Genomic DNA, 72089 nt, shown 5'->3' with positions numbered 1-72089 from the left:
ATTTCAGCAGAATGGAATAGAAGGACACATATGTCTATGTTCACATAGATAAGCAAGAGTAGAATACAATCTGGCTCCAAGGGATTCAAGTAAGACTAGAAGAAGAACATTGTTGTGATGACTAAAGATGATTGCACATGGATGAAAATCTTTAGATCTGCTAGGGGCAGTAAATGTTTTTATTTTAGTAAGATGAACTTTCTGAAGAGTCCTAGCTCTGCAGATGTCCCTTATATATCACCAAAAAGCAGTGTCTGGTTTTGGAGCACTGCTCATTTCTCTGACCTACAGCTTTTCCAGTCCTAACTCTCGGATGAGCATCCTTCCTTTGATATTTTCTTCATCTTCTAATTTTATTTTGACCTGTTCCTTGGTCTTTATCCCTTTTTAAACAGGTAGAACAATTAAAATTCAATAGCTGAAAGGTTTTCATGTGCAAATATCACCAGAATTACTATCACTGAGAATGTTGGTGTCTGTAATAAAGAGTTGCATCTTCCCAACAGAAGAAGTGCAGAGCAGAGAGAATACTAGAGCATTTATAACCCCCTCGGTTCTTTACTTCCAGCAATTTCAGTCTATTATGTAATAGTGTGAATCCTTAAGGGTCTCCACTGTGCATCACAGGGCACTGACATACTCACTTTTCTGCTTCAGTGGCTGAAGCTTTTTGCCAAGGACGATATAAATGGAAACAGAATGATAAACAGCAGAATTCATTGAGATCTGTTGCATGCTACCACTACAGAAAAATACTCTGCAAATATCTGGGACTTTGATATTACATTCATTCACAGACTTTGGACCAGATCCAAAAACATTAAGCACTTACAGATCCAAAGTGGCACTTGGATAGTTTTAAACATCCCTAAACCGAAATGATGGTCCAGAAAATTCCCAGTTAGCTACTTAATTGTGGGGGGGAAATGAATTCAATAGGCGCCTTTCTTTTTGATTTGATGTTTTCCTCTGATTTAAGGTGCTTCTGTACATGCCTCAGTCCTCACAAAGTTGTCCAGCTCAGCATCTGGCTGACAGCTCGCACTGGGATCCAGAAACTAAGCAGTCTTGCAGGGCCTGATCTTGTAGTATGCTTTGTGCATATCTCGCATGCACTGACAAGACCACACTTGTGCTGTTGCACCTGCCACTGTTTCCGCATTGTATCCAATGACTGTTTTACACAAAATACAGAAAGAAATAAACCTGACAGAAGCACTCCTTCCCCAGCTGAATGGTTTAACCATTAATCCCCCTCAGAGGGGAGCCATCAATCAACCAGAAAAGAGCCACGCACATAATCAGATGTCAGGAAAGCAGACCTTATGATGAGAGGCTGAGAGCCGTGGGACTCTTCAGCCTGGAAAAGCGCAGGCTCAGGGGCGGTCTGGTGGCCACCTATAAGTTTATCAGGGGTGCTCACCAGGAACTGGGGGAACGTTTGTTCACCAGAGCACCCCAAGGGATGACAAGGTCAAATGGTCACAGACTCCTCCAGGACCATTTCAGACTGGACATAAGGAAGAACTTCTTTACTGTCCAAGCCCGCAAGGTTTGGAGTAGACTGCTGCTGGAGGTAGTTCAAGCACCTACCTTGAACACCTTCAAGAGACATTTGGATGTCTATCTTGCTGGGATCCTATGACCCCAGCTAACTTCCTTCCCTTTGGGCGGGGGGCTGAACTCGATGATCTTCCGAGGCCCCTTCCAGCCCTAATGTTTATGGAATCTATGAAACCACTGGGAAACGGAGCGATCCTCTCTCTTCTGCTTTTGGTGTGGCCCAATGAATTGTGACTTCTTTTTCTGCACAGGCTTCAACAGGATTGGTTGGGAGGGGGTGTCCCCAGCTAAAATAGAATATAATGTAGTAGTTAAGGTATTCTTCTGGAAGGTGGGTGAGGTGGATTTGGATTTCCTCAAGCAAAGGAGGAATTTATCTTGCATCTCCCACTTTCTGGATAAGTGCTCTAACCACAAAATTGTTATATGAAAAAGGAGCTCCCCATCATCCCTGGCAACTATATTTTAAAAGAAAAATTTGTTTTTAAAAAGAGAAAAGTTGTCTCCCTGCTCAAAGTGCTGGCTGTTTTGGCTCTGATTTTGAGGCAGCTTCCTGTTCCCATTCTTAAGATAGGCTTTTAGTTTTCCTTCCTGGGGCCAGAAGCTGAACTTTGGGGGCCTAAGTTTTATATTGAATATATCCCCTTGCCTGTTTTAGAGCATTCAGTCATTTGTGTTGCACCAGAGAAGTACAAGTAGCGGAGTGCATCCATACTATTCAGCCTGGACTGGTTTAAACATTGATCCTACTTCCTTACAAACTGGTGATGAAAGTGACAGCTATTAATATTCAAGAATGTGTGTGTGCTGCCTTACAGTTTTAAAGAAGTTTTGTGAGGAATCCCATCCTTGTCCATGGAACTGCTCCTAGGAATAAAGCTAGTAAAGATAAAGCATAAAGGCCTTTATACTATAACTGCTTTTCTTCTTTTTATATGAAGTGAGGGTTTTTTTGTATTTTTTTTTTATTCAACTGTATACTTGGACCAATAAAAGCTATGACAATAAAACTCAACCAAAACAAAAACACACACCATGCTTATGGCATATTTCCTAGACTATTACAGCTACAGCAACACTTCATCTCTACTTTTTCATTTTTATTTCTATATTCAGTTTATACAACAGTCCTTATTGAGGACTGGACCCATATAAAGTTTCAACTTGAAAAGTTGTGAGGCTTTTGAGTTTGTATGTAGGGCTTAATCCTGTTAGGTGTTTGGCCTCACATAACATGTGCTGAGTGTTTTAACTGAGATCAGTAAAGCTCAAGTTGAGCAATGACTGTATTCAAACTCTTACAGAAAATACTTCTCAGGGCCAAAGTTATCTGTACAGAATACATTTATTTTCATCCTGACAGATTAAAAAGTTAGCATGTTGAAATTACTCAGACTTTCAGAAAAACCCCTCCATGATCTGGTGTGAATTTCACTTGTGCAGAAAGTCAACATATGGTTTTCAGTTCCACAGAAGTTCAGATTTTAGGGATAAGGTCTGTGCTGAAGTCCTGACCATAGGCATATTTATCCCTGGAGAAGATAAGTTTGGGTAATTACTTGAAATAATTTGAAAACTTATTATAGGCCTAGGTTAGAAATGCCAATGGTTTAGATTCAAATCATTTTGATGTATGTAGAAACATAAGATAACTTTTACCATTTGCCAGTTCTATTACTTTCTGTTTAGGTGGATCTGTTTGTTTGGATTGTAAAACAGAACAAATATATCCAGTAACACTGAAAGTTGCTGAATATATGGACAACAGATTCAAAACCCTGCAAATTCTTTACAAAATGTGAGTAAAAACCTTTGTTCTCTTTAGGCTGGGCTTGTGTTTTAAAAGGAATTTAAAAGTAGTTCTGAGATACACAAACTATTCTTTTTTCAGGCTCATTTCTTCTGAAGGGGATTGAAGAACACATTTAGTGTAAAAGCTAATAAAGTCTCAACAAAATGATGGGAGATTTTAAGGTATTCCATTCCTATGTCATATAAATAATTATCTGTCCTCTTTAAAAGGAGGGTGTTTCCTCAACCTAATTATTTCTTTCAAGCTTTTCCTGTTGAATACTTACATATTTTTTAGATTGCCTAAGGAGTCATCTTATTGTATTTTGGCCAGCACAGATCAGAAATCAGTAACATTTGATTACAGTGTGAAGAAGGATCAGGGCAGATTGGCATCTCTACTTTTTTTTTTTTATCGTCAACAGATCAATTTAAAACACTTAAAATGTAGCTGATATCATGAAAATCCTCAGCAACTCTGATTGGAGATGCAGCAAATTATACAGTCTGCTTAGGAGTCATATAGGAACAACACAAAATTTAACAACCTACAATTAACTAAAAGAGATTTTTTGGCATAAATCTGAAAACCAAAGGAGAAAACATATTAGAGTTGCAAATATTAAGATGTTTTTGCTAACTCTTTATGTGAGCAGAATGTACTTTTTCTTAACAATTTTTAAAATATAAATTGTAGCTAATAGACCTTTAGCATTATTATTATTCTGAAAAAGCAACTCTGCCTTAATGAGAGCTTTCTGTATAGGCAAAATGTTCTGTTTAATTAGAAGGTAATGGCTAGAGAGAGAGAGAGAGACTGAGAGTGTAAGCACACATGCACACAACTGGACAGCTACTGAGATTTTTTTATTGCAAATTAACACTTCTACTTGCAAACACAAAAGCAACTGTACACAAGTGAGTACTCCCAGTCAGATCAGTAAGGCTATTCACTTGTGAAATTGTCTGAAGGACAGACTAATGCCCTGGATCAGGAAAGCCCTTTAGTGCATGTCCAAACTTAATGGGGCTGATGTACAATTTTAAAAATAAATAAATATTTAATTGCTTTTTTGAACAGAGCCTACATGATGTATACTCCTTTGAATCCCACATTGGAAAAAATCATATCTAGGCTGGAAAGGAACAGAAAGTGTTTTAATGGGAAACAAAGAAACTGAGAACATTTTCATCTTAATCTACATGCTCCACCTAAGAAAAGAAATTTATTTAAAAAAATAATTAATATGTTCTATATATTAATTGTTCCAGATTTAGGAAAAATGGCATTTTTTGTAACTCTACATAATATATACACAGTTATTCAATATTCAAAATTCAATCAGTCACTATCAACTCCAACTTGTTTTGAATTAAGCTAACTTCTAAATTACAAGAAAAGAATGGGATGCTAGTGCTTCCTACTGTACCTGAAAAATTCTCTTTCCAGTAATTTTAATAGACCCTACCATTTTTTTAATTATAAAAATATTCCTCAAAATTATTTGCAGCCAAAAAAGAGAGATTGATTTTATATATATATATATATATATATAAATCGATCTGTGTGTGTGTGTATGCATATATATATATATGTGTGTGTGTGTGTGTGTGTATAAGCACGCACGCACGCACGCAGAGGCACTGCAGGACCTTAGAGCCTGCTTCTGGTGTGCAGACTGCTCTGTGCCATTTATTTGGTATGTAGGGCCAAAACCTTGAGCACCATTGATCTAGGTCAGTGGCCCAGCCCTCTGGCTCTATGGGCCTAGGTCAGTCCACAGGCCAGGTCCCATGTAAAGTTGGCATATGGGGTTGGTCCATGGTTGTGATCCCATGTGCTGGACTGGCTGTGTGTGGTGGGCTGACCCTGCACACCTGAATCTGGCTGCACATCAGCCCAACCCCAGATCTGGCATGATTTAGGCCATGCTATTCAGAACACAGAGCCCTCCATTTGTCCAGAAATTTGGCAACAGAGCAACAGCAATTAAGGCTGTCACCACTCCTCCTCTGCCAAAGTTCCAGACTCCTGGGGAGCCCTGCAGATCCATGGGCCAAATGTGGCCTGTGGGCCAGAGGTTAAGCACCATTGGTCTAGGTCTGTTACCAAGTTGAGTGGACCAACTTCCAGTCAAGATGCAGAAAAGGCAGAAGTTAAATATATTTGGAAAGAAGCTGGATGGCACGTTCACATCTAGCAACACTAATGAATGATTTTCAGTTCTACCAGGACTAGGGAAAATGATAAATAGGAATACCTAAAGATTATAAACGGGTCCACGTCAGCATGGAAGGCTTTGAATGGAGACCCACAGGGGTCTGTATTGGACCCAGTGCTGTTCAGTGCATTTCTTAATGACTTAGACACTGGCATAGAAAGCTTTTTGAGCAAGTTTGGAGGTGACACTGAACTGGGAAGGACTGCGAACACTTTGGAGGATGGGAACGCAATTTAGAAGGATCTCAACAGATTGAAAAGCTGGACTGGAACTAACTGGATGCTGACAAGTGCAGGGTGCTATACCTGGGGAAGAATAATCAAAAGCACAAATGCAAAATAGGTAATGCCTGGTTGGATGACAACACTATGGAGTAGGATCTGGGAGTCATGGCAGATTACAGACTCAATAATGAGTCTGCAGTGTGATGTAGATGCACAAAAGGTAAAGGTACTTTTGGGATGCATCAATGAAAACATTGGATGCAAGATGGGGGAAGTGGTAGTATCTCTACTCAGCACTGGTTAGGCCTCATCTAGAGTACTGTATGCCGTTTTGGGCTCCACACTTTCAAAAGGATGTGGAGAAGTTCAAAAGGGCCAACAGGTGGGTGAGAAAGATGATGGCTTAGAAGAAAGTCATAGGAGGATAGTCTGAAGGAACTAGGCATGGCCAGTGTGTGGAAAAGGAACTTAAGAAAAAACATGATAGCTGTCTTCAAATATTTGAAGGGTTGTCATAAAGGAGAATACTATTTCTCTCTTGCGGCAGAGAATAGGACATGGACCAATGGCTTGAAGTTGTAGGATATTGGGGAAAAAACCTTCTTCATTGTTAGAAGAGTGAGGCAGTGGAATAGACTGCTTGGGGAAGTTGCAGGATCTCCATTACTTGAGGGTTCAAGAAGAAGTTGGACAGCCACAGGTCAGTGATAACCTAGGCATAGCTATGCCTATGTTCTACTATAGGTATTTCCCATACTTCTGGGCTTTGCTGTTTCCCACTTGGGGCTGGAAGGTTCCCCGCTAGAGGATCTTGCCCCTTCAATCCAGATAAGACCAATTGTCATATTTGGGGTTGGGAAGGAATTTTACCCCATAGTCAGATTAGTATATACTGTGGGAGTTTTTGCCTTCCTCTGTAGCAGAGTCTGGGACAGAAGGGAGAGGCATGGGGATCTTTTGAGTGTATATTAACAACCTTTACAGCAGCAGGATGTTGACTGATGTGGTCCCTCTGCTTTACCTCTGGCAGTTTAAGATGTTATGTCTTGTGTTGTGTCAGGGATGACTGTGTAATTTTGCTAAGACGTAAGACAATGGATTTGTATAGGATGGTTTGGGTGGGAATGATTCTGCCTCAAGCAGGGGTTGGATTAGATGACCTATGGAGGTCCCTTCCTGCCCTACTTCTCTGTGAGTTTGTGTTGTTTTATCTTTTGTTATTAGTTGCTAGAATTACTGACACTGTATATTGAGAGAAGGGGAAAAACAATGCTTGGCAAGTATTCTTCAGAAACTGGTGCCCTTATTAAGATACCAGGAATTTAATTTATTATTTGGTATAATGACCCTTTTTTTTGTTACCAGGATAGTTCACCTTGAACTCATGTACTGTTAATTTGATATTTTATTTATGGCAATAATAAAAAAGGAACAACTGATTACCTGCAATACACAAGCAACATTTTTGCCATTTGCTTCTAGCTCTCATGTTACCAAATATGCCCTTGGCAATAATTTTTCTTTCAGACCTAGTGTATTAAAGAACAAAATGTTAACACTTTAAATTATGTTGGATATCTTTCATGCTGCAATCATTTTCTGTTGCCCATTTTAAGGGCTTGATCTGGCTTTGACTGAAGTTAATCCTCAAACTCCCATTAAATTTAATAGGCTAAGATGGAGCTCTTGGGGATGTTTAGTGGCTGAACTAAATGTGGTATGAAACAGATACTAATCCATAACACTAATATCCTAACACTTGAATGATTATATTCAAAGTGCCACATTAATTACTTACATTTTAGCAATGCTTTAGCAGTATGTCATCTTTTTCATTAGCAATAAATCATGCAACATAATAAGTGTTTATTGCAATTTCTCGCTGAACTGGAACTTTCTTTCAAAATATAAATACAAAAGGTTTATTGGCACAAAAGCATACTCATTAGTGATAAGCCTTGGAAAATTTGGATATCATAGTGGTTTGGCAATAAGTTGTTAGTATCCCTATTCCTAATAAGTTTAGGTTTCTGATGCAATAAATGGTCATGTGAAATAAATGTCAGTCCCAATTAACCACAGCCTTACTTTTTGTCATTATTGATAAAACTAGTATTGCCCAAATAAATTCTATATAGTAGGGTTTTCTAACAGTAAGTTTTATAGACAAGATTGAAAGAAGTCACATTTTATGATGGTTGAACGGTCCAAAAATTGAAAGCTTTTGATTTCTAATTGAAAGACACATTAGATCCTACAGGAACTATTTTATATCCCACAGAGCTTTATTCTGTTGTGATAATCAGGATTCTTATATGCAATAAGCTATTGTTTTTATTACTAGTGGCTTGGGTCACCATTGCTGCTGTTCACAGGAAGAATAGTGTTTACACACTGGACAGATGGCTCATAAAATCAGGAAAGAATTAGTCTGTATCCAAACAAGGTACTTTTTGATACCTCCCTCACTGGAATCCTGTATCCTGATATGTGGAGTTAGATGCTTCAGAATGGGAGTCAAAGTAGCCAATGTGTAGAGCAGGAAAGCACTTAAAACCAGAAATTTCAGTGTGAAGTTGCATAGAGCTAGTTTTTAGGAGATGCTGTAGACAGGGGGAGTCTATATTCCTGCTTCTCTCTGGACTGCGGGGGAACACTGCTGTCTACTTAGCATCCATAGCCCCCACAACTTTCTTGAAAATAGACATCTGTATCCTCTCCTTCAAATGATTTAGTAATACTCAGTGGATTGCCCCCCCAGTCCCCCACAAACATGATCAGAGGAGCTGTTGATGATGGTAGTTCAATGTGCTTCTCAACCTGACATGATACAACCCTCATATCTTCAGTTTTCCAAAGGAGTGATTACAGACAGCCTGGACTATAAAGTATAACAGTGTTAGTTGTAGTCATGAGGGGCAAAAAATGGAAGTATGGTAGTTGGGTAGTAGTCATTAAGACAGAGTTAAGACAGTCATTGGTGGATGAAAGATAAAATAAGATTAGGAGCACAGAAGTGAGAGCAGATGGTGCATATGCTCAACAAGCTTGAGGAATGCAAAACATGTTAATGAAGTTAACTTGCAAAATCATTAGAGCTAGTTCTTCACCTGCCTGTGCCGATCAAATGATTAAGGCACTACTGTAGCTTCCCACCTCCCTTGAACTGAACACAGTTGTGAAGGAGAGACTAGACACTGGACATCCTTAGATCTGGATGTGTAAGTTTAAGCTATTAATAAAGCCTGCCTAAAGAAAGGCTTTTTTGCACGTCCAGATATTGGGTGTCCAGTCTCTCCTTGGTAACTGTGTTCAGTTGAAGGGAGGTGTGGAAGCCACTGTAGTGCCTTAAATCACCAGACTATCTGCAAGACTGAGGTAGGGACTCCCTCTACAACTACTACTGAAGCTTTGCCACTGTGCCAAAAAAAATGTAAGCTATATTCAGGCAAAGGGAAGAGGCGGGAGGAAAAAAGTAGGAGAAAGAACACAAGAGTGGGGTGTGACCCTTTAGCATAGTCATTAGGACCCTCGCACAGGAATTTTGCTTCAAGGTTTATTTCTGTATTTTATTCACTGGCAATTTAATGTAAAATAAAGAAACAGTCTGTGGAGAAGGGTTATGGGGCTAATGCACTTCTAGAATTTGGTTATATCTGAACAGCATTGCTTGGGACTGCAATATCAGATTTAGGTGCCTAAAGTCTGGCTAGCTGCCACTTGAGATGCCTAAGTCATTTACTGAATCTGGCTTGTCATGAAAGGAAAAGGATTAGCATCAAGAATAACTGCAAGGGCTAAGATGTATATTCTTGGCTCTGTTTTACTACTTGTGGTGCAAACAGAAGTTGGATTACAAAACCAACATCTTCAATTTACTTTTTCCCTTTGCATGTCTCCATAGATTTCCAACTGTTCTTTTTTTCTTACATTTTTAAACTATGCATCTATATTTTGCATTTGTATTTGCATATTCTGAGAGCAACATAGATTCATAGATTGTAGAGTTGGAAGGGACCACAATGGATCATCGTGTCCAACCCCCTGCCCCTGGCAGGAAAGAGGACCGAGGTCAGATGACCCCAGGCAGGTGACTATCTAGCCTCCTCTTGAAGACCTCCAAGCTAGGTGATAGCACCACCTCTCTTGGAAGCCCATTCCAGATCCTGGCCACCCGTACTGTGAAAAATTTCTTCCTAGTATCTAACCTAAATCCACTCTCAACTAGTTTACACCCGTTATGCCTAGTCACTCCCTGGGGCGCCTTAGTAAACAGCGCTTCCCCTATTCCCCGTTGACCTCCCCTAATAAATTTATAGGCAGCCACAAGATCTCCCCTCAGCCATCTCTTGTGAAGGCTGAAGAGATTCAGCTCTCTCAACCTCCCCCCGTAGGTTCTATCACGAAGGCCACTAATCATGTGAGTGGCCCTCCTCTGGACCCTCTCAAGATTCTCCATGTCCCTCTTGAAGTGAGGTGCCCCAAACTGAGCACAGTACTCCAACAGCGCCTCGACCAGTGCTGCATAGAGGGGGAGCATCACCTCCTTTGTTCTATTAGTCATGCACCTGCTAATGCACAACAAGGTGCGATTAGCCTTGTTGATGGCCTCGTTACATTGCCGGCTCATGTTCATCTTGGAGTCAATTATGACTCCACGATCCCTCTCTGCCTCTGAGCTGCTGAGAAGGACACTCCCTAACCTATAGGTGTGCTGGGGGTTCCTCCTTCCCAGGTGGAGTACCTTACATTTATCTTTATTAAATTGAATCCTATTTCTCTCTGCCCACTGATCCAACCTGTCCAGATCAGCCTGAATCTGCTCCCTGCCTTCCAGTGTACTAACTTTGCCCCATAACTTGGTATCATCAGTAAACTTGGAGAGGGTGCTCTCCATGCCCTTGTCCAAATTGCTGATGAAGATATTGAATAATATCGGTCCAAGGACCGAACCCTGCGGGACCCCACTGCCCACCTCCCTCCAGGTCAAGAAGGAACCATCCACCACCACTCTCTGGGTGTAGTCCCTAAGCCAGTTGGCCACCCACCTGATGGTGTAGGCGTCCACTCCACAGTCTGCTAGTTTTTCAATGAGGATAGGGTGCGAAACTATGTCGAAGGCCTCCCTAAAGTCCAGGAAGATGACATCAGCCTCGGCTCCCATGTCCAGGCAGTGTGTGACCTGGTCATAGAAGGCTACAAGGTTTGTCAGGCAGGATCTACCTGTGACATACCCGTGCTGGTTTCCCCTCAGCATCGTTTCCCCTGCTGGGCCTGCACAAATGTGTTCTTTGATTATTTTCTCTAGCATTTTCCCAGGAACAGAGGTAAGACTGACTGGTCTAAAGTTACCCGGCTCATCCCTTCTCCCTTTCTTGAATATGGGCACCACATTGGTCCTTCTCCAGTCCTCAGGGACCTGGTTGGAGCACCATGAGTGCTCGAACAGCTGTGCCAGTGGCTCAGCTATGACACTGGCCAATTCTTTCAGCAGCCGTGGATGGAGGTCATCCAGGCCTGCTGACTTGTACCCATCCAGCTCCTCCAGGAGCTCCTTAACTATTTCAGAACTGACCGTAGGCGGACTGGTGCCATGTGGACATCCGTCAATGATCGAGGTGGGGGAATTGGAGGGAAAACACTTTTTCTAGGTAACCTTCAGACTTCAAGACACATTCTAATACTGTTACTTATTTTGAATAGCAAAATCATAGTCAATAGGACTAATGGGGCTAACTGTAGATGTTTTTGGATTTCATTTGAATGACTCAAAGTATGATTTTCACAATCTGTAATACTTCAGCACCTTTTGGTAAAACTGTCAAAGTAGGTGTGTTTAAAGAATGTCTTTAATGTAACCTTAGTTTCTGCTGCCATTATCATCACTTCTCTGTGTTTGTACATATACACAGAACTATGAATATATAAATAAATAAGCATATGTGTATAGATATCTCCAATAAAGCTCAGCAGACAAACCCAAAATTGCAACTTTCACCTCTCTTAGGATTTTAATAACACTTATCTTCATCCAGAGCTTTGATCTTTGCAACAAGATAAATATGGCATTAGAACTCCCTATTTTAAAAGTTCCTATAGCTGCATCCTGGTCTGTGCTGTACAGGAGTTTAATGAGTATGTTAATCATTATAACACCTACACAAATATTCCACTTAGAGTGACTCACTTTTTTGGTTTTCATTTGAATAGTTTAAAAGTGTGTGGGATTTTGCTACCAAAAAACAAAGACAAAGCTCATCCTCCTTCAAGGCAGTACTAGAATGATTGCTCATTGTGTCTATGAGTAGTTAATTAGTAGCTTGCTTGCTTTATTATGAAAAATATATGTCAACATCAAAGAATCTGTCTGAGAAATGCTCAGATATTCTGTAGAATAATCCCAATTTCTTCTTCAGTAGCACAACAATGGTAAGATTGCTGGTGGGCAAAAACATATTCAAACATTTTTTTTTCAATGATAAAATGTGTAGTCACTTTCATAGCATTTTGTGAATAATATAAGTAATAGTTCATTCACAAGAATGTTTGTGGAACTGAAAATATTTGTGATTATTCACAAAAGTAGGGGGTTGTTTCAGAAACATTTGCATGATCATTTCAGAATATATTTTCCCTGTTTCATTTTTAAAGAGTTTTACCTCAAGGGGGAGAAGATTATTAAGATTAAGGTGGCTTAGCATGCACCATAAATAATGAATGAATAGTCATAGCAATTCATTAAAAATGGCACCTGAAATAAATCATATTGATGGCAAATCTCTATGCAATTCAGAATAAAGTTTATGCTTTGTTCGAGTTAGTTGTTCACTGGGTAATGAGTTTATGGGAACAAGCACCTTAAGAGGTGAAAGGCATGTTCTGTATTTAGAAGCATTTTACCTAGGACTATTTTCTTAAACCAAATTATATACCCATTAACTTTCCGGCTGGGCATTCTCCAGTGTATCAGGCTTTGTACCTAACAGCTCGCTACTGGAGGAGGGGTGAATAAGCCATAAACTTATCATACAGCACTGAGAAATAGTGCATCTACCAGACCCTGTATCTAGAGTCAGCTGGGAAATCCTGTGCTCTTCTTCCACCTGCCATTTTGCCTTCATTTAAGTCCATTCTACATTGGGGATGTTATGCTATGTAGTTATTCATATTCCACTCAGGATTGGGACATGTTCCAAGTTTTTCTCTGGATTATGCCTTCCTGAACAATACTTCATGCTCATTTGCCTTCATTTGACATACTTTTTGTCCAGCCTCCACAGGAGCCAACACATGGGCAATTATCTGTCTGCTTTACTACTATGGAATGCTGAAAACACACACATGCTCCTGCTGGAACTACTGCCTGTGGCATGCAATGAACCCACACTCCATTAAAGAGCATCAATTGGTCAAGCTCAGTGTGTGCACTCTCGGAATACTGCATGAGCCTACTGATCTGCTGACCGCTAGGAATTTTTTGAACTACTTTTTCTTCAGCTGCACATTGGTTAACTGAATGGAGCTAAAGTAAGTGCAAAATGTCTGCTCTAAAACTTTTAAGACTCCGATTGTTGCAAACATAAAATCATGTGGTTAATAAGCTACAAGTTTTAAACACTTTGTTACAAAATTATGTCAAGGAGGCATCTTGTGACATACTTAGGTGCCTGGGCCAATAGAACTCAATGTGCAAAACCCAAAAATCCTTTGCTCCCTTCAGCATGAGAACTGTCTTAGACATGATTGATATTGTAAAGTTAAAATCACTCTCTCAGACATGTTTATGAGCATCATGGCCACATAGGTGAAGCCTCCCTTAAAGGTTTCCATTTGATGGACACAGCATGCTCTAAGGTTCTAGTTGTTTGGAGTTTATTTACTATTAAGAGGATACGGAAGTGGCTAAATCAGCAGATGTTCGCCAAGTCTCATTTGACATCATCCACCTCACTAGTAGGGCAACCAAAACCTGAATTTTTGAGCAGCTATGTGCTATAAATGGAAGATGAATCTTTGGGGACTTTGCTAATGTGACAGTGACTTTGAAACAGAAGGTGGAGCAAGCATGGTAGGTAGAAGCTGAAAAGCAAGTTAACCAGAGCCTTTCACCTTTTAAGATGGGAAAAATACTTGCTTGTATTTCTTTTTAACATCTGTTTTGTCATAAGATGAATACAGGGCCTAATTTTCATTTATATTACATCTGAGACCCTAAATCATAAGTGGAATTTACAGTGCTATAAAAGGGCATTTAGTATAAATGAAAATCCCATGTGAGATTTTCTTTATGTTTGAAGTGACCTTTTCTCTTAGAAATCAGTAGCAAAGGCTGGCATGAGAAGAGGCAGAAAAACAATGATTAATCCCAATGCGCTTGGGAAAGCATGAACAAGGGTTGGCATAAGAGTCATTAAATGTAAAATAAGACGGGAGAAGAGCTAGTTAAGCTAGTTAGAGCCAAAGTGCTTAACAGAGCATAGAGAGAGAGTGATATGAGTGCAATGAAATTTAAAGCACCAGGGGAGAATGAAGACAAGATGACATGACAGCAGTTAATGGGTGGGAAGGGGAAGAAAACGATAAAATAAATGATGTGTTTAAAGCATAAAATGAAGACACTGAATGTTCCATGTTACTAGCTAGTGGGCAACAGGCATTTTCTTACAATTCTCAATATTTATTGCTGGAGGAGTGACTGGGGGCTTGTTCGGCAGAATGAGGGGATTAGTCAATGAAGAGGCTACTAACAAGGAACACTACGGGATCTGAGGGCCCAGCAGAGATTTCTGCAATTGACTTATGTCACACAGTGCTGAAAAATGAAGTTTACATACTAGATTGTGTATGACTTACAGTGATTTGTACATATCTAATTTATGGCACTGCCAGTCAGTTTTATTAAAATGTGTATAACCATAAGTTAAATGTGTGTAAGAAACAGTGAGCAGAAGTTTCACATAGTGCACATTGGGCATTTTTGCATGTGCATTTATGTCAGCTTAAATTTACCGTGCAGTAAATTACTGCTCAGTAAGCAAGAATAGGGCAGCATCTACATGTGCAGGTGTAGGTGCATTAATTGCATTAATAAGGTGTTTGGACTGACTTGGAACTAAAGATAGTGCAGGTATCAAATTTATGCTCAAATTGGCATAAGTCACCGTATTTACTGATCAGTACAGGTGTGCATGTGTAGATGTGCAACTATACTGTGCAGTAAGTTCAGTTACTGTACTGTGCATTATTGTTGTATACTGGAGTGGAATCCTACACCTAGGATGTTTTAATTCTGAAGCAATTTGTTATTTTGATTTATTCATCTTTCTCAGTCAGTCTAAATGGGGTGGATTCCTTGAGGCAGGACTGGTTTGACAGTGATGAAAGGAGGATTAGGAGGGTTAGCAAGGAGTGGGAATTAGCTGGCCATATAGCTGTTAATTTTCAGACCTTTTAACATTTATGTGGGATTTTTTTAAAGGTAATAATGAGAAAGTACCATATTATTTTGGGCACCAACTAGACTTGACCCAATTTCCCTTTCAATCCACTGTTAAGTACATGTAGTATAGATCTACTCTATTCCTATTATTCAATTTCTGAAGTAAAACATAATTATGTAAGGTAAGCTCCACTTTCAATTTAGTGATACCTTCTGACCATCTTCAAATACAGAAAATCTAAGGAAGTGCCAAGGGAGGTACTTAAGTCTCATTTTTCACAAGACATCTTTATTGTAGCAGAATTATGTAGAATAATGAGGCTTTAACTGCAAGCCATGAAAACAGGTGGACGGGGAAAGGGAAATGGTTATTTCCAGGAAGAAAAGAGCAGAAATCCTTGAGAACTAATTAAACTCAGTTCAATATCTAGTTAGCAGGCTGATCCCTTATGCCATTGAGCATCCACAATACTTGAATTTTTCACTCTCAGCCTGAAAAAAAAAGGAGAAAAGTCAATAACTTTGTCTAGTTCCCCCGCCATTACTGTATGTGTTCTGGTGTTCATTTCCTTCTCCAATCATGGAGCTTTGACAGCAGATATTACATGATGTGTTCTCAATTACATGTATTTAGAGATTTTTTTACCTTCTCTTTATGTTTATTACTTTCTTTTCCTGCAGCAAGTGAATTGAGAGAGTCTGACAAAAACTAAAGTCTAGTAAAGTCATTAAGCTTTTTTCCATTATCCTTATTGGACTTTGGATCAGGTTCATGAAGGAGAAGTCTAGCTACATGCCTGTCCCTCAGGCAGAATGATTTTCATAAGCAAGTTACTTGTGGAAAAGTGGTAAGAATCTGCCATAACCTGGGCGCACAACTGATTGGTAAAACCTTTTATTATTATTATTATTATTAGGGAATGGAGTGGGTCTATGAACAACTTACTATGAGGCAAACTAGGATGTTAAACTTACAGTGCCTCAGCTACTGTGTGGTAAGTGCCATGTGCACACTCTCAAGACACTCAGTTTGAGACAGGTCTCCATACTTTCCCTGAGAGAGAAGTTTCCTTGTATTCACTGCAGGGTAAGTCTGTGCACACGGGCAGTTGCTGCTGGGTAGCTGATGTGCTGTAATTTCACATTGTAGCTTACCTTGCAATAATCTGTTCATATGTCCGTATCTTTAGCTGTTACACACATTTTCCTTGTCTTTTGCAAGCCTTCATGAAAACAGCTAATTTCTTGCCCTCTGATCACCCCTTGTCTAAATATGTTGTCTACTCGAATCCCACAAACTAGTTTCTCCTCCAGACTCCTTTCATACAGCTTGATACTCTTTTCTGCCCCACAATTATCCTTTCCCATAGTCACTGCTATGTTCTGTTTAAGGATATTTACCCTCCAAATGTCATTCAGCCAAAGTACTTGCCTGTTGAATACAGTTTGTTTGTTTTTCAGTTGTAGTCTGCATTTTATTTTGCTGAAAGGTTCACAGAGCTTGCAAGTCCAGTGGGATGATATGCATTTTATCCCCAGTGGATGCATACATCAGAGCTGCTGGACCACTTGTTACCAACCCCACGAGTAAAGATCTAAGAGCCTCAGTCTGTTTCCATCAGTCATTTCCAGTATTGGTCATCGCATGCTCAATATGCACATCACATCTTGTGATCTGTCATAGAGCCGAATCATTAGAGACTCCTTTGTCTTATTTAATCCTTATGAGACATCCTGGTAAGAAATGCAAAGGAAACTGTGGTAAGAGAAGCTGCAGAGCTTTATTGTGAATTTTCAATGGGTATAGAAGTATGTTTAATCTAGCCTCCCCCCCAAAACAAACAAACAAAAACCCCAAAACAAAACAAGAAACCATATACAGGAGACAGAGGTGTTTGGGATATTGTAAGGGTTGTGGTTAGGATGCTGGCTTGGGACTCAGCAGATCAGTTTAATACCTTATTTTCTTACTGACTATCTCCATAGCTATGGGAAAATCATTTAGGTGGGCTATTCTTAACACCATGACTGGTGCTTTCAGATAGCACTGCTCTCAATTATTCCCTGCTCCCATTCCCCACACCAAAGCTGGAAATGAAGTGGTGAAGCTACACTGGTGAGTGGTGCCCCTATGCCACTGCTTTGTGCTAAATACATAAATATTATTTATATTTTTCTAGTATTGTGTGTATGTGTGTGTGTGTGTACTGTAGCGGTCTACACACACACACACACACACACACACACACACACACACAAATGGGGAAGGGAGGGAGATGAATTCAGTCCTATATATTTTTTTTTAGAAATCCTATATCCTATCCTAGAAAATATATAGATAGGACTGAATTCATTTCCCTCCCTTCCCCAGTCATATAGGTATCCCCCCATCACAGTACATATATATAAATAATAAAATGATTTATATATATATATTACATTCTACTTGATGGCATGAGACATTTTAATAACTGGAAGGTCTAAGTGAAAAACTAAATAAAATTTTATGGGAATTTTTTTCAGCAGGAAATGAGAGATCATCTTCAAATATGTTAAGAGGTTATTGTATTGAAGATGTTAATTAATAGTTCTTCATGTCCACTGAGAAAAGGACCAAATGTAATCAGCTTTATTTGAAGCAAAGGAAGCTTAGGTTAGATACGAGGATCCTTAAATTCTGGAACAGGTTACCTAGAAGGGATATGGAAAGTTGACATGGGAAGTTTTAAAGAAGCAGGTTAGATAAATAGCTCTTAAGTGTGGTAGAGGCATGTTGAATTGTATTTCAAACTAAGGGATAGACAAGATGACCTCTTGAGGTTCCATTTACCTTATTCTCAGCTGAAAAACATGGATATGTCTTTAGCAGTGTAAACTGGTATTTGGAATAGAGTAATTAATCTGTCCTGGATCAAAACTTCTTTCTCATCATCATTCTACAAAAACTGCCTTTTTGTGAGCTCATTTCACTTTAGCTATAATGTTATGATCATAATAGACAGATGTCAGTTATATTACAAGAAGAGGAAAAACAAAACAGAGACCCACCTCATAATTCTCCTAATCAAATCTTTACAGTACCTTCCTCCAGCATCTTGGAAATATTAACTATTTGTGCTATCATTTCATACCTCACTGAATTACTATCACCCATCATTAGTAAACTTCATATTCTTCTTCACTTATAATTATTTACACCACTGTTCATAATCCAAATGCTCTAAAAGCTTTGACTGCAGTTGAACCCAACCACTGAGAATTCTTTGAACTGTATCCAGTCTTCCTTGACTACAGGAAATATCATTGTTGGAATTAATCTTATATTATCTTAGAGACTTATATTAATAACCAGTAAAGATAACCAGTAGGGCAGAAGTGCTAGATTTTAGAAAGGCTAACTTCAGTGAGCTCAAGAGATTAGTAAGAGAGGCACTGAAGGACAGGAGTATTGGTGAGATTGGAGTCCAGGAAGGGTGGTTGTTCCTCAAGGGAACAATCCTTCAGGCACAGAAAGGAACAATCCCATTGCACATAAAGGGGGGCAAAGAGGCCAAAAAACCCTTTTGGCTGAACACGGAAATCCAGGAAAGCCTAGGGGCAAAAAAAGGGGCATACAGACTGGAAGAAGGGGGGTAGCCACCAAGGAGGGAGTGGCTTGCACTTGTGGGGACTCAGTTAGAGAGGCCAAAGCAGCAATGGAACTCGGGCTGGCATAAAAAAATTAAATACAACAAAAAAGTCCTTCTTCAGGTATATAGGAAGCAAAAAGAAAGCACACAGCAACGTAGGACCCCTACAGGACAGACTAGAGAAATTGGTGGCAGATAGGAGTGACAAAGCTGAGCTTTTCAATGAGTTTTTCACATCCATATTCCTGAACACAGATAAAGACACATCTCCCAGTTGGATTACAAACAGGCACAAAAGGGACACCAGCCCACCAACAGTTAGCGCCAGCCTAGTGAAGGGACACTTGGAGGGGCTGGACATATTTAAGTCAGCAGGCTCAGATAATCTTCATCCAAGGGTACTGAAGGAATTAGCCAGTGTCATAGCAGCACTACTGGCAAGACTGAGTATTCATGGCAATTAGGACAGGTCCCAGATGACTGGAAAAGGGCCAACAGGTTCCCTATTTTCAAGAATGGGAGGAAGTAGGATCCGGGTAACTATAGGTTGGTTAGTCTCACCCCTATCTTTGGGAAAACCTTAAAAAAATTATTAAGGAACACATTTGTGGGAGCCCAGCTGGAAAAAGGGCAAACAGTATGGATTTATCGCAGGTAGATCCTGCCTGACTAACCTTATTTCTTTTTACGACCAGGTCACAAAATGCTTAGATGCAGGAGAGGAGGTAGATATCATTTACTTGGTTTTTAAAAGGCCTTTGATATGGGGTCTCTTCCCATTCTTATAAATAAGCTAAGTGGCTGTGACATAGATGATTACACAGTCAGGTGGGTGGCAAATTGGCTTATGGGACACACCCAGAGAGTGGTGGTGAATGGGTCAGTATCATCCTGGAAAGTTGTAGGCAGTGGGGTCCCCCAAGCTTTAGTCCTTGGACCAGTGCTGTTCAATATCTTCATCAGTGATTTGGATGAAGGCATGGAGATCACTCTGTCCAAATTTATGGACAACATCAAATTATGGGGCAAAGTAAACACATGGGTGGGCAGGGAAAGGATTCAGGCAGATTTGGACAGGTTGGAAAAGTGGGCAGAACAGAACAGATGCAGTTTAACAAAGATAAGTGCAAAGTTCTGCATCTAGGGAGAAAGAATCACCAACACACATAAAGATTGGGGAATGACCTTCTAAGTAGCTTAGCAGCAGAAAGGGATCTTGCAGTCATAGTAGACTCCAAGATGAACATTAGTTGTCGATGTGACGAAGTGATAAGTAAAGCTAACTGCACTCTATCACACATTAGCAGGTGCATCACAAACAGGTCTAAGGAGGTGATACTTCCTCTCTATGTGGCATTGGTAAGGCCACAGCTGGAGTACTGTGTCCAGTTTTGGGTGCCACACTTCAAGTAGGATGTGGATAACCTTTAGAGGGTCCAGAGGAGGGCCACTCATATGGTTAGGGGCTTGCAGGTATCGCCCTGTGAGGAGAGATTGAGGGACCTGGATCTCTTCAGCCTCTGCAAGAGAAGGTTGAGAGGTGATCTTGTGGCCATCTACAAATTAATTGGGGGGGGAGGGGGGGAAAGCAAGGAATAGGAGGTACTTTGTTCATTAGGGCGCCTCTTGGGATAACTAGAAACAACGGCCACAAAATGAGAGAGGGCAGATTTAGTTGGACATCAGGAAGAACTTCTTCACATAAGGGTTACCTGAATATGGAATGGGCTTCCAAGGGAGGTGGTTCTCTTCCCTACCCTGGAGATCTTTAAGAGGAGATTGGACAAGCATCTGGCTGGGGTCATCTGACCCCAGTGCTCTTTCCTGCTCAGGGTAGGGGGTTGGACTCGATGATATGCTGAGGTTCCTTCCGACCCTAAAAATCTATGAACTCTAATCCTGATGTTTGGAAGAAGATGTCCAATACAGGTATGTGCAAACTGTGTGTTCAGTAATATGTTGTTTCAGCCCCAAGCTTGTATCCTTGAGAATGTATAGTCACTTTGTTTTCTAATGTGATGGAATGAGATCATTGTCCCTGTATATGTTAAGGTTCGTTTGGTATAGTCCTATAGCAGGGATGTTTAACTGGTGGCCCATAGTCCTCATGTGGCTCATGAGGGGTTAATGTGCAGCCCCCCCCCAGGCTGCTACTCCCTTCATTGCTCCAGCTGCAATAGCCCAGACTCTCCAGGATCCCCATTCCCTTCTCTCTCCTCTGGCTGCCGCTCTGCTCTCTGACTCTTCCCCAGGGCTAGGGCTATGCGGGGTGCTGAGGGTATGTCCAGGACCATACAGAGTGTGGGCTGGAATCACACCTATGCATTGCAGTGCAGAGGGACCACATTAACACACCTGAGTGAGGCATGAGTGTGGCTATGGGGACAGTTGGAGGTCACAATTAATGCCCCCAGGGCAATTTAGCGTCCTAATGCAGTAGGGCTGTGAGTGTTGCCTGAAGGGCAGAACAAGTGCTAGCAGGCTACAGAATGATTGTGGTATCAGACTGCTGGTCCAGAAAGAGATGAATTAGGACCAGGCATCCAGCTTGGTCAGCTAGTTGCAACCAGGATCACTCCAGAACTCAGAGGCACCCTTCTACTTCATATACATCAAGGCATGGCAGGTAAAGTAGTGAAGGAATACACCGAGAAACTGGAGGGGGAGCAGGATTAGGGTGGTTGCTAGAGGACATCACAGGTGCCCTCAGGGGTTAGTCCTGCTACAGGGGAGCATACAGTACAGCAGTGGGGGAGGGGGATGCCTACATGAGTGTATAGCATTAATGGTGGGGGTGGAGGAAAAACTTGTGTGGTCTCTGATAGTATAGCTCCTGGGCATGTGGCCCCTGGGGACTTAGAAGTTGGATAGCCCTGTCTATAGGAAAGAGAAATATAAAAGATGGAATGATTCTCATGTATTTTCTTGATCATAGGCAGGCCACATTGCTTGGCTTCTCTGGGGCAATAATAAGAAGCCAAACTTTACTGCAACTACTAGCTTTTTGGTCAATACATCAGCAACACTGTCAGAAAGCAGTCAAACATGATGGAGGTTTGGGTCAAAGATTGTAAATGGGAAAAGTAAAAAATTGATGATATAAAGAGAAAAAATGGCTTCATTAATATTCTGTCTCCAGCCAGAGCATTTTAATATGTATTTAAGAAACAACTCTCCTTTTATTATTTAACGAGTTATTTTCAAGTGAAGAGGGTAGATTATAAAGCATATAGAGAAGTTACATCCTTATTCACTGTTGTTCTTAAATGCAGTATAAACAAAGGCTTACTTTCTCTTCAAAGGCTCAATTTAATGCAAAGGGAACACTGAGTTTTAAGATGGTTGCTATATAATTGAGATATTTAGTTGAAATCCAATTTTATGTGCATAGTAGATGATGTACAACTGGCACCCATGGGATCAGATAGAAAGCCAACATGCATGTCAAACTGGATCCAAAGGAAGGAGTAACTTCTTCATATTACAAAAACTGTTTTGCATTGGAAAAAGTATAACATTTCAAACTAACTCAGTTTCATGAAGGATCCCAACAATGGACCAAAATGGAGTACCACATTACTTTGGTATTCAGTTAATTATAGAAACTACAAACTTCCTTCAGTACCTGGAGATACTGTGTAGTGAGATTCTGATGAGACTGTCTCATAGCTCAGCTTTTAGTGATATAGAGTTAATCTGTTTATTGGAGAATTAAAATTTTATACTGGAAATTTTTAGTGAAAAATGTAACTTTTATTGGCCTGGGGAAATGGCCACGTGGTGTTTGCATATTTAAGCATATAATTTATAGTGTGCTTAGGCACAATAATATAATTTCCATTTTCATACCTATGCCAAGAACTTCATGAGTAATATACCGTGGTTCATTCTATGGCCATTTTTGTAGGGAGTCCAGGTCATATCAGTGTCATAGCAATAACTTTTCTGAAGTCTAGAGAGGCCTCCTAATTTGTTTTCTACATTTGTCTGCCAAATTTCCCCAGAATTGCAGTGTATGTACTCATACCTCACATTCTATTCACTGTTGTCCTGGATATAATAGATTAATCTGCTGCTGGAGTCTTTCTGTATTTAACAGAGATATGCTTATTTGTTTATTTTCATTCACCCATACATCTTTGGGATGAATCAATCTTCTTCTGAAAATTCAATATTGCACATTATTACTACAAAAGTGGGTAACTTACATGCTTGTATATTGTGATGTGATCTCATTGATGGTCTGAGAAGCAGGTATCTTGCACCATTGGGAATAAATCTGTGACTAGTAAAAGGGAATGTAAGTAGCTTATGTCTCTCATGCTAGCCAGAAATCAAACATTTCCCTGTTGTAGAGTTGTGCGTGATCTGTGACCTCTTATTTATTTTAGTCTCCATTATCTCTGTTGAATCTGTTACTGAAATTTTCTCCAACAAAGGGAACAGAGATAAAAGCTAAACAAAATGATAAAAAAGCCCTCATCTGTAATTCATTACATTGTTTTTAGAGACTTTCAAAGATGGAAAGAAAACTTCTCTAGAGACGTGGATTCTCATTCTCACTCAGATTGCCAGCTATATAATTCCTTTTCTGCATTTCCTTCTCCTTCCTTTACTCTCAGCTTCCCTCCTGAAATCAGACCTCAAAGGTGGGGTAAAGCTGGAAGAGGGGAAAGCATTACCTTTTGCACTATCTGCCCTTGCTGACATGCTTTTGTGTAACTGAAATTTGCACAGATGCTAGCTAGCTGCAGGTGATGGAAATACTGTTGGCTGTATGGGGCCACCCAGCTCAATTCCATTCATGCACTGTTGAATGAGGAAGAATAATAAATACAATTTATTATTTTCCCCCAAAAGCACCATTGAAACAAGCAGGAAGCAATAGAGTTTATTACATCATCTTTGGTCCTGAAATGATAAGAGAATCATTGGTAAGAATCAATGATTGGATGCTGAAATTGCAGCTGATATTAAGAACCAATGACTGGATGCTGAAATTGGAGCTGATACTCCTCACATTTTTTTTTTTTTGTTTCCCAGGCAAACTTAACTACTCCTTTCCTTTCCTTTTCACCACAGGATGTGAAAACTAAACATTCATTTTTCTATACAAGGATTACCTACCTGATATCTCTTCATAATTGTGTGGTTGATAAATTACCCAAAAACTCTGATTAGTGAGTGCATTTCTCAGATTTCATGAAGAACTGCTGTTAAGAGAGTATTTATAGCCTATTAAAACATATATGAATATAAATGGTAACTTTGGTAGGGAGTGATTTTTTTAAATAAGTAAAGACAACATTCCACATTTTTCCTACCACAGATTTACAAAAACTTTCTGGTGTTTAATCTTTCCCCCCCACCCTCTTTGTAAAATGCTCCTCGTGTTCTGCTAATGTATAAACCTATCATGCAGCTTGAGCAAGAAAATATATGAGTATCCTATCTATCTATCTATCTATCTATCTATCTATCTATCTATCTATCTATCTATGATAGCAATATCACACATATATGTGTGTGTAATACTTTGTGATATTCAGTGTGACTTCTGATTTAACATTCAATTCAGAATTTGATGTCTACATGTAAGTTGGGCACATGCAGTGTCAGTTATATTACTTGTCATCCAGTATGGGCACAGAATCCTGTCTATCTTGTTTTTTGAACCATTTCCCTATAGTTAATAAAAGATTTACTTAGAACCCAGTTGTTATATGGAAAATATATTATGATGTCCTGGTATGAAAATCACCACAAGAGAAAACTGGACTACAGCAGAAAAGGAACAGATCAAGAAGCAACTGTACAGCCATCTGCCAGTTGAGCTTCCCAAAATGACAGATGCTACTACTAGTTGACTAGTAGCTACTAATATGTAGTTTGGCATTTGTATATTCCTTTGTGATGAGGTGAAACAATGCACAATTATTGCTCTGTGAGTGTTTGCTTTAGCCATGATGGTTTCACAGAAAAATCAGATTCTAACAACTGCATGGCAACAACGTTTGGTAAAAAATTAATAAGGTAAAATACAAACATGAATATTTCAATTCATACATTATTAATTCTCTTTGAAAGGAGGTTTATATGATTGTTGGGTACTTATAGTAAAGACCAGAACCAAATGGCTTTTCTAGGTGCCTCCACTTAAGTATCACAACACATTAGGCATTTCGACCCAGTAGGGTAACCCAGGTCTACATACACAGTGAGGTGCTTAGTATCCTTATAGAACCAATGAGGAGAGTAAGGCACCTCCAAAGGGAAACACAGAGTACCCAAGTGTTGAGTAGACAGGCATTTGTACATAGTTAATAGAAAATACGAGGCATTGGTGTGTGTCTGAAGTCCTGCCTGTCCTTGTATTTGGAGGTCTGGCTCAGAGCTGCGTGTTAGATATTTCTGTCATTTAGTGCACTTACCCGACACCAAGGGTATTTATATGCATACATTTGTCTGATCCGACACGCCGGAAATCCAGTGCATTGGAGCAGAATAGATTAATTGAGTCTGCTCTGCACACGAGCTGCCATGCCTGGCACTGGCACACCTTTGATGTGTTTTAGTTCAAAAGTGTGCTGCTGCCATTTTCTCAGTGCTGATGCACTTTTCTCCATTTATACAAATGCATGTGATGCAGCGCTGGGCATTTTAAAAGAGTCTGGTGCTGCAGTGTAAGCACGTGTTCAAATGCCCCAAGTGTATTGTAATCAGTATAAAATGCACACAGCAGTTCCCAATCTGTGGTATGCAGACAATCTGTTAGTGGTACACATTAACAGATTTATTATAATTACTTTATATGACAACAATTTGCTGGTGGTACTTAAGTTTGTATCATTTTAAATTGGTGGTGGCGCAATCTGTCAGAGTTTGGGAACCACTGAAATATAGTGTTCCCCCCACCTCCAGGCTACTCTTGGTAGGATATGGTGGTAAGCCATTGCCTAATAGCATACTGGTTAGCAATTTCCAGGAAGTGGTACTAAAACTCACATCTACACTTCTCAGGACAGCATCTCCAACGGCAAGCTGTCAGTTAAATAACATGGGAACACCTTCCATCTTCTGTTGAAGCTGGGCAACTGAGAAGCAATGAATGCAAGATCTATTGGTCCAGAAGGAAATCAATCAGGAGAGTACATGACAATAGCATGGCACAGTAATCAAGGTACTCCCTGGTAAATCCAGGTTTCAGCTTCTGTTCAGAATGCTATTTATGCATTTATATGAGACAATAATGATTTAAAAACCAGAAATAACCCTGGGAGCAGGAACCAGAGCAGAGGACTTCCTCTTCCCAGGGAAGTACACTAGGTTGCACAGCTAGGCTCTTTCTTGCTAGCTCTCCTTTGGATCCCGTGAATTCTGAACTTTTGGCTGACTAGGGCCTTGCTTCAGCAAGAGAGGTGGAATATTTGTGAACTTGGACCTGGTACAGCAATTATACTTATTGTGCGTAAGTGCACAGAAAGCTCTCTACAACACTATAACCAAACAGATGGTCAGGGCACATAGAACACTGTAAAAATGGCAGATCCTGCTCCAAGTTAACCTTGGATGGATGTGTAAGTTAGGGCACTGTTACGAACTTCTGTACCAGATCCCACTGAAACTCGCATTAGGTTGCATTCTGTTAGCACCCCATAGGGCTTTGTGGGACCTTGCTTACCCCTGCTTGCAGGGTGGCACTTTAGCCTCAAACACAGCTCAACTCCTCTTGCAGAGCACCAGGCTAGCCATAGCCCTGGCCTGTCACTGACAATTTTGCCAAAATGTGCTAAAGTGAGTTGTGATTCTGGCCTCCTGAATTTTTGTGTGTCAGACATTTTTAAATAACTTGCTTTTCAGAAGGTGTGAGATATCCACCCTTTGAACATTAGACTCTTATAAGATTATTCAGGTTGGTCACCCCCAAAGTGAGGTACTTAAACATTCAAATGACTTGTATATTTAAGTCTCAGTGGGCATGTCTACACATGACATTTTTAATATGACACAGTAAACCCCAGTACTTATTGCACCAGAGTTTATTGCTCCTGTTTACTGCTGCATTTGCATGTGTGCCTAGGACTGCAGCATGTAGAGGTGGTTTGGAGCAGCCCTGGCTGGCAGGGAGTCTGGGGGATCAGCCTACCAGCCTGGAGCTGCTCCAACCCAGCTCCACATGCTGCAGAGGGTCTGGCTGGGGCACAAGTTGCTTCAGTGCAGGGCTGCACTGAAGCACTCTCATGACCCATCCAGCCCTGTCAGTGTCTATATGTGCATTGTGGTGGAGTAAATAATGCCACCATAGGATAGTACTTGTATTTAATTAGTTTCCTGTGGCTTAACAAGGGCACATGCGTAGATGCTGAGACTTCTGTGGAGTTAATTAGGCAGCTCTGGAGTAAATGTCTTATGTAGATGTGCCCACTGTTTAGTGCAGGGGTGGGCAAATTGGTGGATCCAGCTGGTGCCTGGACTCAATTTCCCAGCAGCCCCTTCCCACATGGCTGGGGTTAGATTCCATGGAGACTCCAGCAGCAGCCACACTGTGATAGTAAGGCCAGGGTTTCCATGGAGACTGGCCCCAGCAGCACTGGCAGGGTGAACAGCAGGGAGTGGCACTGCTTTGGAGTCGAGCTGGGACCTTGTGGTAGTGACAGCATGGTTCAGAGCTGGGGCAGAGTTGCAATCTGCTGCCTGCATGCATGAACGATGCATGCCCCTGGTGGCTGGGGGTCACGGCAAAGCTGGCAGCAGTGAGAGCATGGCGACGGTAAGTGGGGAGCTCCCACAGATACTGCCGGCCCTGTTGGCAGCAGGGATGGGGGGTGACGAGTGCCCTACCAGGGGTTGTTGACCACCCACAGATGCTGCTGGCAGAATTGGCGGCGACCAGTGGCAATTGCTGACCACCCACAGACACCGCCAGCAGTGTCGGTGGCAAGGGGTAGGGGGGTGGCAAGCGGGGGTGCATCACCACACTCAGGAGGTATATATGCACCTGTGTGCACCCACTACGCATTGCCAGTGTCCCCATGCCCCTGTCTATGGCATGCAGGCTGCAGAGTGTGGCTCTGCCCTGGCTTTGGACCATGTTTTCACTGCCACAAGATCTGAGCCCCACAGCATCTCTGTGCCCTGCCACATGCCCTGCCAGCAGAGGCGGTGCTAGGAGGGGTTTGGTGGGGCTATAGCCACTCCAAAATTCCCTGTAGCCCCCCATAGCCACTCCTCCCAGTGGTGCTGCTATTGCTGCCTGCCCTGCACAGGCAGCAGCAGCTGAACCCATCTCACTCCAGCCCCCAGCATAGCCCCATCTCAGTGCCCCCTCATCCTGTTAGAGACTGGTGCTGCTACCTGCCAGTGCTGCTGCGGCTGGTCTCCATGGAAACCCTGGTCCCACGCTAGCACAATGTGGCTACTGCTGGGGTCTCCATGGAAACCAGTCCCAGCTATGCGGACAGGGGCTGCTGGGAAATGGATCTGGCCTGCTGCCGGCCAGATCCAACCCATGTGTGACTTTGCACACCCCTGATTTATTGCATAAGTGTGGATGTATGTGTTCTCTCTAGTCTCTCTATTGTATAAGTGTGGATGTATGTTTGACTCTACAGTCAAACACAGCCCCAAATTTGCCTTTGGCCCAAAGTATGTTCCAGGCTTATTTTCTGCCCAGTCCTGACAGAAACAAAAATGTTTTTTTCAGAATTCATGTAAAGCTAGTGCTCTCAAATACCATTTGAAATGACAGCTGCAGATGTTATCTATGCTGAAGACACTGCTTTGAATACCTTAGCAAGCAAGGCTCGATCACAATATTCCTTAGAATCAAGATATCCTTTGTATTTTGTTGAAATTCAGAAAGTATATCAGGCCTTATGAATCTCAGTCATGCAGGCACTCAAAGAGGAGAGTTATGAATTTCCCCACTGCCATAAAAGCATGGATTAGTGTTGTTATCTACTGCAAGAATTTGCAAGGCCACACTGAAAATGGTGCTGTGGGGTCCAAAAGCTATTAGCGAGGCTTTCATGGCTTTCATTGTGCATGAAGTTCAATGCCAAATGAAAAAGGGCTTTATTTACTTCTTCTAAATGACTGGAGAATAAGGCAAATGCAGTGGGTTATATGAGCCCAGCGGCATGGTAGAAACTTGCCAATCCCTGTGATGATGACAAATCTGATTTCAGGAAAGGCAGTAGCATTTGTTAATCCTCAGTTTTCACTCTGCCACTGTATGCTCCTGCATTCATTTCATAGCATCCACACCCTCTTCACTTTCTTCTAGCAGGTATCTGCCGTATCCAAGTACATACAATTCATAAGAAGTTAGTGTTTCTTGAACCTGGTTTGGCCAGAATAGATCCTCAGAGTTGAAGCCAGCAGCCTTTATCTTCAAGTTAAAAGGTTCCAGAGCACTTTCAGTGAAAGCAATCTTTTAAATCTAATTGCTGTGCTCTTGTGGGCATTATATTAGCAGATTCTCCTCAATTATTTAGTACATGTATAAATTATTGTCAGTAGTTTGGACATGTCTTCCTTAAGTATTTCTAAGCCAAATCCTCTAGTCTCTCATTACATCAGTAACTGGTTCAAAGAAATCTGACACTTAAATGTTGAGGTGGGAAGTCATTGCTATCCTTGGGGCTATACATGTCAGTTAGAGTTTAATGAAGTTGTTATCATCCTCCAATGCGACACCTGTGATCCTGGTCTCTGGGAGGAGAACAAATAAGCTTCTTATTTTTAAGGAATCGTGCATGTCAATTTTCTCCCTTCAGCAGATATATACAAGGTTTAGTTTGCAGAAAGGGAAATCTTATCAGGCAAATTAGAAAATATAGTGCATTGAAAAATCGGTTCAAGATGATAGACTATTTTAGACTATAATCTAGTTGTTGTGGGAATGTGGGTGTTGAGCATCAATCTTAATTACTATGGCTAATTGGCAGACTCTGCAGAATACAGAGGTAGGCATAGAAAACAACATTACATATTTACTGTTTGTGGACCAAACCCTGCAATTTTTTTTTCTTTTTTTCAGGCAAAACTCGTTGAAATCAATGGGTGTTTTTACAAGGGGAAGGACTGCATGGCTTAGTTGTATATTTAACAGTGAGCTGTATCCAGACTAACAGTGCAAGAGGCTTTTTGTTTGAAATTATTCTGAGCGAAAATGGATATTTTTTTGTGAGTTTGTCAATTGTATTTGTGGCACATTTTCATTGTTCCTCTTTGCAGCAGCTATTTGCAAGCAGAAGCTTTTGTTCACACAAATGTTTGGGAGAGGTTGAGTCTTGTATTTTTGTGCACTATGAAGAACCTTTATTTTAGCTAGCAGTGTCTTCATTTCTCAGTGTCTGTTGCCTCATCCCATGCCTCCCCATACCAGTTTTAAATTTCACAAAATCAGTCCATCTCTTCTCCCTCTACTACACTAGTCAATTTGTTTTCATAGGGATTTAGCCTGAGAACTTTTTTCTTTTTTTCTGTCTTTGCTGAGTAAAGGCAAGAACACGTTCTGCAAAAAATTAGATCTGAAGACAACTAAAATCTGACCACATGTATTATAATTTGGAAATGAGGCAGTCTTTTATATTGTTTGTTCTCCTCTCCAGGAAGATAAAAAATACTTGAAGAGTGAAAAGAAGCAGCAGGAAGGTCACTATTCCTCCATCACTTCTCTTTATAGACCAACACCTTGGATACTTCCTCCAGCTCCTTCAGGAGTGGCAGTCCTTGTTCTGCTCTGACACTGGGCAAACCTCTCTGTGGGCACGTCCTCACAAGACATTTACTGAGGAGTTGCCCAATTAGCTCTGCAGTTAAGTCTCAGCATTTATGCGTGCAGCCCTATTAGGGTGCCAGAAACTAATAAATGCTGTGGGAGAATAGTACCTGTCAATGCAACTACTATCTTGTGGCAATATTGTTTACTCCACAGCAATACATGTGTAGATGCTTATGGGGCTGGCTAGGGCATGAGGATGCTTCAGTGCAGGAGTTGCCTGCTGGCTAGCCATGCACTAGAGCACCCCATGCCCCAGCCAGCCACCCAGCACACTGTGTTGGGTTAGAGCAGGGGTGGGCAATTATTTCAGCTGGAGGGCCGCTTAACGAGTTTTGGTGAGCTGTTGAGGGCCACAAGGGTAGCCCTGCTCCTCAACAGGTGCCCTGCCACCTGGTTGCCATCTTGGAACTGGAAGTCCCTCCCTTAACTCCTGACCTTTGCCAGCAGAAGTCCCTCCCCTTGCCCCAGAAGTTCTCCTTTTGTGGGGGGGGGGGCTTACGATCTTGGAACCGAAGACAAGCTACATTGTATGCTAAAAATCACACATCTACAATGACGTATTTTATTTAAAATATATTTTTGTCCTGAATTGTGTGTGTTTTGTTGTGTATATAGAGGTGATTGTGTAATAGCTCAAAATGAAGTCTTACTCTTGTACATTGTGGGGAGGCTGTGGGGGTAAGTGGAGGGGTGTGGGGGGTATGAGTGGATGGGCATGGGTTTTTTTGGGTTGTTATGGGTGTATGTGTGTGTGTGTGTATGTGGGGGGATGGGTATGGGATTTGTGGGGGGCTGTGTGTGTCTATGTGTGTGCACGTGGGGTGTGGGGGAGGGCACCATGTGGTTCCTGGTGACAATGTGGGTCTCATGGGACTCTGGCTTTTTGCCTCCATATGCAGCTCCTGGCTAGTGCCAGGAACCCTGCAAGCTCGCCCAGACTGATGGTGTGGGACTCCCCATGGCTCCTGGCACTAGTGTGCCATCGGGCCAGTCTGGCTCGGTGTAGGTCGCAGCGTTGCAGCCGGTTTCATGCTGGACTGCATGGGTCGCAGCATTGCAGCTGGGATCCTGTGGTGCCTGGAGAGGATGGGCCAGACTGGGTCAGCTCAGTGCCATGCCACCAGGAATTGTGTGGTGCTGGGAGGTGCCCAGCTGGCTCTGTGTCACACCCTGCGGTTCCCTGCTGCAAAGCTAGGACTCCTGCTGTGTTCTGCAGTCCCAGCATTGCAGCTGGGAACTGTGGAGCATGGCACAGAGCCAGCCGGCCCAACCAGGCACTTCCCAGCAATGTGTAGTTCCTGGCTGCAATTCTGGGACTACAGAATGCAGCAGGAGCCAGCCTATTCCCCACCGTTCCCAGCTGGCTCTTGCTGCTGCCAGTCTTGGCACTGGAGCCCTGTGCTCCCACCCACTGCCATTTTCCCTACCATGCCTGCCACCACTGCCTTTCCCTTGCCACTTCCTTTCCTTCCCCATCCACCACCACTGCTTTCCCCCACCCACCCACCTGCCACTCCCCCCTACCTTCCTATCCACTGCTCCCCCCCTGCTCACCTGTCCATCGCTCCAGCAGTGCACGGTTTCTGACTGCATGGCTATATGTCCTTATTGGCTTTGTTGTGTTAGACAGCCTCTCTGCTTTCATAGATTCATAGATGTTTGAGTTAGAAGGGACCTTAGCAGATAATTGACTCTGACCCCCTGCCTCTGGCAGGAAAGAGAGCTGGGGTCAGATGACCCCAGCTAGGTGCATGTCTAGCGTCCTCTTAAAAACCCCCAAGGTAGGGGAGAGCAGCACTTCCCTTGGAAGCCCATTCCAGATTTTGGAACCCCTTACCATAAAGAAGTTCTTTCTGATGTCTAACCTAAATCTGCTTTCCGTCAGTTTATGGACGTTGTTCGTAGTTACTCCAAGGGGTGCCCTACTAAACAGAGCATCTCCTATTCCTTGCTGCCCCCTCCCCACCTGATGAATTTGTAGGCATCCAGAAGGTCACTTCTCAGCCTTCTCTTGCAGAGACTGAGGAGATCCAGGGCCCTCAATTTTTCCTCATAGTGTTTTGCTTGCAGGCCCCTTTCAGGGCTGTGAGAAACTGTGTGTGAGACCCAAGTTTGTTAGAAGTCTATTAACCCCTGCTGTCCATCTTAAACCATTCAAATGCATATAGCTATACCTATAAGCCAGTTTCCAAAAAGCAAACCTTTAAATACCATTTCTAAGCCAACAGCAGGCTGAATAGAATAGCCTGGCAGGCCAGATCTGGCCCATGGGCCATATTTTCCCTGCCCCTAGGCCCCCTGCCAGTTCTGACCCAGCTCAACATGCTGTGGTCCTGAGTGCATATGTAAACATAGCACCTGAGAGCAATAAACTTCTGCAAACTGCACCAGAGATTTAGTTGAATTAATAATACATGTAGATGTACCCCGTGTTACCATTACTAATACAGATTCAATACCTGCAGCTCAGCAGCTCTGACTTGCCACACAATGAACTATATATCTTTAGAAATTATTGGTTGCTCTGTCTGGTTAAATGCATAAGTAAATTACTGCTCTTATGGCATCCTGTTCTTGTTTTATCTTTATCTTCCAACATGATAATTATATTCTGTCTCATTGTTATCCCCTCTTAGTTCTCATCATCCATACCTATTTCTCCCAACCCTCTCTTACTGCACAGTTTCCCCGTCTGCTTCATCTTCCTCTTCCTTTGATCCAGCTTCCCTTCTAGCCATGTCATCTTTCCACCCCTTATTTTATTCTTCAATGTCTCTTCAATCCCACTGGCTCCTCCTTTGACAGTTTTATCACAATCCTTAATTCTCTATCCTCCTCCTTGTTAGGGCATGAGTCTGTTCAGAGAGAGTGTGTTACAGCAGGAATTACTATAAAGAGCACCAAGATCAATTTGGGTATCCTTCAAGGTCTGGGGTCTCGAGGTGAAGGTTGCAAGACAGGATCAATACAGGTCATAAGTCATAATGGAAAGTCCAAACTGGGGACAGGAGAACTCAGGAAGAGGCAGGCAGAAACAGGGCAATCCAGGATAGGAACAGGCAGGCATGGTAGCAGGACCAGTGACAGGCAGGTCCTAGGTAGGGATCCAAGCAGGATTGAAGTAGGTGTTCAAACTTGAAACTAGGCAGGGGCAAGGCACAGGTTGAGGCTAGACATGGAAGCAAGCATTAATATAGGTGTAGCCCAGGTGCACCAGGGTAAGTGCTCCATCCTCCAATGGAAGGGAAGTACTGGCTATGTTGGCTAGGACTGCTGAGAGAGAGGAAATTGCAATTGAAGCTCAGTTTCCCTCTATTCCCTATAGAGACAGGCCAGGACAATGTGGACTTGACTATATACAGATTTATTAATAAAAATAGACTGAGAGAGGTATATTAATAGACATATTTACAAATATACAACTTTGACATAAATCTATACTCTGAGAGCAGAACCAGGGGGGCAACTATACACTACCACAAGAGGTTCCACTCAGGAACAGGTACATAACAAATCAATACAGGTAAACACTGATCAAGAACAGGTAAGTGATAAATCAGTACAGGTAAGCACAAAACAGGAACAGGTAAATAGTAAACCAGTACAGATAAGCAAAATTTAAGAACAGGTAAGTAGTAAAACAATATAGGTAAGCAAAAATCAAGACCAGATAAGCAACAGCTGGGTGGCAGGGAGGGGTCCCAGCAAGAATTTCAGTGGGATCATGTGTTAATGAATCAACAATTATCATTACACAGGAATGACAAAATATAAGGTGCTCTCTTGCTCTCAATGGGTCCTGAGGCCTTGCCAGTGCCCCAAGGAGTGGTGGGCAGAAAACCCTAATGTCCCCTTGCACCTTTCACAACCCCCAAGGGAGCCTCTAAACTCAAGGGCCCTCCCCCTTCAGCTTTTCTTCTAGGAGCCCCTTACCAGCCAGGAGGAATTTCCCCTCCTCTGTGGGAACTCTTTTCCCCAGCAACTCATGACTCTGGGGCCCTGGATGGGCAGTCCTCATCCCCCTCAGCTGAATTGCTCCTCACATACAAGGCCTCCAAGGTCACTAGCTCCCCTTGGGCTGCTGGCCGCTGGTGGCCCTGTGCACCATCGTGTGCACCAAGGGCTCTGCCTCCTGCTAGGGGTTGCAGATCTGGACCATCTCATGCTGTGCCAGGGCTCAGTCCATTCCTAGACCCTCCATGCAGCATTATCTGCACCGAGCTATTGGCCCTGTGCCAGTGGCTGTGGGCCGGAGTCTGCCTGAGTGGCTCTCAGTGGTTCTGATCTCTCCCAGATCACTCCATGCTATGCCATTGGCACCACATCCTGGGTGCTTGCCAGGGACTGGGGACACAAGCCACCTTGTACAGCTCTGAGTCCCAGCTCCGTGCACCGTCCCATGCACCAACTGGGGATGCAGATCCTGGGAGCTGCATGAGGCAGCTTGGGTGGCATTCCTGACCACACACCAGGGGTTGGAGACCCGAGATGCCTCATGCAGCTCCCAGGTCTCGCCCTGTACACCAATCTGTGCACCGATGGTGTGCTTCTCAGCAGTGGGGCTGTGGGTTGTGGCCGCTCATTGTTCCCATCTGGTGAGGAGGGTCTTCAGGCACTTTGGGGCAACAGCTCCACCCCCACTGGCCAGCTCTTGCTAGCTCTTCTTATGCCCGGTCCTATTCTTCATCCCTCAGTGCACCCTCCCGTGTGCCCAGGCATGCAGATCTTTTATTCCCACTGGAGACTCTGCCCCCAGATTGTAAATGGACCAGTTAGGTTGAATCAGGGTGTAAGCTTCAACCAGGTCTGGATTCTTTGCCTTGCCCTGGGTAGGGGTGGGGCAAGCTGCTCCCCAGCAATTGACTGATTGGTGGAAGTGTTCAAGGAGGATTCTCCAAGCCCAGACATGCCAGGCTGCTATGGGTAAGCCTGCCACATAGGCAAGGATCAAGGCAAGGGTTAGGGCGGGCAAGGTTCAGGTGGAATCTAGGTGGGAAGAAGCAGATAAGCAGAGTTCCAGGCAGGTCAGGACATGCAGTCAGGCAGCTAGTTCCCATAGACAGGGATACCTTGGTGCATGTTCTGATGTGGCCTTCCACTGCAATCTTTCTTTCTGATATGCCTCATCACAAGTCATTCAAAGGAATGGGATGGAGATGAGAGCTTATTCTTTTCCATTTATGTTTGCTCCTTCTCTATATTTTTTGTCCTTTGACAAGCGCTTTTTTAGAAGTTGTTCTTTACTAGGAAGATGTAACAGTCTTGTTACAGGGTAGCTGTTCCAGGGGTGATTCTTGGATACTTCAATGCAAGCCAGAGAAAGATCTCAAGAGAGAGTACACGGGCCTCCCACAGATGGGCTCTGCGATTGTATTTCTTTGTTTGGCACCTGCAAGCAGGAGGGAATGGAAAGGGTGTGCCTGAAAGTCCCCCCACCCCAGTAGTACTGGGGATATAGTGTAAAAATACTCTTTTTCCTGGAGCATTTTTTTCAAATACATGGTCTGCGCCTTGGAAAATGGAGAGGTAAGTATTCTCCTGTGATCACTTTCCTGGCTGGAAGCCAGGTCACACATCAGTAATTGGCTTGATTGGTGGAGCATTGGCAGTCTCTTTTCTTCATAGCTCCCAGCTGTTGTCCAATGCAGAATTTTTCCTCCAATTATCAGGAGACCAACTGTAGTTTGAGGCAGTTGTGGCAGGTTATGCCACATGTCTTTTCCATCCCTTTCAGAGAGACAGTGCAACAAGCTGAACTAAAAGAAGCCACTGCAGCGTAGAAAGCTGCAGTGATGGAAGGATTAGGGATGACATGAGTCTTCTGTGAAGCTGTCCTTACACAGCATCATGTGAAAAAGTTGATTAAGCACTGAGATATAAGCCCTATTTTATACCAAGGCAGCATGAGCTTTTTGGTGTGAAGGTCTTGAGCTCTCACCTGATGTCAATTTGAAGAGACAGGTGATTACCCACAAAGTGAGAAATAATGTGGCATTATTCCCCAAGGTATAAACTCTGATAGCAATCAAAAGGAAGAGAGAATAGTAGTGTACTCTATAATCGGCAGAACCCGGTGCAGCAGAAACTGGGAGGAAGTGAAATTGACAAGAATTTCATTTCGGAGGTGGCTGCACTGCAGTGTTTTCAGTATTTTCCAATCTCTTTTTTTCAGCTGTCAGTTCTTTCTTTTTCTCTCACCACCCTGTTCAGATCTCTTCTCCATACTATCTGCTTCAGGTCCCAATTTACTATTAATACTTAAAATTAGCATTCTAATACTTACTATATTTTGTTTTAAAATTTCAAGCAAAAGGGCTTCAAGTATTATCATTATTTCCTGGGCCATCTTTTTCCTAGGAGTGAGGAAGATTGCTTCTTTTAACCTACGTTTTCTCTTTTCACTATCCCTGTCTTGCTCTCAATCTCTAGTTCTCTATCTCTTCCAGCATCATAACTTCATAAATTATGAACGATATTTCTTTTGCAGGGAGAGTGAGTGAGCTAGTTACTGTTTATTTTCTGGCCCGGTAGAGGGAACATTGTTTTGAAGAAAGGATGCATGGAAACTGAACACGTTTTAGGGTCGAGCAACCAAAACAGTTGCTTGGGGCTCCAAGCCCTCAGGGGCCCTACTAGGCTAAGTCAGTGCAAGTCATGAAGTGACTGGTGAGAGGGTCCTATGCCTTTGCCTCTGTAAGGAAAAGCTAAGGCAAAGCTGTTAGTAGAAGGGAAGAGATATGAAAAATAAGCCGTACAAACACATTCATATCTGCCCTCTCCCCTTCCAACTGCCCTCACAGAGATATTACCTTCTTTTAATGGAAGAGTATGTTTTGAGTGCTTAGTATTTTTCTCTAGATGTTTTTCACAGGTGTATTACATGAATTTAAAATAAAGGATAGCTCATATTAAATGATTAAACTTCTGACACACTTGAAATTACTCCAATCTATATAACAGTAAAAGTTTCCCCTTCAGTAACAATAATGCATCAGCCATCATTTCCCCACATACCATATCCACAAGAATCTATTAACATACCCTCCATATGCCTCCAGCCTGCCTCTTCTCTAACAGTTAAATGAGATGAGATTCTCTTTGACCTATTTCCATGGGACACCTTATTTTTTATGGGGGACACTTTAATTTAGGACCTGTGTGAGACTATGACTGCAGGCCCTTTGCACAGCACTAGGGCATGTTGTATTACGTTGTTCTGCTGTACAGTATACAACAGAGAAAAATGAAATATTTCACTTTTTCTGGTAGCCATTCCTAAAGACAGATGGATTACCATACTGAACAAAAGCAGCTTTCTTACCATTTTGTCAGCATTTTGAGAACTGCTTAGTCTAAATCTTCACTGTAATTGCCTTACATAAGTTGCATGTTATTGTTTGTTAATAACAAGATGGCTGTAAAGAAAATATTGGCCAAAGAAAAAAGTATGGGAAGAGTATAGTTTGGCTACAGCATTATCTGCATGTAAGTGTTACTTTTTCCTTCTCCTGCTGCTAAGTGTAACAGTTTCATCTGATTATGGCTACATCCAGATGAGTGTGGCTGTGTGGTATGTGGCACCACAGACATGTCTATAGCACCATATACCACACATTCAGCTGTTCTCTGCAGTGCAAGGGAGCAGCATGTTCTTTGGGTTTTTTTGACCCCTGAATATTCAGAGCCCACTTGCTGCTGGCCAGGCTTGGAGCAGCAGGTTTGTCACTGCTGCAGCCCCAGGAGGCTTCCAGGATCCCCGGTAAGGCTGCTGAGGCCATCCCAGTGCTGGCCCCAGACTTTCCTATAACTCCCCCACCCCACCCCTATCCCACTCAGAGGGTGCATGGCACAAGTGTTCCCCGGGGACAAGTAGTGGTGGCACAAGATGTGCTGCTACTAGTTGTCTCTAGGGAAGCAAACATCCACAGTTGTGTGGACGCAGCCTATGCATCTAATTTAATTGCCACTCCCATTTCCCAGAGTCACTTTTACAAGGAACAGTAAATAGATATGAAAAAAAAACAAACACAAAAAACCCTGAAAAAAAGATTCAGCTCCCAAATTCTAAGCCTTTGAATGGGCTTAAATGTTTGCCCATGCAATTCTAGACATTCTTAGTGTTTGTTCTCTTAATAAGGCACGTTGTTTTGTAGGTAGGAGATACTGTAATTATCATGCTAAACCTGACACTTTTACTGTCTTGTAAGTAGGGGAAATTTCCTTCTCTGGTAATGCTATGCATACTGAAGGACGATTTTGAACCCTTCATAACCCATTCTCCAATTAAGGAGATAGCAGGCTCTTAATGAGCGTTCTATTTTTATTCCCAAAGCATTTTAGTGTTGCTAGAAGTCTAACAATTGACAGTAGAATACCCTTAAAATACATTTAGTATTAAATAAACACCTGCTCATTAAACCTGGTGATCTCTCTGTGCAGTTTGGCAACAGTTTCTGCTGACAATAATGATGACACTGTTTGGCAGGTAACTTTGATACTAATGAACTGTATTACTGCTACATTTGAATCCTTTCAAGATTACATTCAGCAGAACACCTTGAAAATAAGACAAGTAGTCACCCTACATGAGGGACTGAAAATATTTTGGATTAAAAATGCAGCCCCTCCCCTGACCCCAAACTCCACACTCCAATTGTAAACCAGGCTGAACTCAAAGTAATTTAAACTTCCAGCATTATAGCAGGGTTTTATTTTGTGCTTTCAAGTGTGAACTTCTTCACTACATGAGTTTCATTCAGAGTTTGTGGAGATTCAGAAGTACTTCAGTTCAAACAAGTCGTATTTATTATTCTGACCTGTCTAGATAGAAACAGGAGGTGCTGGAAATCTTGTATGTGCTTTTCTGAATCTAGTTATAATTTTTTTTTACGGCAAAAGTTATCTTTTGTCCTGTCTTTATTCCATATTTTCAAAGTGGGATCCTGGCCAGTAACTGAGAAAAATCCTATGTAAATAAATCTCTAGACTTCTCCAGATTGAATCTCTGAACTTCCTAAGGTCTGATTGCCAAGTACAGTAAATTCAATCCTGAAGTTCTCACTTGGGCAGAATTCCCATTGAGTTGATAAGTTCACCGGGGGTTTTGCCTGAGAGAAATTTTCAAGACTTGGTCTGTTTACATGCTTAAACTGGGCTTGAATGGAATTTAAACACTTGAGTCCAAAAATTCCCACATCCTCCTATTTGTTTTGTTTAAAGTTTTTACCAGTAGAGCACCCTCGGTACCTAGACTGCTGCTGCTCTGTCTGGCCTGAAAAAATCTCTATATTAGAAAACATAGCAGCAAAGGATTAAAGGAATAGAGATTTTCTGTCATAGGGTCCATTCTCCTCTTTTCATTGGCAATCACAACATATAATACCTTTCATAAACCGATCAAGGTCTATCAAAAAACTTTTATGGGAAGGCTGTTGCAGAATACCTTTGCTATGATGGTTAGAAACCTTCTTCTGATGTCCACCCAAAATTTATTAATGGTCAGGGTGCACCTACTTGTTTTTGTGCTAAAATTGCCCTTTACCTTGAATTATTCCTTGCTGCCCATACTGCTTCTCTCACACTTTGTGTTGCTAGACTAATGAAACCAGGCTCTTCTAAGTCTCTTCTTTCCCCAGTCATCCTAATAGACCTTTTTTGCATTTACTTGATTTCATCTTCTTAGAATATGTTAACGAATACTGTACACAGTATTCCAGATAAGTCTTGGCAGAGCCCTGTATCTCTCCTTGATTGATTCAACCTTGTATTGCATTTTTCATTTTCATGGCTGGCCCACATTGGCAGCACAGAAGCCAGCCTGAGTACCTCATCATGTATCTTACATGCAAGTGTGATTAGAGTCCTCAGAGTAGATCTCTTTCTCCTGAGGGCCCCAATCCAGAAGTTGTACACACCATCAAGATTAAGACTTGTACAAAATATAGTAGCCATGGGAGGAGGTGTGGCTCTTCTCTACAATAGTCCCCATGTGCGTTCTGTGTTTGAAAGGGACAACTTGCACACCTAAACCCAGGAGAGGGTTGGAATCCCAATCCTAATCTAACATAGGCATCCTCCTGCAGTCCAGAGTTTTCTAAACCCATAAGAGGGAAGAGGATTTAATAAACTCTTCTCTCCAGCATTTCTCAGTGGCTTGTTTAGACAGCTGTTTCTTATTTTGCTGGCTGGTTGCAAAGTCTATTCTGAGGCACATACTGTAGTCTCCCCACATAGTGTGTAAGGACATGCAGTACCTACCTTTGAGTTGTGTATTGGGAATCAGGCCGAAAAAGGTTTCAGTGATGAAAGTTTTAGCACCTATGGGTGCTGACAAATATGGAAAGACAAAACAAAACAGCACTTCACTGGAAGAGAAATCACATCAGTTTGATCTGGCTTCCTAGCATCTGTATAGTTTACATGTTTCAGCAAGGCTTTCTGACACTTTTAGCTAATTAGCTGATTGAATCAGTTTATTAGATAAAAGTGCCAAGAAACCCCACTGAAGCATGAGCTATACAGACACTGAGCAAGCTGGGTTAAATCAATGAGGTTCCTCTTTTGGGCATGTGCTGTGCTCGGTGAGGGGAACTCTGAGCTGAAAGTAAAGTGCTGTGCCCCCCAACACACACACACACACACACACACCCACCCACCCACCCACCCCCCTCTCTGTAAGGAGCCTATGTACTTTGGCAAAACTAGCTTTCATTTTTTTTAGGGCAGAAACAGGGTTTTTTTTCCCATTTATTCAATGTCTAGCATTACGGGGTTCTGGTTCATAAGTGGTGTTTGCAGGCCAGTGATTCTGAACCTATTTAGACTCAGGGCACTGCTTGGAAATGCAGCTTTCAGCGTTCACTCATTTTTGACTATGGAAAAATAAAACAGCAATTCTTTTGTTGCAAAAAGCTCAGGCCACAACAGGTTTGAATGGATGAATTCTTATTTGAAATCTCTAGGTTTATTTTGTGAACCATGTTTGCACAGTTAATAGGGTTAATATTTTGTGCTACCCCATGGCACCCTTGAAAGGAACTCAAGCCACCCCAGGGTGCTGTGGCACCCTGATTGAGAATCATTGACCTAGGCACTCTCACAATACAAAAACGTAGCAGAGAACAAGTCAGTTAAAAAAAAAAAAACAAACCAACCCCCCGCCTACCCCAAACCACAGTTAAAGCAAATGTGGAAAATGATTGGAAGTAAACATTCAGCATAGGTTTTTCTTTCCAAATTGACATCCTAAAATCCCCCGAATCACTGTTACATGGCTTTTACTTCCTTTCAATCTTCCAAAATACTTAAATGTGTTTCTACACAAAGCTTTGACTGAAATGCAGTTGTTTTTAATACAAAAGAACCCCAAAAAACAAACCTATCTGCCAGTGTTGAGAAAAACATGCTAAGCTGTAAACAATATAATTTTTTTTCTCTTCTGCATCAGGTAAGCCTTAGCTTGTCATCTTAGCTTACTTCTGGTAGAGCCCTCCCCATGCCACAGTGCTGACAGAAGCAGCACCTGTGGCACCAGCTTGCTTGTGGACTGTCTCCTTGTGCCTTATTTCTTCGCTCTGTTTATTGCATGGAATTTCAGGGTGCAGATTTGGGAGTAAGGATGTTTAAAAAGCAGCATGAGATGCGATAAACACCAAAGACCTGTTTCTGCTGCTGTTATTCAGGTAACATTTATATTACAGTAATACTTAAAAGACCCAAATGGGATTAGGCTTCTCTTGTGCCAGGTCCTGGACAAGAAAACTTAGTGCTTCAGTCTGAACTGAAGAATTTACAGTCAAGTACATAGGAACTGATATATCAGATCCAACCTGTGATCCATCTAGCACACTACTGTTCCTGACAGTGGCTGCTACTAGAGGCTTCAGAGGAAAGTGGAAGAAACTTTTCAGTGGACACAAAGGGCCTTCTTACATATTAATTGTATGTGGTTCCTGGAGCTCCTAACCTTTGAATTAACGTGTGAAACTAGTTTTAAGCACTCTTTAGACAGCTTAAAGTTATGCAACTTCAGACTAGTTTTATATCTGATCTGTGTTACCCAGCTTGTGTTATATTAATATGTAGCTGTAGCTACTCTAAGCTACACATCAGTGTAAACACCCTACCCACCCCTCTTCCCTGCTGGCCTGAATTGGGCCCACTGCTCTTTCTTGCCATGCCCAATCAGACTGCCATCCCCTGCTGCCCCATGCTCCTTCTGACCCAGATTTGGCCTGCTACCCTCCCAACCCTATCCCCTGTCACAACCAAATTAAGTACTGCCCATGCCACAAGCAAGAAATATATTAATCAAAACAGTTTTAGTCTATACAAGGTAACTAAGGGTTAATTAACAAGATGATGATAACAGGTTTTTTTCTGCGCATGTCAAAAAGAAATTTATTACTGCGCCACTAACAGAGATAAAGACTTTTGCCTTCTTTGCTTTATATAAATCATTGTAATTGGTCGGAATGACAGGGGAGTGTCCGGGAGTGTTCCTATGATAACACCCTAGCGAAGACCACTATACAATTGGCGATTCTAATTAAATTTATGACGTGGCGAAAAACAATTGGCTAATATACAAATAAAACCCATCTTCACTTCCATGAAGAAGGGGGACCTCCGTACAAACCTTGGAGACCTCTGATCACACGTATCAGAGTAACTGACAACTTGATCACTTGCCAGTGCCCCCCTCGCGTCTCGACCCAATCTTAAGACGTAAGTCACCGACCTGCCGGCCCGATTTTTTTCTCCGTTTATCTGCCCGAGGAAAAACTTTCATGCAGACCGACCTTCGAACCTTAAACTGTAACTAACCAAATATCTCTGACCTCCGTCTTTCACCACCTTAACGGCGTGAGTAAATAATCTTGCTTTGCAACCGATAAGCGTCTGTGCCTAATTCCACTCCAAGCATCATAAGTACCCACCAGATGGCCTTCAAAGGTCTCATACCCTTCACTGCAGTGCACGGCAGTGACATGGCATCACGAACAGGATCTGGGGAAGACGCAATGGAGTTGGAACTAGTAAAGAACTACCCATGGCGCAGTGGGGACCGCCTGACGTCCGATTCGGATGAATTATGGGCACACATTGCCTACCATCAGGCAAGGGGAATAGGACTGAATGCGGTTACTGGACACTTCTCCCTAAGGGGTGAAGTGGGAGAAGGGAAAGAGTGGAGCGCTCAGCTCAATGTGAGGGCCCTAGGGTGTGTTATGAGCGCTAAAGGGGTTATGTACAGACCCAGGGATGAAGCGGGAATCATATCCCTACATCGGGTGAAGGTGGTGGCAGCGGCAAAAGTGCCAGCGGGGGGTGGACCCAACCCCTGTCCAAGAGATTGCCCGTTGCATCTGCCACGTACGAGAGGGTGGGGAAGGAACACCCCCCGACAAGTTTAACTGTCCGACCATGGTGCCCCAGTCCCCCAGTCATAAACTCTTCACCCAGCTCCATGAAAACCTGGAGATGGAGGGTCGCACCGCAACCAAATGGGCAGGCTCCAAGTGGGAAAAAGGAAAAATGATTAATGTTCTGTTCCACGCATTTGTTAATGCAACGTGCGATATTGAAAATTTGAATAGCCAACTTCTGACCCTGGGAAAAGTCGCAGCTGAAAATGCTGCTGTGCAGCAATCGCCTACACCATCGCCCCAATATGGCGCTGGCGAAAAACTCAGCTTCTTCACAGAATCGGAGAAGAAGGGCGGAGCTTCAGAAAAGGACGTGGAGGACAGAGTTGTGGGAGGTCCACAACTACCTCATTCTCTACGGGAGTGCAACGGGGCGGACCCAACGGCTCCAACCCCGGAACATCAGCTACCGCCTCCCTATGACGAAGAAAAAAGAACCTCCAAGTTAATATATCCCTCCCTACCAACGGAGAATCAGCCCCCACCGATGAAGTCATTCATCATTGTTACAAAATACACAACGGATCCACAAAGCATAACTCACGCTACTTCCACCTACCGCACCTGTAACCGAACAGAGATGCAAGATATTTTTCAGCTATCAAAATTTTAACCGGAAGAAACCCTGGCGATTTGGCTTGGCCGACTGGTAGTTGAATTTGGCTCAGAATTACTGGACATGGAAGAGGCCAGCTTCCTCATCCGTCAAGCTGCATGGAGTGGAGGACACGCCACCGACCGTGGCCCAATCATGGAAAACCAACACTGGGCCATACCACTCCCTGCGCTTCTAGCCCGCCAAATCGTGAACAAGTCCCACCTGTGGCACAACGACCGCCCAGAAATAGCGTTGGCAGAAGAACTTTTATTAGTAATAATAGGAACCTCGTACTGCACATGGGACGGGGGCCCACAGCCGATGGGTATTCAACACAACAGGTTCGGCTTGACGGAGCAACAGGCCGCTGGGCCGTGGCCACATCGATTCCTAACGCAACCCGGAATGGTTCCAATCACCCCTGAAAACTTGGAAGCTTGCATAGACATCTATGGGGGATCTCATGCCATCACTCTTCACTTCCTCCTTACCCCGCAAATAGACGGACAGGCCGGGAACATCCTCAGTCAAATGGGCCGTATCCAAACCCTCATGAAGCCAACAGCTATAACTCAAGGTGTCAATTGTGCTACAGAACTGGACCCATCGTCAGTGTACCCCGTAAAACAACCTGAAGTGAACAAACCACCCTACAAAGGCTCACCACCAGTCCCAGGACGGACCCTTAAAGAAAAGGCCATGTTTTGGTTCCTCATAAAAGAGTCCAGCCTTACCAAACAACAATTACGCATCCTGAGGGACGATGGGCAAAAAGCCCTAGCAGAAAAGTTGGGATTCAATTACACCCAGAAGCCAAAAAACGGGTAGTGGCCGCCGGGCGAGCCGGCGGCCCTACAGAAAAGCCTGACCCTTCAGATCCTCACCCATATACCAGCCTTATTATCATTCATCCCGATAATCCCTCGATGCAACGGAAGATTTCTTTTCTCCTTGACACGGGAGCACAAATTAACATCGTAGCACCTGCAACACCTCATAGAAAAACTTCGAAAACCATCATGGTACAAGGGCTAAATGCTATATCAACTGCTGAAAAAGTCAAATTTTGGATACACAATCACAAAAAAACCCTTGAAGCAGTTCTAGGGGGCATGAACATCTTGGGCGTACCAGGCATTAAGACACTCCAGTTAAAAAACTTAATATTTCAAGCTCTTCCATTCTTTATTGCTGAGCCCGACCGACACCAACCTACGCTTCGTAACACGTCTACATGGCGTTATAAACCAATCCCGACCAAACGACATCTTCGGGAAGCCCTTGTCACCCTGTTACAGAGGCTCGAACAACAGGGATGTATAACACCGATAGCGGCCAGTACCCACCTATCACCAGGGTGGGGAATTGCGAAGCCCGGAAAACCCAACGAAGTCCGACTTGTAGTGGATTTCCGCAAGGCGAATAAACGGTGTCTCCCACTTACGCAACCCAATGCTTTTACGCTACCCCAGTGTTTATATGAAATGGCGAGGTTTCAAGGGGGCAAGTGGTACGGGACGACCCTTGACCTCAAGGACATGTTTTTCTCCATCCCAATTATTGACAACAGCGGAATCTTGAACATGTGTGTCAAAGGTATGATGTACCGATGGACGGTATGCCCACAAGGATACCGCAACTCTCCTGCATTGGCCACAGGCGCAATGAATGACACACTTAAAGACTTTCGCGCTTCCTATCCTTTGCAAGTGGAAAAACAACTCAAAATTTGGAGTTATGTTGATGACCTTGCCATTATGGGTCGTGATCAGCAAGTTGTTGCTGAGGTCACCCGCCGTCTAGTTGACCATCTCCATGCTAAGGGCTGGACGGTTAATTTGAAAAAATCAAACTTGCAACCCACGATGAATATTACATTCCTAGGTACCAGATTTACCAGCACAACTAGATCCGGTGTCACACACGACGAAACCCCGGAGCTCGGTACATTTGAAGAGCCATTACCAATGCACAAAAAGCAATTTCAATGGCTCTTGGGACATCTCAATTGGTATCGACATTACATCACTCCGCATTACCTTCTGCTATTGGCGAGACTCCAGCGTCAGACCCGCGACAAATTGCGGAAAGCCACACCTTGGATGGACAAAGACAGAAAGGATCTTCGTAATCTTCTCCACGCTGTGAAACACACGCCACTTCCGCCACTGTCTTCAACATCATGATGGAACACTTCCGACTCCCATCATAGCTATTGATTCCCAATATGTCTACAAAATTGTTACTGGCACAGAGACTGCGGCGGAAAACCTAGAGGATTGGGAAAGAATCTGGGATCTGTTATCCCAATTTATTGTTCTACTGCTCATAAAACACACCAAGTCACATAAACTTGAAACCGATCCAGTACATGAAATCATCGACAAGCTTCTAGAAGACCCTCTCTGGAGTGATGTTGTCTTAGTTGCTAAAGCAGACGACCCCAAACCACAGTTCGATCCGTTCCTTACGTGGCTGCATGAACACTGGGGACACCCAGGACCAAGGGCTAGTCACCTACGATGGCGATCCACCACAGAAACTCCCGCACCCTATGGCACAAGGTCTGATTGGGAACGAATATCTCAAGCCTGTGAAGCATGCGCCAAAGAAAAGTGTCATAAGACGAACCATCAGGCTGGAGCGCTAGATGCGCAGCAATTTGCACCCGGAAAGGTCTGGCAAGTAAACCTGTTGGGACCTCTACCAGGTGCAAAGCCTCCAAACAAGGGACTCATTATCGTAGATCTTGGTACCCGGCAACTAAAAGTCATCCCCCTGCGAAAGAGCAACGCCGTCGCTATTATATCGGCTCTTACTACAGCAATTGCCAGTTGGAAGACCCCCGACACAATTCAATCAGATGGAGGTCCACCGTTTAATTCCTCAGCGCTCGACAAATACGCTCACCTCCATAACATTACCTGGCATCTGCACTTACCGTATCATCCCCAATCCAATGGAGTAGTAGAAAGACACATCGGCCTCTATAAAGAGCGATTGTGCTTAAAAGGTGGCGGAACCTTCAAAAACTGGACGAAATTAAACAACAAAATCATCATATCACTGAATGCAGATAAGACATTGTGGGATGAATCCACTTCTTGGGCCCCGAAACCATGGGTCCCAAAATTTACACCCAACGAGTTAGTCTGGATTACCATTCCACATCCACGTCAGCCACATCTGCGTATCCACAAAGGAACCGTTGTCGGTCCAGAACAGTATCCAAACACCTATACCGTTACCTTCATCCATGAGGACCGACCAACTACGCTTCTTGCCCATCACAATTGGTTGTCCCGACGCGCAAACCCACACGCAACGACCTTTTAGGTTGTAAATCAGTTACTGTCTTGTCTCTTTTTCTTTTCTTTCAGCTCCAGCTTTCGAGTCGTCCTGCGTCTGATGACGACATGTTCCTTTTGTGTCTATTGGTCCTCCTGTGTCGAGCAAGCCCTCTACAGGAGCGAGGTGTCAACCCACCACCAGACGATGATAGTCCACCGCCTTCCACCAACACCATCCTATTGATGTTGTCAGCTTGGGCTGAAACCATTGGCCCCACCACCAACCACCCTAGCCTTACTGCGTGTCTTCATCTCCCCCTCTCTGTTTCATCGAACAAGTAGAAGAACTCACCAACACGACCCGCACAGACAAAACCGCTTAGCATTAGACGCCATTCTTCTTCAACAAGGTGGACTTTGTCAATACCTTAATCTTTCTCGTGACCATTGTTGTATTGCCATTCCCAATGTATCTCTCCCTCTATCTCTACAAGTTGACAAAATGAAGAAAATTGCGGAAAACGTCAACCGACTTTCAGGTATAGGTCAAGGTTGGCTATCAGACCTCTTCCGTTGGTTTGGATGGGACACGTCATCATGGTTTCTCAACTTGTTAATGCCCCTCATTACGCTGTTGTTACCGATTGCTGTGTTTATATGTTTTGGTTGTTGGATTTTACAGTATCTCAAAACAAAGCTAACCACGCTTTCTGCTTTTGTATACACCTGCTTGCCAAACACTAACAATGATGAACAAAATGGTCTGTACATAAATATGATGTAACTTGCTGTGCCATGGGCAAGGGGGCATGTCACAACCAAATTAAGTACTGCCCATGCCACAAGCAAGGAATATATTAATCAAAACAGGTTTAGTCTATACAAGGTAACTAAGGGTTAACTAACAAGATGATAATAACAGGTTTTTTTCTGCGCATGTCAAAAAGAAATTTATTACTGCGCCACTAACAGAGATAAAGACTTTTGCCTTCTTTGCTTTATATAAATCATTGTAATTGGTCGGAATGACAGGGGAGTGTCCGGGAGTGTTCCTATGATAACACCCTAGCGAAGACCACTATACAATTGGTGATTCTAATTAAATTTATGACGTGGCGAAAAACAATTGGCTAATATACAAATAAAACCCATCTTCACTTCCGTGAAGAAGGAGGACCTCCGTACAAACCTTGGAGACCTCTGATCACACGTATCAGAGTAACTGACAACTTGATCACTTGCCAGTGCCCCCCTCGCGTCTCGACCCAATCTTAAGACGTAAGTCACCGACCTGCCGGCCCGATTTTTTTCTCCGTTTATCTGCCCGAGGAAAAACTTTCATGCAGACCGACCTTCGAACCTTAAACTGTAACTAACCAAATATCTCTGACCTCCGTCTTTCACCACCTTAACGGCGTGAGTAAATAATCTTGCTTTGCAACCGATAAGCGTCTGTGCCTAATTCCACTCCAAGCATCATAAGTACCCGCCTGATGGCCTTCAAAGGTCTCATACCCTTCACTGCAGTGCACGGCAGTGACATCCCCCACCAGCCTGAATTGACCAACTGCCCCCCTTTCCCTACCCAGATTGGGCCTGCTGTCCCCCTGTGCCCAGCACCCCAGATCTCTGCTCATCCCCCTTGTTTTCCAGCTTCTTTGTGGCTGCTGGCACTGGGACTAGAAGTGAGTCGAGGAACACAGAGGGGACAGGTGAGCCCTGAAGGCTAGGGGGTAGGGGGGAGTCCTGGGGATTGGTGGGAGAAGGGGGAGGCAGGGGGAAATCCCAAGCAGCAGTGGGGGAGCCTGTGAAGCAGGGGTGGGAGGAATGGGGACCCCAGAATAGGAAGATAGGGGATGGGTTGGGGGATTCTTACTTTTCAGTCCTCAAGGCTCCTGCTGGCTTGGACATGTGATTGTTCTAAACCTGAGCTAGCATTAACACTGATCAACATTTGAGCCACTCATATGAGCAAAATGGAACGAGACTCCAAGAGGAACAGTTGTGGCCAATAGGAATAAAACTGGTGTAAGCTGGAATCTGTTCCTAAACTGCTCTCATTAATTTTATTTTCAGTATTAAGTGGCTCCTATTTTTTTTTCTTCTGGAGTCTGAAGATAAGTTAGAATACTTTTTAAGAAATTTGGTTAGAATTCAGTTACCCTTTTGGCCCCAAGCTGGCAATTTACCAGCCATGTAAGTAGTATTTTGACACTCCTTCCCAGGTTGATTACCCTGTATTTCCTGTACAGTGTGGACACACAAATGCACGTGCATATGATGAACATGTGCAGTAGGATATGTACTGGCTGAGCCCCACATGGCTATATGCATACCCGCGGTGTTGTAAGTCATTAAATAGTAGGTGAAGAAATCCATGCAACTAGTGGGTGTTAGCTGGAGGGAAAGGATAATCCTTCATGTGTATTAGCCTCAATACCTGAGAGGGAAGCTGTATCTTTCTGGCTTCTTAACCAGAGCTCTAACCACCATGCCAAAGGTCAGGCATTATCCAATTTTCTCTCCAATCCCCCTTTTGAAGCTGTCTCCCTAGGCATTAAAGAGAAGAAGGTATGCAGGGCTAAAAGGAAAGAAAACACTCTTGAGAGTATATGGATGAGTGAGATAACTATTGATTTTAAAGGGAGGACCCTTGCTCCCCATGGGGCAGAGACTTCTCTCAGGACAAGCCATCTATTTTAATCAATGACTATTAAATGTAAGGTGCAGGGTCTCACCTTCAAAAGGTATAGTGGAGAAGGGCATTAGATAACGCCCTTGGATTGTGGTGGTTAGAGCACCATGCTAGGAAATCAGAGATTCAAACCCTTCTATGTAAGGGGCACCTAGAAAGAAGATAGCCTGCTTCCTTGGTGAGTACCCTAACCACTCAGCTATTGTGCTGAAAACTAGAGCAGGTCCTCCTCTTTATTTTCATACTGTGCATGTGCAATATACATGTGTACACCTAGTCTACTATTTTTTCTTTCACTTTCTTTATCTTTTTGTTTTTCCAAGCACTTTTTGTATCTTTTTATCTTATAGTGATTTTCAGTGATTTCCCTATAGCATCTCCTGATCCAGGAAAGGTCTTATTTTCTAGCACCTGTTTTCCTCCTTATATTTTCAATGCATTTTTTCTGCAGCGTTTTCCAGCTTGACTTTTGCAGTGTCCTGGCCAGATCATCAGCAAAAATTCTTCCCTTCAGCTAAGCAGCTTGTTTGTAAATGAAAGGTCAGTACAATATAAAATATCTAATTAGAGAGAAGCTCTGCTGCAAGAAAGTGTAGTGGTTTCATGGGGCCAAGAACTGGCACAGAATAAGCCCATCATGTCTTTGTTGCAGAGGGATTTTGGGGACTTGGAGCATGACACACAACTCATTACATGGATGGGAAGGACAACACCTTACAGAGACTTTTCCTCCCTTTAAACTCCCCTGCAGGTTCTCCATAGCAGAGGTTAATCTATCGCTCTGTTATCAGCTATATTTATCTCATACTAATTTTTCCTTTAGCAAAAGAAGCTGCCTGACAATTTTTCTACTTAGTGGGATGGATAAAAAGAGGACCGCATTTCTGTGGGCTTGAAGTACTCATGTGCATTTGCTTTTAATTATTCCTAAATCATAGCTGTATAAGGGAATTAAAAAACGGAGAATGTTTTACCTTAATTGCAACATTAGCTTCCCCCAACCAATGAAGTACAATAATAACCCTTTTATTTTTTCACTGTAACATACCATACATGTCAAAACAAGAGTTTTTTCTTATAATCTGAATATATCCCTTATACTCCGACCACAATAAAAAGGCTACCATGCAAGCAAAGCATAATTAACAAAAATGTGTCACATATTCTGAAGCAAATTGTATGCAAGGGTTCATTAAAGTGCTTGTTACTCCTAAGTGTAATTTATTTGCTTTTACAGTTAAGTTATATTCAGTTTTCCAGAAAAGAAGATGAATATAAAGAAAATAATAACTGGGAGATAGCTTGGCTACTATTCCCTCCCCTACCTCTGTACTATATGGTTGCTGTTGCTTCCTGTGAGCTCTCCCTCAAGACCCAAAAGAGTGTGAAAGTCTTCTTTGTGAGAGTTTGAGGTATTATGAATTATTTCAGAATTATACTAATCTTGTGAATGAATAGAACATCCTTAATTCATGCTAATGAATGGGACACCCATTGTGAATTACAGAATTTAGGAAATTAGCTGGTAAGAGTACAGAACAATAAAAAAACAAGGATAATGCATCACAAAATGTCCTCTGTCAGCTGTAGTTTAATTTTAATTATAATAATTCTTCAGGGCATGTTAGTAAGTGTTCTGATGTATTCCCAAATAAACTTCCTTAATTTAAAGTTAAGTTTGCCCTAGTGATTAATATAGTCCATACCCACACTACAGAATAAAATGTTTCAATTAAAAGCCCAGAGCATGAAAAATGATGGAAATGAGGAGTTTAGATAAGATAAACATTCCATTATACTTATACATTGTACTTTCACATAATGAACAAACTTCATCTATACAAATGTATGTATGTATATATATATATATATATATATACAATTAAAAAAAAATTAACTCTTACCTAGTTTCAGACATTTTCTATGTATCCAAAACTAATAAACCATCCATGGGAAGCATATATACTTAGTTTTAAATATACTGAAGATTTTAATTTATTAGATAGAAGCCAATTTTGTTGGCAGAAGCACAAAACTTATATATAACATATATTATCTAGGTTCTCAGCAGTTATAAACTGACATGTGTTTTTTTACAGTTACTGACTTTTACCAGATGAGGATATAGACTACACTAATTTTTCATATTTAACTTATGGCAGGTGAAAATGCCTCAAATAATACCAATTTTAAGCAGCTGCTCTCCCTGGTACAAAGGTAATTGTTGGTGCGTGAACATAATAAAAATGAAAATTAATTCTAGAAATTAATGTCATACTAAAAATAAATGGTTTGCATTCAGCGGTCCATTTTGCAGTATGGGTAATAGAATATCTGTGTTGCAACTGACTAGATGCAAGTTTAGAAAACAAGTGATAGATTGAGCATGGAAATAGAAAAAGGTAGCATTTAACTAACTAGTCAGTGTATGAAGGGGCAGATCCAAATCCCATTGATTTCAATAGGATATTACCTAGGGATTTCAAATATGTATTAAGTTGTTCAAAAAAGAATACACTTATCTGAGAGTGTTTTAATTAAATAGAACGGAGAGATGGTTGCTTGACTTTTGTATAGTCACAATTATTTAGTTACTAGGTCATCTACTTCAGGTTGTGTCCCCAGATTATCAACCACAACTCTTTCGAGCAAGTGCCTAGAGGAGCAGGGAAAGGTGACTTTTCCTGTATGCAATATATTGCTTATCTGGTTGAAGAGAAATGCTGTCTTTTTTCTTTTTCTTTTTCAGAGTGCCTATTTTTTGCTGTCATTTTTTTCCCTCCATGCATAAATGATTGGGCTTGGATCTGGGAAGACAAAAAGCCTGCTGCCTTTGTATGCCTGCTCTGTGTTCTTTCTCTCTTTTGTTAATACTTATCTTTCTTTTGAAGATTACATATCATGCCGTTCATTGTGGTGCTTCCATTCTAGATGGTTTGTTTATTCCACTAGGTATTCTGTACCATCTCTCTGTAGAGCAGGCCTTGTTTTGACTAACATTGAATGCAAGTGATAGTAAGGGAGCTGTGCGTTCTCTCCAGGAGGCAATGCTGGCACCAGTCGGGGGTGTTGCAGGTGACTGCAAAGCAGTCCAGGACCCTGTCCATAAACTCCCTCTTCAGGTTCTGGGACTATGCCAGCTTCATGGAGGCACAGGGTGCCTCCTGAAAATGGTGGGTGGCTATTTTGAGTCCCCATTCCAGCACCTTGGCAGCCTCGGTGTAGGCATCCCACCAGCCTGAGAATGTTCCCCTTTCACATCTGGAGTTTCTCTTCAGGCCAGTCCCACCTCTCCTGGTGCCAGGAGTCAGCAGTGTGTGTCTGGAGCTCAAAAGCTACAATCAGAGGCCTGCAGTTTATCTTCCTTGCTTCTTTGACACCTCTTATGGACATCATTTATGTACCCTGTCCTTGAGCTGCTATCACATGCTCTGTGCTCTGTCTTCCCTTGTACAGGTGGTGTTTCGGTGTTTTTGAAGTTTGACAAGAGAGACACAGAGCCTTTGTGTGAAGTTGCAGCTTTTGCTGATAAAATGAAGTATGAGAGGAGGTGTTTTGGTACCTCCCAGCACTTCCCTGGCCACTCAAATGGAGATGGCAAGGGAGCTATGGTAAGTCTTCTGTTTTTGGCCCTTTCCCCCTGCCCTGGGCTGGGAGTCACCTCAGTGCTCTTTACCTGCCACAACACAAATTGAGGTCCTGACTCTGCTGTAGGTGGGCAGCAGGTCCTGCAACACTGCTGGGATGGGTTTGTGGAAAGGGAGGGGCTGAGTCCCTCTCCTGGAACTGTGGTGGGCACTTGCTCTGCTCCTTCAAAGGGTCCAGGGAACCTGGACCATCCCTGGAGTGGGCAGGAGAAGACCTCTTAAACAGCATCCTCCACCAGGTACTTTCAGGAGACACTTCAGTGCTGTGTCTGTGCAGGAGCGGCACTTCTCCCAACATTTCTCTGGTGAAAGTCAGCCAAGCCTGGAGGGATGAACTTTATCGGGGGAAGGCCAACCAATTCACCCTGGTGCTGCTGCAGGACATGGTCCCCTGGAAGGTGTTCAAAAGCTGAAGGCGGTGGGGAGGGGGCATCCGCTTTGAAGGCATGTAGAGGAAGCCCAGGTTGCTGTTCAGTGAGACAGTCTGGCTTGCATGCTACCTGTGGCTCTGCTATGATGAGCTGACACCTGTGAATGAGTTTGCAGTCACCACAACTATTGACACAACATTGAACCCACTGTGACCTGACCAAGAGAGGTCACCACACCCCAGTTGCTTAAGTAAAGTCCAGCTGTGTACTGCCTTTGGCTTTCTAGCACCATTTTCTGATTTGAATTCACCAAGAGGGGTTGGGGTAGGGGTGGGGGTCACTTTGCTTTCAGAGGTTGTGGCAGGGGGCATTGTCTAGAACAAGGATGGGGCCGTGATTGTGGGAGGTAGGAGTTGCCTTGATGGGTCAGTACAGTGACTGCCTATGCCATAAGACTCAAAATCACTTGGCTTCCACAGACTTTCCCCAGGGATCAGATCAGATGGAGTGGGGGTGGGGTGACAGTACCACTTGCAGGCCTCTCCAGATACACAACCTGGGAGTCACCCTGGCAGTAGGACTGGATTATCTGAGATAATGGTTCCCATGTGGTACTCCTCCCATTGCATCACTGCTTTTCTTGGGGTGGGAGAGAGGGAGAGTGGTTGTTTTGCAAGGGGAAAATTTTCTCATTCCTGCCATACTGAAGCTGCAGTGGTTCTCATAGACAGATGTGTGTTATCTCCTGTCCTTGACCTCAGTGTCATCTCTGCCACCCAGCCCTCAGGTGTTGCCAACCAGGGTGGGCGCAGAGTGCTGGCACTTGTACCTATTTTTTATACTTTGCTTGCAGAGCTTGATAAACACTTTTAGTGCCTTTCCTTGAGTGTGAGAGACAGGGGGAGTTTTCTTTAGCAACAATGTTCTGGGAATCTGGGAGGCAGCTCAGCTCTCCCAGTAGCTGAGCATGGTCCTAATAGATGAAGGGGGAGGGAAGTGTAATGTAGAAGATTTAAGTTCCTACAGAATAGCCAGGATGGGGCTTGGTACATCAGCTACAACCCAGGGAGGGAGGGAGAGGAGGGAAAGGGGTGACTGGTTTGCCTAGTACTGAAAGACAGAAACCTCTCAAGCAATTAGCGGCCTGGGGCCCTGTACTTTGAGCAGTCAGAGTGGGACAATTCACTGGCCCACCACACTCCTCCATCCATGCACTGGGCCCTCCCCTTCTGGGGTTCTTTGCCATTATAGCTTAGGAAGGCTGTGACCATGGGGATGGACTGTAATGGCCACTTGTCCCCAAGGGCCTGGGGGAAAGGCAGGAGAAGGCAAGCAGGTTGGGTCCAGTGATGGCCCTTGGGCTGGTGGGGTATGATTGTGCCTCTAGCTCCTGACCACACTGGTGTAGGTGCTGTGGGTGGTGTTGCAGTAGTAGACAGTATACTGGAACTCAGGGGTCTGGGGTGTGCTCTGCGCATCTAGAAGAGGGGCAGTGAGGAGATGTCAGAGAAGTGGGAGCACAACACCCATGGGAGCTGTGTTGGAAATGGTGTCCTGGGGGATGCGTGTTTGACCATGGCATATGGGGTGGAGGATGGGGGAAGGCAGGTGTCTCTTGTGAGATGGAAAGCACAGTATCAGGTTCCAGGTCCTGCATCCTTATGACCATGGTGTTGAAGCTTTTTCCTTGGTCTGGCGTGCTATGATCCATGTGTTTAACTATGCCCAAGAAGATGTCAAGGGAACTTAGGTCAGGCTGCAGGTGCTCCTCCCCTCCTAGATCCTGCAATATTTTGGGGACCAGCACCAAAAGGCCAGAGTCCTCAGGGACTGCTGCCATTAGCAGACCTTGTGCCCTGTGGCCTCTGATGACCTGGTTCTGGGCATCCAGTTGTCTTATCACCTGTCAGAGGTGTAGGAAGAGGGCTTTCCTGCACCTCTTCCTGCAGTGGGGTCTGTGCTAGTCACAACTTCTGTGCCCTTGTGGTGCTGTAATGTATGAAGTGTTGATGGCCCTGCCCATGGTGAGGAAATGGGACAGCTCCTCATAGAAGGGCATGCTTTGCCTCCTACTCCTGAACTTTTTATTGACATCATGCACACACTTTTACTGGTTCTTCATCCATTTCAACGTGCCCCAACATTGCACCCAGTCCCTATTGTGGCTATGCACTTGCATCTGTTGGGCAATGTGCTTGAACATGTCTCTGTTGCAGTGCCCTTGGCCAAGCTGGTTCTGGGTCTCCGCCTCACCTCATCTCACCTCCCCATGGCCCCAGTTGTGTGACTGGGGTTGAGTAGTGGAGAAAGATGGGATGGCATTTTTTTGTGTTCCATGGGGTCTCGGCATCCCTGGGTGGGTGAAGATCTGGCTTTGAGGAGGTGGATGGATGGTTGGAAGGAATGGTGTTTCACATAGGTATGGGTCCTGGTGCATGGCTTTCCTCTCACTCCAGCTGGGTGTTGCCCCTGTTCCAGTGACCAGGGCTCCACTGGCCATGCAACCCACATGATCCTGAGCTTTCTTAGGGCCTCCAGAAGATGCTTGTTTGAGGTTGGCAATGCCCCATGCCCCAGCCTGGAAAGTTCCAGTGCCCTCTATCTAAAAAACTGAAACAGCTGGCCAGCCCCCGCCTGCTCCTGAAGTTTCCAGGAGTAAATGCCTGCTTGCCGTGGCTTGGATGCTCAGTGCCTCTCCCTACTCCCCCCTCCTCAGCCCTAGTACTTTGGGATCCTGTAGCTGCAGACCAAAAAACCCTTGAAACACCCTAGGTGCACATGGTCTGAGTACCTACTAGCGATGGCTGAACCATGGAGGTCACAGGAGGTGCAAGCCCAGTCCCAGTACTCTGCCTTCTGCCACCCTCTTTGAGATGTGGTGTGCAGATGCCAGAGTGCCAGTCCATGGGGCTGTGCAGGGGGGTCCCAGTTTGGGTGTGTGGGTGCCAGAGTTGGGGTCCATGGCTGTGTGTAGGGTTTCTCTTGGCCCCAGTGTTGGGATATTGTTGGGTGATTCGTGATGGGGTGTTAGGAGTGCAGGGGCATAGCCTGGCATAGATGCCTTGCTTCCCTTGCTGCCTGTCTGTGGTGGACAGATGGTTATATTTTCAGAGAAATAATAATAGTTTGTGGATAAATCCAGTATTTAACTGATAAGTCAGTGCAATGATCAAGGATCAGATCCAAAACCCTTTGAAATCCTAGCCCTAGCCCTATTCAAATTAAAATATGCATTATATTCTTGCAAAAGAATACATTTACTTGAGAGTGTTTTAATTAAATAGAACAGATAAAAGGAAGAAAATGAGAGAGACAAAGCCTCCTTAGTTCTGAGGCAGCAGAAGGGCATTTTACTGCACTCTGTATAGTACAATATTCTTTCCAAGCACTTGACAAATACTAATTAAGCAAACTCCATTATAGCCTTGAAAGACTAAGTCTGACATTTCTTCCAGTTTACAGATGAAGAAACTGAAATGCAGAGAGGTGAGACAGTATTTGTAAAGGTCACCTTATATTTGACCTGTGTGAGAACTCAGAAGTTGCTAGTAAAGGTGTGACCAACATTATTGAAATTCTACTACTGTCTGAGAAGCCTTGACATGTCAGGCACCATTGCACAAAAACATAAAAGCCAGCTCTCCCTTTGGAGAGTAGGTAGACTAAAGACATTTTCTATATCAGGAAAACATACAAGCATATGCTTAAATACCTTTCCTGAACTGGAGCCTACAGAAATGCTGACATAGGCATAATTTGGTCATTATTTGCTTTCCTCACCTTAATGGTACATAATAGTTATACTACAATAGTATTGTCAATATAATTGGAAAAATATGCATCAGTTAGAAAATCCATAGCATAATTAATAGATTTAAAATCTGTATTAGTGTTAATTTCTCTCTGTTCCTCTGCTTTCTGTCACCAAGAAGATATTGCCACTGACTTCACTGCAACAACAGATGTCAATACATTCTTGGGATCGTTTTCTGTTGATATTATCAGACATGACAGTTACTTATTGCCACTCTGGTCCAAAAGATGCACAAAGCTGATTCATGTTTTCCTTTCATAGATGGAAAGGAGGTATTTGTTGAGCTTCTGACAGAAACATCATGCAGATAGCGACCAAAGCAGTAATGGGCACTCTTATTGGAAAATATCACTGGACACTTTGACTAAATGGTATTTTCCATATTGAAGACGGTAGTACGAAGGCTGAATTCAAATGTCTTAAGCCAGCATCACAAAAGAAAAAAAACAAAAAAACCCTCTGGGCTCTGTGGAATAACGTGACAGATTAGGAGACCAACACTTTCTATGATCCTCAGGACAATGATGCTGGTAATACAATTTTCTCTGCTGCCCTGCAGGTATCACCCCTGGCATAAAGTGGTAGTTCATATTTAAGACAATCACAAATCAGAGAAAACTGCTTCAAGTGGTAATTTTCATTTCTTTGCCTTTTAGTTCTTTCCCACTCTATTTAGATAAAGAAGCAAGCAGTTCATTCCTATGTAATGAAACACTTTTGACACAAGCCTGAAGCACATGCCAAATCAGGGATGGCCATCCTGTGGCAAGTGTACCTCAAGTGACACAGGTAGCTTCTGTGTGTGGCACAAGGTGGACTGGGGAGTGGTCAGGCAGCAGAATGTCTGATCAGGCAGGGAGGAAAAGGCAGAGCGGTGGATCTGGCAGGGAGCATAGGGCAGAAGCAGAAAGTAGAAGGCACTTGGGGAGGGTGTGGGGCTGATTTGTGACATGCTTGCTGAAAAGGTTGGCCCCACTCTGCAAAATATATTTTTGAACAGGGATGGCCTTAACCTTGTGGGTAAATCCTCTGCAGAACCAGACACTAGACAAAAAGGTAGTACTTCAGAGGTGGGCAACTGTTTATTCATAGATTCATAGATGTTAGGGTCGGAAGGGACCTCAATAGATCATCGAGTCCGACCCCCTGCATAGGCAGGAAAGAGTGCTGGGTTTAGATGACCCCAGCTAGATGCATATCCAACCTCCTCTTGAAGACCCCAGGGTAGGGGAGAGCACCACCTCCCTTGGGAGCCTGTTCCAGACCTTGGCCACTCGAACTATGAAGAAGTCCTTCCTAATGTCCAATCTAAATCTGCTCTCTGCTAGCTTGTGGCCATTATTTCTTGTAACTTCCGGGGGTGCCTTGGTGAATAAATACTCACCAATTCCCTTCTGTGCCCCCGTGATGAACTTAAAGGCAGCCACAAGGTCGCCTCTCAACCTTCTCTTGCGGAGGCTGAAAAGGTCCAGTTTCTCTAGTCTCTTCTCGTAGGGCTTGGTCTGCAGGCCCTTAACCATACGAGTGGCCCTTCTCTGGATCCTCTCCAGGTTATCCACATCCCTCTTGAATTGCGGCACCCAGAATTGCACGCAGTACTCCAACTGCGGTCTGACTAGGGCCCGATAGAGGGGAAGTATCACCTCCTTGGACCTATTCGTCATGCATCTGCTGATACACAATAAAGTGCCATTGGCTTTTCTCATGGCTTCATCACACTGCCGACTCATGTTCATCTTGGAGTCCACTAGGACTCCAAGATCCCTTTCCACTTCCGTGCCACCCAGCAGGTCATTCCCTAGGCTGTAGGTGTTCTGGACATTTTTCCTCCCTAGGTGCAGCACTTTGCATTTCTCCTTGTTGAATTGCATTCTGTTGTTTTCTGCCCACTTGTCTAACCTGTCCAGGTCTGCCTGCAGCTGTTCCCTGCCCTCCGGCGTGTCCACCTCTCCCCATAGCTTTGCGTCATCTGCAAACTTGGACAGAGTACATTTCACTCCCTCGTCCAAGTCACTGATGAAGACATTAAAGAGTATCGGTCCAAGGACCGAGCCCTGCGGGACCCCACTGCCCACACCCTTCCAGGTCGAAGCCGACCCATCCACCACGACTCTCTGAGTGCGACCCTCCAGCCAATTCGCTACCCACCGGACTGTATAATCATCCACATCACAGCCTCTTAACTTGTTCACCAGTATGGGGTGGGATACCGTATCAAAGGCCATAAATCGAAGGTTTATGGAAGTTGCATTAATTTCATATAAGCACTCCAATCTCTTCTAAATCAAGTGGTCTGCCCACCACCATCACCTCTGTCTTGTCTGGATTTTGTTTCTGTTCTTGCAAGCATAGCAAACCTACCTGCAATGGAAATAATGCTGGACTCTTCAAAGATCCACTGAGAGTTTAGTACTAAATTTCCTAATTGCCGTTCAAAATCTGCACATTTTGGCAAGATATTTTAGCTAAGGAAACATGAATTTTGGTGCAAAAAAATCTGATCATACAACTTCAGAGCCTCTTCTGCTACATGGTATGCAATCTGCTTATTTCCCACTTGGGAATTAAGGAAATGCTTTGCTCCTTGCTGGCTTGGATCCTTCACCCCTATGAGAAGTAATACTTTAGAAGTATTTGGTTGTTACTAGGCTTTTAGCTGATGTTTTTTTTTAATCAATTGCAGATTATTTGTTGCTTTTCTCAAATCTCTTTTTTTTTTTTTACAAAAGTTTTTTATTCATCTAGGAAAGGGACAAACCTTAAGAAGGAGTTGTGAGGTTTTTTCACTTATGTGTTCTTTATATTTATTTTAAGCAAAATTTACTCATGCAGGGTGTGTATGTGCACACAGAGCCAGCCTCAGCTTAGGGGTGGGCACCACGGGTAATAGCGCAGGGCAACATGATGTGTGCACATGCATGCACGCGCGCACACACACACACATACGTAAGTAGCCCATGCTTACGGCAGGGCTCTTGCCCCATCCTGCTGCACCATCCTGGCCAAGAGTGGTGCCCAACCCAGCCCACCCTCCACCTCCAGCTGCTGCTTAGGAAAAATCATGCTGGGCACTGTGGCAGTCGAGTGGTAGGCTGGGCTGTGGCCAGTAGCCCCGAAACGGCAGGCGGGTACAAAAAGAGATTGTTTTACTTACACCGTTGATGAATACAGTGTAGGCAGAAAGTTAGCTTCAGTTACAACCGGACGAGAGCTCTTTTTAAACCGAGGTGAAATGTCCGTGGACAATTCGACGAGCATGCAGGACACGGAGTACAACAATTCAATGAGTATGCAGGATACGGGGTACGTCGGGAAAGTCGATGACAGGGAGTCGTTGGTGGTTGATCAGTCTGCCACGTTCACTCCGAGATGGGCGCGGAGTTCTCCAACTTGGGCGGAAACTGGTCTAACTTTTATACAGCTAGCGAACTAATTGCTAGTCGCTACATAGGAATAATTTAGAACCAACCAATAATGGCGCGCGTATTTACATAGGGATGGCGGGAGCTTTTCTGCATCGGGGTTCTCCACCGTAGCAGAAATTTCACCGTGCCGAAAAGCTTCACTGTGCTAGAAAATTCCACTGTGCCAAGGCACTTAACTACTGAGTTCTGACATGCCCCCTTGCCAATGGCACAGCTGGAATTGGAGCACATGCACGTCGTTTAAATCGTCATCATCTCTCTCGTCATATGGTAACCGGGTATACACAAAAGCATACAATGAAAAAAGATTGTCCTCAATGGATCGAATCAAATAATAACCAATACAAACACAAATAGACATAAGTATATTGGTTAGAAAAAGTTCAATTATGAGGACTTCAGTAGGTGTCATGGTGAAGTCACACATCAGGCCCCTGCGTCTCCAGTACTTTTCTTCTCTATCTCTCTCCTTCTCTTGGAGTTTTTGCTCCACCACGCACTCCGGGCCTCGGGCAAAAAAAAACCTGTAAATAAAAATTTCTTAGAACAGTTAATTAACTTATACTACAGTGTTTGTATGGAACCATGCACGCGACAGGACAGCCAATTAAATTTTTCGCTGTTTTCTGCCCTCCCCAAAGCACACGATACAGGTGTTCAGGCACGGCTTCACTCTGGACGATTCTCTCTCGCACGCTCACGGATGCGACCAACGCGGAAATGGGATGACGATCCACGCAAGTTCATTTGGCATGAACTTAGGCGCCGCGTGGTTTTTTTTTTTGTCCGCGCTCAGTAAGATGACTCGTCGTCTGGCTCCCCCGGATATTGGAAGCCTAGTTCATATGCCAGTTGCCATTGGCCCGCGTCTCCCAGGATTCATAGTTGCCATTTAGTGAGACTTGAATGGTGCAGGAGGAATCCAAACATGATCCTTTCCTCTGGCGTTCTTTGCGGCAACAGTCGCAATGTTCGTTGAAGGTCAGATTCGCGATGTCTTGTGCTCTGAACCTCGATCGGGCATGCAGCGGTTCGACGCTTTAAGTCGCTAGAAGTGCCCATGTCTGTCTTCATAAGGACCTGTAATCGTGGGAGTTGACGTAAAAGATTTCCGCGGGTTGGCTAGCTAGTGGGTTGAGGAGAATTCGAAGGATGACGGCATTTTTTCCTCCATAAACTTCAACGCAGGCTTCCACACCATTGAGAGTCACTGGAACGATTCCATGGTTTCGCAGGTGGCGGTGAGGCCACGGTCCTCTCTGCTGGGGTGGTGTCAGTCCCAGTGTGTGCGCTCTGGAGTTCCAGGAACAGTATGAGATTCCTATTATTGCTAGTAGAATTTGTTCTGCACTGGCCTTCGATGGGTGGCCATCGTGCCATGCGTGGGATTTGTGGCCGACTTGGCCCACAATAAGTGCTGGAAGTGGGATGGGCCAATGAATGTTGCACGTTACTATGTCTATGTCGGTGGCGTGTCCCCCACTCCATGAGGCTTGACGAGTTAGGAAGCTAGTCTCTTCCAAGTCCAGCAAGTCGGATCCGAACCCCACGACCAGGCCTCCCAGCCACACGGCTAGAGTTTCTTCAGGCTTTATTTTTGATTCTTTGCATAACTCTTGTAACTCAGTCCAAGTACGAGCGCGATAGGTGGTGGTGCGAACTGCATCCTGCGCATTGATTATTCGATTGCCTATCGCTACAGGATGAGCTGCTGTCGAAGCTGTTGCTGTATCTGGTGGGAGGGGCGGATGCAATCCTCTGCTCGATGCCCCCTCCCCATGGTAAGGAGGTGGAGCCGCCCGGAGCAACGTCACCTCAGTGGGCGGGGTCGCTGCGCGGATTCCCGCCGGTTTCTCTGAATCTCCGCCCTTCTTTTCCGGGTTCTCCGGGCGGCTCACTCCTTCCTCGGCGCCATCTTGAAATGGCGTCGACTCGAGGCTTTCTTTTACTCTTTAGCCACCTGAACGGCTTCGAGCAGTTGGGCTTCTAAATTCGCATTCTTCCGCAGCAAAGTTGTTATGGTGCGGAACATTACATTTAACATTCTCCCCTTGTTGCACTTCGGGCTTGTCCTCTCAGTTGTGGCGCATCCCTCCGCCTCTAGATTTTTACAGAGCTCAGAAAGAAGCTCGTGGCCCCTCAGTCCAGATGCCAGGGCTGCGGGACTGAACCGGTTGATCAGCGTCGGTTCTCCACCCTCCCGCACGAGTCGCATACAGCGGGCGTACTCTTGGCTCAGAGTCGGGTCTACTGCACCCGCCGGTCTGACTCCGGTGAAGGAAGCGGTGCTCACTTCCTCGCGGGGCCTAAATAGGACCCGCTCACTACCCATCACACACCCAAATGCCCCGGGGTGAAGATGTGCTTCCCATTCTTTCGAAGCTCCCTCTTCCCCCTTCAGCGAAAGGTAACTGCTGACTAGCCTTTCACCTGTTCCGCCCGCCTGGTGATAGGCGATGTGTGCCTCTAGTTCCACGGCGTTCATCATGTGGTGCCTTTCACTGAGCCGGGGCAGTTTCTAACTAATTCTAACTCCATCGCGTCTTCCCCAGATCCTGTTCGTGACATCATGTGGAGGTCAAGTGATAGGCTGGGCTGTGGCCAGTAGCCCCGAAACGGCAGGTGGGTACTTTTGACCGATGGAGCAGAATTAGGCACAGAAGCGTATCGGTTAAACAAAGAGATTGTTTTACTTACACCGTCAATGAATACAGTGTAGGCAAAAAGTTAGCTTCAGTTACAACCGGACGAGAGCTCTTTAAACTGAGGTGAAATGTCCGTGGACATTACGATGAGCATGCAGGACACGGAGAACAACAATTCAACGAGCATGCAGGACACGGAGTACAACAATTCAATGAGCATGCAGGATATGGGGTACGTCGGGAAAGTCAATGACGGGGAGTCGTTGGTGGTTGATCAGTCTGCCACGTTCACTCCGAGATGGGCGCAGAGTTCTCCAACTTGGGCGGAAACTGGTCTAACTTTTATACGGCTAGTGAACCAATTGTTAGTCGCCACATAGGAATAATTTAGAACCAACCAATAATGGTGCGCGTATTTACATAGGGATGACGGGAGCTTTTCTGCATCGGGGTTCTCCACTGTAGCGGAAATTTCACCGTGCCGAAAAGCTTCACTGTGCTAGAAAATTCCACTGTGCTGAGGCACTTAACTACTGAGTTCTGACAGGCACCACAGGTGGCAGCAATGGTCCCTGCTCACCCATCTGTCTGCACATCATGCTGTTCTGCCTTCCTGCTGGACTGTGCCCTGTGCCCCTGCCTGTCTGCAGCAGCACCATTGACGTCACAGGGAGGATGGGCAAAATACAAGTTTGCCGAGGACACCGTTTTTCCCATGGCTGGCTCTGTGTGTATATGTGTGTTTTTAATTCCTATTCCTTCTGCCTCATAACTCTAATAATTAGTGCTAGTCAAAACTCTCTAACTCTGACTTTTTTTTTTCTTTTGAATGAGGGCCAAGAGAAATTGCAGAATCTCACGAAATGGATATTTTAAAAATACAACGTTTCCCTTGCTTTATGCGGGTTCTGTATGTGCACATTCACTCTTATGCGATGACCCTTTTTATACTAAAAGTTCGTTCTATGTGAGGTAGACCCATTCATATGCGATTGGTGTGATGGAAGCCCCCAGTCAGCTGCTTTTTCCAGTGCATTGTGGGAGTGACGCACACCAAAATATAGTCTCCTGTGTGGATCTGTGCTCCTTGCTCATTGTCTGCGACGCGTATTTCTGTAGCTGCTATCTCCATTATGGTTTCTAAGCGTCCCATTAGCTCAACGTTCACCATCATCCTGTACTTGTGTGTACTGTCTGCTGTTGGTGAGAACCAAAATTTAGATTTAGTTGCCAGCCTGTAGAGGGCTTGTTGCAAAACTGCAAAATCTGTGGGTTTCTCTGCTAAAATGAGAAATCTGTGTTTTACTCTGGTAAGGGGGTAAATCCGTGTTTTACTCCGTTTTTCTGTGGGAAGCAGAAAACCCAGATCCCTGCTTGTAACATATTACAAATAAAACTTTGAAACAGAAAGTCATTTTCAAAGGAGAAGTCTAAAACACCTCATTCCAATAAGGTTGAAGCAGAAATTGCAATATATATTGAAATGTATTATTTTGAGAAATAAAATTGCATCAAAAAGGCCAGGAAGCTGAAGTTTTATGAAGCAACATTTTCTGATGAAAAGTATTCTGCCTGAAAAATTTCAACCAGCTCTACTAATAAACATGGTTTAGGAAATGAAAATGTCAGGGATAAACAATATGCTTCAGCATGCATGTGGTTTGAGAACTGATTTTTTTTTTAGCATTAACATATGTGATAGCTGAGAATCCCAGGCTTAAATGTTCCCTCTTTGTAATTTTCCTTATGTTTCATCCAACATAAGACTCCTTTCAAAGGTTAATGATTGTGCCTTGCATCTTCAGGAATCGAGATCAGACTGGCAGCAGTGGGGATTAGGAACAACATCCGTTATTTGAATGCACCACAGATGCTAGTGGTATAAAAACGAATTAGTTTTAATGAAAAGCCTGACTGTATTCTTTACTAGCAAAGCTCAATGAGATATAAAATGCAAACTATGAAAAACTGGCAATAGATATCTTCCCATGGAATTATATTTGGAACACAGAGGTGATACAATTTTAGTTAAACTGTTAACAGCTAGAGCTTTAAATTATTATTTTATGGGGATGTTTATAGAGTATAGAATAGAAAATATGTAATAAGTGGGTGCTGACTAGACACAGGATTTATATCCATCCCATTGGCCCATCCCAGTAAGAGGTAAATAGAAATGAGAGACTTCTGCCTTGTGTTACATTTGTAATTCTCCTTGAAAATTAAGGGCCCAACTGTTGGCTCTTCAGCACATTCTCTATTGTATTTACTCCAGACGCAATCAGACAAAGACAGTCATAAGTATACTCCCAGTACTTGTACTGTTGTTCAGTTGTCACTGTGGCTGAACACCAAGTAAAATTTTAACCCGTGTTTCCAGCAGCCTCCTTTTTCTTTTGGTTTCTTGTTTACTGGACCTCATGATCTTATACTTCCTTGTTTTCTCAGGAAAACTGAGACTCTTAAACTAATGTAAAATAATAAGGAACTATACTTCCCTTTCTTTATCCCCCCAAATTATGTTTCCCTAGGATGCAAAATCTGCAGGACCTGAGAAAATTGTCTGTACCCCTTTGTAGGGAAGACCGGAGGAGAATTATAATCTGGGTCAGCAACATAATTTTCCTTCTTTCACTGAGCTTCAGTTTATGACAGTTTTTGAGTGCAAGTATCTGTTTAGGAGCATCAGAGTTGATTTCCTGAATGGAAGCGACATCATTTTTTGCACGCCATAAATGACAGGCCCAGAAGGCTGTCTACCATATCTGTGACTGATACCAGCCCTTGGACTATATGGCCACATCCACATGAGCGCACATGTAGATTTTGCAGCAGTTCAAAGGCTTTTGAGGTGCCACAAAACACACCCCATGCATGTAATTTGGTTCTCTGCACTGCATATTTGCAGCACAAGCCAATTTGATACCAAGAAATCCTAGTATAAAAAAAAAAAAGAAGTGTTCAGAATAAAAGTAGGGTGGTATATGTGACAGCAGGGTGCACCACCTGAAACCAGAGCCTAACCAGCTACTCTGGCTGCCAGCTAGGCTCTGTGCTACCAGTTATCACTGCTGGATCCTCAGGAGGCCCCCAGTACCCCAGGTAGGGCTGCTGAGGCCAGCCCAGGTGCTGGCCCTAGCCTTCCCTACCCCACCAAGAGCATTTTGCCTCCCACTAACCCCACATGCAGGGGCATGCGCTGGGGCAAAAAGCAGTGGCATTAATTTGTGCTGCTGGTTTTTTTCCCCCATGGCAACTACATGCCCCTGCTCATGCAGATGCAGCCTCTGTGTTTTAAAGAACACTCCACCCTACCGTAATTAAAACTGATTTGCATCTCTTTCTGGATCCTCAGCAATCAGCTACATCAACTATGATTTCCTGACACATACTTTAGGTAAGAGTGGGCAGATAAAAGAGTTTAATTTACCCTGCCGTCATCTCTGAGTTGACCTTTTATGATTTGTCATTTGACTTTTGTGCTTATTTTTACATGGTTTTACTAGGATTTCTTGGTATCAAATTGGCTTGTGCTGCAAATATGCATTGCAGAGAACCAAATTACATGCATGGGGTATGTTTTGTGGCACCTCAAAAGCCTTTGAACTGCTGTAAAATGTACATGTGCGCTCATGTGGATCATACCTGCTCTAAATTGGTTGTCCTCTAGAAATTCTAAAAGTAAATTGGTTGTCACCATAGGTACAAGTTGACATCATCCAGGTGGAGGGGGTCAGACTAGAAGATCTACAAGGTCCCTTCTGACCCTACATGTACATCTATGAAAAAGCGCTCTGATAACTAAAGAGGAAGATGTGATTTCAATGTTTAAGAACAGATGTTTGACTTAAGGGAAACCTGGATTTCCACATTTAAGCGTTGCAACTTGAGACAGATCATATGATTTTGGCTTTCACCATTTGTATTAACGAAGAGGAAATCACTTTTAAGACTCTTATAAAACCTTACAGTGATTAAAATAAATGATATTGCTCAGGTTAGCTGTACCAGTCCATTGATAAAGACAAAGTTAAAACTCATACCCTCCTTGGAGCTTTTCAGATGGGAAACTTTTGCAAATTACTTTTTTAAAAAGTTGATTAAAAATAAAATGTTCACTTTCTCTAAATGGAAGAAAAGAATAGAGAGAATTATTAAACTGTTATCCAGCCAGGAGAGCATGCTGGAAATATGCCATGTTCCCACTTGTGACTCCTTTTCAATCCTTATTTCTTCAGTATGTTCTAAAGACCACAGAAGAAAATGGAAGGGATTGAACTGAAATGTTAGCTGAAAGGGGATAGCGTTGCTGAGTTTGTTTGCACAGGAAATGTACAATGAAATTTGTATGCAGACAATAACATTACAGTTATCAGAAGACAAGGGTGATGGTATTTAAATCTGTTTTATGGACACCATAATGGAAAGTGCTCAGTTGAAATTGCACCTCCAACAAACTTATGCTTTGATTGTCTCTTTACAGAGGATAGTTATGTATGATGTGGATGCTGTACAGCTTTAGATGTGTGGTTACAATGATCTATAATTTCTTGAAATATAAAGGACCCCCAGAGGATCCAATTAAAGTTCTGTCTCTGCCTCCATTATATAAAAGTGCAGATTTTGTTGTCACATGGGAGAAAGGGTAACTAATGGGGTTTCTGGTTTCTCTCCAGATGTTTCAGAGTCTTTATATGAGTAAAATATGACCAGAATGGAAGGAAGAAAAATCAATAGGCTCAGCTTGATACGATATGGTGATTTATTACATTCTAATGTGTTTTTGTTTTGAAATCCATTGGCAATATATATATATTTCTTCTTTGTTAAAAATAAAGTATACCGGTTCAATTAGAAACAATTCTTTTGCTAATGAAGAAATACTAAATATTAGGCATGAGCTTTAAATGCATTTTTAAAGTACTGGCTTAGGAGGAAAAAAATCCTTACAGTAGAAGGATAGAAAGTATCATAATAGCTGCATACTGCCTGGCATCCTGCTTTCTGTTATACATTTTTCTTTTGTATATGAAGATTTTGGTTCAGAAGATTTTTATGGATGATGTAGAATCAATAGTTTATCTTTTGGCTTTGAAAGGGTTTACTGCTAGGCTTCATCTTCCATAAATCACTTAAGCAAAACTCTTGTTAAGATTTGGCCCATCATTCCTAATTCTTCTCTGTTTTAATACTTTTAAATCATTGTAACTGCTGACTTCATCTGAATTATTCCTGGTATGAGGCCTGAATGTGCATATGACTGTTCTTCCACAGTCATGAAAATGTCTATGTTCTTTTCATAAGCCAGATAATAACTTCTTTATACTTAATACTGGGATGGCTTGATAAAGGATATACTCTATTTTAACCAGCATTTACTTGACTAAATACAGAAATAGCTCAGAAGCTTGTTCTGAAACATAAGCCTGGTTGATTTTAATGGTCCCTTATCTTAAAATCTGAGGATTTCTGAATTCCTAAAATATACTGAAAATATTAAGGCAAACATATTAAAAGGCAACTTAAATGTTTTTATGGCCACTGCATAGCATGCCAGTGGCTGCCAATAGGTGCCCCTGTATTTTGTATATCATGTACATCCAGACTTTATGACTGATTTTAATTCCAGTCACATTAATGTTAAACTCACATTCTCTCTCATTTCTCTTAATGTGCCAGGGTACATCAGCTATCATGATTTCCATATGGTTACTAAATAATTAGGCATTCAAACACCTATTGGATGCAAATTTATGATCTGGAGGTGTTTGATAAACAGAAAATAGAAGACCCCATAACTTTAATGTTCCCTCTTCTCATTGCTATGGTTGTTGTTTGTTGTAACAGTAAAATCTTTACAGAAGCACAATATAAGTCTATTATAATGTGCTTTTGTAAGAGTTTTTTTTCCCCATTTGGCTGGACATTTGGTGGTCATTAATGACTGGACATAGTGATTAGTTATTCATCTGTACTAATATTCTGCAAAGGATCTTACAACCTATTCAATTTTTAATCACTGTCAGAATGTTTTTATTTAGAAGTGGAACCTTTAATTTTATATTTAAATCTTAGGAACTTCAACCCATAATGTCCAATTTTAATTCACAGCTTGGATTTTACTTAACAGCTTTTCAAGTTATGAAGTTTCTTTTCCCTCCCTGCACAACCCCCCCCGCCCCTCCCCCCCTACCCAGTTAAGGTTTACCCAATGGCAAAAACGTGAAAACCAGGCTTTCATTTCTAGTGGTAGAAAGTTGTGACAAATGTCCAGTACTAGAAATGTTTCTGGGAGAGGGATTAGAAAAGGCATTCTGCCTGAAGTTGCCCCCTCTCCCCTTCTTCTTGTTCCTTCCTGAGACTGAGGAGATCCCAGTTTGTGGAAGGCATGGGTAGCAGTTGCTGCCCCACTTTTCCCCTTCCCAGGGGGAGTAGAGCATCAGGGATATTTTCCCCATGCTTGTTTAAACTGGGGACACTCAAGTAAGGGGAATGGGCAGGGAGCCTTTCCCCACTGCTTCACTCCCCTCCTGTGAACTGGTCAGGGAAGAGAGTAGAGGAATGGGACGGAGCCATCAGCCTTTCCCCATACCAGGCAGTCCCTGGTCTGGAGAAGTTGGGGAGCATTGTTCTACTGCCTCCAGGAAAGCTTTCCCAAACTGTTTTCCAAATTCTGTGGCTTTAAAAACTTAAAATCTGCAGGGCCAGGGACCAGGACAAGACAGCTTCCTTGAGCCCACTTTCAGCTCCAGCCAGTTTTTAAATCATTGCCCTGTCAACTAGCTGGGCAGCAGGATTGGCAACATGAAGCTGGGGATGCATGGAAGTGGGCTCCTGGAAGTTCTTCCTGAGCCTACTTCCCACCCATGCAGGCTTTTAAATTGCACCTTGCCACCCAGTTGGGTGCCAGGGGCAGCAATGTGAAGCTGGGGTGTGAGGAAGCAAGGTTGGGGAGAGATTGAGGATTGCCTGGTTTGGGGAAGAAGCAGGGAACAGCAGCAGCTGTCTCCTCTCCTCTTCTCCTGGACTGGTCTGGGAAGGGAGGGGACCAACAGAGCAAAGTCCCCAGCTCATTACCCAAACTTGACAGGCTCCTGTTTGGGAAAGAGTTGGGGAGTATTGCTCTCAGGGGCTGTCAACTCAAGTTATAGATTCCTGTTTTGGATATCCCAGATTTGGTACTTCTTTCCAGTGACCCCCAAGGGAAATAGACTACACTTAATTCCTTTGTTCTTTGAGATCATCCTTGTTGTTACACTGTAAATTGTATAATCATTCTTAGTATAAACTTCCTTCCTGTTTCCTCCTTTAAACTAGTCAGCATGAGCTGTATTTGGCTGAGATGCAATTCAAGTACTTTTAGTGATCATCCAAGCCCAGGACTCACCAGAATGAGAGAGAAGGTATACCAGAACCAAAGATGTACACATTCCCCTGTGAATCATAGACTTAAGCAGTCAGGATAGAACCCATGCCCATAGTTACATTTTCATTAGTTGTAAAAATTTACAGCTTGGGAGG

The 72089-nt window shown here is 43.2% G+C and overlaps 1 long non-coding RNA gene across 1 annotated transcript; it reads left to right on the top strand.

Annotated features, from left to right (window-relative positions):
- Positions 1 to 12885: 12885 nt before the first annotated feature.
- LOC132249350 (uncharacterized) lies at positions 12886 to 49419 on the top strand. Its single transcript, XR_009460781.1, has 2 exons — positions 12886 to 13327; positions 48062 to 49419. It is a non-coding gene; the product is annotated as an uncharacterized LOC132249350 (long non-coding RNA).
- Positions 49420 to 72089: the final 22670 nt, after the last annotated feature.

Source organism: Alligator mississippiensis, chromosome 3 (assembly GCF_030867095.1).
Source record: "Alligator mississippiensis isolate rAllMis1 chromosome 3, rAllMis1, whole genome shotgun sequence".
Lineage (NCBI taxonomy): Eukaryota > Metazoa > Chordata > Crocodylia > Alligatoridae > Alligator > Alligator mississippiensis.
This window is presented reverse-complemented; position numbering and strand designations above follow the sequence as displayed.